We start from the raw sequence: 72,089 nt of genomic DNA on the forward strand, positions 1-72,089 counted from the left end.
ATGGGGAGCAGAAGGTACAAGAGCAAAAGACACTGCCGAGAACCAGCTGACGGTACTGGAACCCGGATGGGTAGCCGAAGGTCCAAGAGCCAATGGAACTACCGAGGACCAGCTGACGTTACTGGAACCCGGTTACTAAGCAGGAGGTACCCGTGCCTGAAAGCACTACCAAGGACCACCTGACGTTGGTGGAACTCGGATACCCAGAGGGAGGCACCTAAGCCAAAGGCTCTGCCCGGAACCAGCTGACGGTACTGGAACCAGGATGGGGACCTATTCAAGCTTGTCTTCCTAGAGCCCCAACTGGCGGTGTTAGAGCCCAGGGTCAGCAGAAGGAGGAGCAGGGGGAGGGGAGTGTAGGCCGAAGCCTGCACTGGCGGCAGCTTTGGGTCTGTTGTGCCTGCGTGGCGGTCGCAGGACACGTTGCCGGCTACACAGCAGGGGAACAGCTGGCGGTGCTGAACCCACTGACACATTGGCGAGGTGTTTGGCTCTGTGCAGCCAGCACTTCCGGACAGCAACTAGCGGTGTTGGAGCCCGGGCTCTGCCGGTGGAGCAGAGTGTAGGCCGAAGCCTAATTGAACCGATTTCAAAGGTAACCTTTAACCCCCCCTCAGGGGTTACAAACTAGAAGAGCCACAGCTTATGCAGCAGTAGTGCCGCACAAGTCAAAGGTTGCTCTTTTAATTTTTCTCCTTGCACACGCCGAATGAAACACGTATAACATTTAGCCCTTTATACAGTCAAACTGTGTTGGAGGCGTGAGTTCCCTTCGTAATGAGACGCAGCACAGCTGACAAAAATGCCACCTTGGTGCTTTGCGCGGCCTCCTGAGCTTCGTTATTTGCTGCACAGGAGTCTGCGCTGTCGTGTTATCCCTTGGCCTTGCGCTGTTAGCGCTGCCCGTCCTCTGACAACATTTGATGTCGGCCGGTGCGGTTCGCGATGACCATGAATCCCAGCCCTGCAGTGTCTTAACATTGTTAAAACACTGCGGGGCTGGGATTCATGGCCTGGCGCAGTACATATGTTCGCCTCTCGCTTGGGTTCTTACACCCGCTTCAGACTATGCGGCGTCAGCTGATCCCTTATCGCATGCCACGGCCATGAAGCCGCACAGTCCGAAGAAGGCGGAAGGAGATGAGGGATAGGCGAAGACATGCACCGTTCATGCCCGTCAATCACACCCTCGCAGTCCAAATAAATAAGACACCGAGGGGCGATGTGTGGGGCAAGGCGGCGGCAGAGGCGCAGCCAGCCAAACAATGAGGCCAGAAGACGGGCAGCGCTACCAAGGAGCTTGTTGCGTGTCAATACAAAGGAAAATCACACCTGAGGGACGTTTTAATGGTCTCAGAGGACTCATTTTAGACGTGTTCAGTTCCCCATGGGCAAGGAGAATAAGTTTCCGAGCCACCTTGCACACATGCAGCATTACTGCTGTACAAGGTGGATGTAAAACATAGAAACACCTGGGGGAGGGGGGACAGGTTCCCTTCAATTTCAGTTCTTGTGTCTGCGTGGCTGTCGCAGGACACGTTGCCGGCTACACAGCAGGGGAACAGCTGGCGGTGCTGGACCCCACTGACACATTGGCTGGTGTTTTTCTCTGTGCAGCTAGCAGTATCGGGCCCCAACTGGCGGTGTTAGAGCCCAGGGTCAGCAGGAGGAGGAGCAGGAGGAGGAGCAGGGGGAGGGGAGTGTAGGCCGAAGCCTGCACTGGCGGCAGCTTTGGGTCTGTTGTGCCTGCGTGGCGGTCGCAGGACACGTTGCCGGCTACACAGCAGGGGAACAGAGTGTAGGCCGAAGCCTAATTGAACCGATTTCAAAGGTATCCTTTAACCCCCCCTCAGGGGTTACAAACTAGAAGAGCCACAGCTTATGCAGCAGTAGTGCCGCACAAGTCAAAGGTTGCTCTTTTAATTTTTCTCCTTGCACACACCGAATGAAACACGTATAACATTTAGCCCTTTATACAGTCAAACTGTGTTGGAGGCGTGAGTTCCCTTCGTAATGAGACGCAGCACAGCTGACAAAAATGCCACCTTGGTGCTTTGCGCGGCCTCCTGAGCTTCGTTATTTGTTGCACAGGAGTCTGCGCTGTCGTGTTATCCCTTGGCCTTGCGCTTTTAGCGCTGCCCATCTTCCGACATCATTTCATGTCGGCTGTTGCGGTTTGCGATGACCATGAATCCGACCCACGCAGTGTCTTTACATAGTTAAAACACTGCGGGGCTGGGATTCATGGCCTGGCGCAGTACATATGTTCGCCTCTCGCACTCGGGTCCTTACACCCGCTTCAGACTGTGCGGCGTCAGCTGATCCCTTATCGCATGCCACGGCCATGAAGCCGCACAGTCTGAAGAAGGCGGAAGGAGATGAGTGACAACAGGCGAAGATATGCACTGCTCATGCCCATCAATCACACCCTCGCAGTCCAAATAAATAAGACACCGAGGGGCGTTGTGTGGGTCAGGGCGGCCGCAGAGGCGCAGGCAGCCAAACAATGATGCCAGAAGACGGGCAGCGCTACCAAGGGGGTTGCAGCGTGTCATTACAAAGGAAAGTCACACCTCCGGGACGGTTAAATGGTCACACAGAGAACACATTTTAGATGTGTTTTCAGTTCCACATGTGCGAGGAGAATACATTTATGAGCCACCTTGCACACATGCAGCATTACTGCTGTACAAGGTGGCTGTACAACATAGAAACACCTGGGGGAGGGGGGACAGGTTCCCTTCAATTTCAGTTCTTGTGTCTGCGTGGCTGTCGCAGGACACGTTGCCGGCTACACAGCAGGGGAACAGCTGGCGGTGCTGGACCCCACTGACACATTGGCTGGTGTTTTTCTCTGTGCAGCTAGCAGTACCGGGCCCAAACTGGCAGTGTTAGAGCCCAGGGTCAGCAGGAGGAGAGGGAGCAGAGTGTAGGCCGAAGCCTGCACTGGCGGCAGCTTTGGGTCTGTTGTGCCTGCGTGGCTGTTGCAGGACACGATGCCGGCTAAACAGCAGGGGAACAGCTGGCGGTGCTGAACCCCACTGACACTTTGGCTGGTGTTTTCCTCTGTGCAGCTAGCAGTACCGGGCACCAACTGGCGGTGTTAGAGCCCAGGGTCAGCAGGAGGAGGAGCAGGAGGAGGAGCAGGGGGAGGGGAGTGTAGGCCGAAGCCTGCGCTGGCAGCAGCTTTGGGTCTGTTGTGCCTGCGTGGCGGTCGCAGGACACGTTGCCGGCTACACAGCAGGGGAACAGCTGGCGGTGCTGAACCCCACTGACACTTTGGCTGGTGTTTTTCTCTGTGCAGCTAGCAGTACCGGGCCCCAACTGGCGGTGTTGGAGCCTGGGCTCTGCAGGGGGAGCAGAGTGTAGGCCGAAGCCTAATTGAACCAATTTCAAAGGTAACCTTTAACCCCCCCTCAGGTGTTACAAAGTAGAAGAGCCACAGCTTATGCAGCAGTAATGCTGCACAAGTCAAAGGTTGCTCTTTTAATTTTGCTCCTTGCACACGCTGAAAGGAACACGTATAACATTTAGGCCCTTACACAGTCAAACTGATTTTGAGGCGTGAGTTCCCTTCGTAAAGAGACGCAGTACAGCTGGCAAAAATGCCACCTTGATGCTTGGCGCGGCCTCCTGAGCATCGTTATTTGTTGCACAGGAGTCTGCGCTGTCGTGTTATCCCTTGGCCTTGCGCTGTTAGCGCTGCCCATCCTCTGACATCATGTAATGTCGGCCGTTGCGGTTTGCGATGACCATGAATCCCAGCCCCGCAGTGTCTTAACATTGTTAAAACACTGCGGGGCTGGGATTCATGGCCTGGTGCAGTACATATGTTCGCCTCTCGCTTGGGTTCTTACACCCGCTTCAGACTATGCGGCGTCAGCTGATCCCTTATCGCATGCCACGGCCATGAAGACGCACAGTCCAAAGAAGGCGGAAGGAGATGAGGGACAGGCGAAGAAATGCACCGTTCATGCCCATCAATCACACCCTCGCAGTCCAAATAAATAAGACACCGAGGGGCGTTGTGTGGGGCAAGGCGGCCGCAGAGGCGCAGGCAGCCAAACAATGATGCCAGAAGACGGGCAGCGCTACCAAGGAGCTTGTTGCGTGTCAATACAAAGGAAAATCACACCTGAGGGATGTTTTAATGGTCGCAGAGGACTCATTTTAGATGTGTTCAGTTCAACATGGGCAAGGAGAATAAGTTTCTGAGCCACCTTGCACACATGCAGCATTACTGTCGTACAAGGTGGCTGTAAAACGTAGAAACACCTGGGGAGGGGGGACAGGTTTCCTTCAATTCCAGTTCTTGTGTCTGCGTGGCTGTTGCAGGACACGTTGCTGGCTGCACAGCAGGGGAACAGCTGGCGGTGCTGAACCCCACTGACACATTGGCTGGTGTTTTTCTCTGTGCAGCTAGCACATCTGGGCCCCAACTGGCGGTGTTAGAGCCCAGGGTCAGCAGGAGGAGGAGAGGGAGCAGAGTGTAGGCCGAAGCCTGCACTGGCGGCAGCTTTGGGTCTGTTGTGCCTGCATGGCTGTTGCAGGACACGTTGCCGGCTGCACAGCAGGGGAACAGCTGGCGTTGCTGAACCCCACTGACACATTGGCTGGTGTTTTTCTCTGTGCAGCTAGCACATCTGGGCCCCAACTGGTGGTGTTAGAGCCCAGGGTCAGCAGGAGGAGGAGAGGGAGCAGAGTGTAGGCCGAAGACTTCTGGACGGCAACTAGCGGTGTTGGAGCCCAGGGACAGGTGGAGGAGGAGGAGGTGGAGGAGGTAGGAGGAGGTAGGAGGGATTGCCACACACACAGCAGGGGAACAGCTGACGTTACTGAACCCCAATAACAGAGGAGGGACTGTTGACTGTGCGTACAGCACTACCGGACGGCAACTAGCGGTGTTGGAGCCCAGGGACAGGAGGGGGAAGTGGAGGTGGAGGAGATAGGAGGGATTGCCACACACACAGCAGGGGAACAGCTGACGTTACTGAACCCCAATAACAGAGGAGGGACTGTTGGGACTGTGCGGACAGCACTTCTGGACGGCAACTAGCAGTGTTGGAGCCCAGGGACAGGTGGAGGAGGAGGAGGTGGAGGAGGTAGGAGGAGGTAGGAGGGATTGCCACACACACAGCAGGGGAACAGCTGACGTTACTGAACCCCAATAACAGAGGAGGGACTGTTGGGACTGTGCGGACAGCACTTCTGGACGGCAACTAGCGGTGTTGGAGCCCAGGGACAGGTGGAGGAGGAGGAGGTGGAGGAGGTAGGAGGAGGTAGGAGGGATTGCCACACACACAGCAGGGGAACAGCTGACGTTACTGAACCCCAATAACAGAGGAGGGACTGTTGGGACTGTGCGGACAGCACTTCTGGACGGCAACTAGCGGTGTTGGAGCCCAGGGACAGGTGGAGGAGGAGGAGGTGGAGGAGGTAGGAGGAGGTAGGAGGGATTGCCACACACACAGCAGGGGAACAGCTGACGTTACTGAACCCCAATAACAGAGGAGGGACTGTTGGGACTGTGCGGACAGCACTTCTGGACGGCAACTAGCGGTGTTGGAGCCCAGGGACAGGTGGAGGAGGAGGAGGTGGAGGAGGTAGGAGGAGGTAGGAGGGATTGCCACACACACAGCAGGGGAACAGCTGACGTTACTACCCCAATAACAGAGGAGGGACTGTTGGGACTGTGCGGACAGCACTTCTGGACGGCAACTAGCGGTGTTGGAGCCCAGGGACAGGTGGAGGAGAAGGAGGTGGAGGAGGTAGGAGGAGGTAGGAGGGATTGCCACACACACAGCAGGGGAACAGCTGACGTTACTGAACCCCAATAACAGAGGAGGGACTGTTGGGACTGTGCGGACAGCACTTCTGGACGGCAACTAGCGGTGTTGGAGCCCAGGGACAGGTGGAGGAGGAGGAGGTGGAGGAGGTAGGAGGAGGTAGGAGGGATTGCCACACACACAGCAGGGGAACAGCTGACGTTACTGAACCCCAATAACAGAGGAGGGACTGTTGACTGTGCGTACAGCACTACCGGATGGCAACTAGCGGTGTTGGAGCCCAGGGACAGGAGGGGGAGGTGGAGGTGGAGGAGATAGGAGGGATTGCCACACACACAGCAGGGGAACAGCTGACGTTACTGAACCCCAATAACAGAGGAGGGACTGTTGGGACTGTGCGGACAGCACTTCTGGACGGCAACTAGCGGTGTTGGAGCCCAGGGACAGGTGGAGGAGGAGGAGGTGGAGGAGGTAGGAGGAGGTAGGAGGGATTGCCACACACACAGCAGGGGAACAGCTGACGTTACTGAACCCCAATAACAGAGGAGGGACTGTTGGGACTGTGCGGACAGCACTTCTGGACGGCAACTAGCGGTGTTGGAGCCCAGGGACAGGTGGAGGAGGAGGAGGTGGAGGAGGTAGGAGGAGGTAGGAGGGATTGCCACACACACAGCAGGGGAACAGCTGACGTTACTGAACCCCAATAACAGAGGAGGGACTGTTGGGACTGTGCGGACAGCACTTCTGGACGGCAACTAGCGGTGTTGGAGCCCAGGGACAGGTGGAGGAGGAGGAGGTGGAGGAGGTAGGAGGAGGTAGGAGGGATTGCCACACACACAGCAGGGGAACAGCTGACGTTACTGAACCCCAATAACAGAGGAGGGACTGTTGGGACTGTGCGGACAGCACTTCTGGACGGCAACTAGCGGTGTTGGAGCCCAGGGACAGGTGGAGGAGGAGGAGGTGGAGGAGGTAGGAGGAGGTAGGAGGGATTGCCACACACACAGCAGGGGAACAGCTGACGTTACTACCCCAATAACAGAGGAGGGACTGTTGGGATTGTGCGGACAGCACTTCTGGACGGCAACTAGCGGTGTTGGAGCCCAGGGACAGGTGGAGGAGGAGGAGGTGGAGGAGGTAGGAGGAGGTAGGAGGGATTGCCACACACACAGCAGGGGAACAGCTGACGTTACTGAACCCCAATAACAGAGGAGGGACTGTTGGGACTGTGCGGACAGCACTTCTGGACGGCAACTAGCGGTGTTGGAGCCCAGGGACAGGTGGAGGAGGAGGAGGTGGAGGAGGTAGGAGGAGGTAGGAGGGATTGCCACACACACAGCAGGGGAACAGCTGACGTTACTGAACCCCAATAACAGAGGAGGGACTGTTGGGACTGTGCGTACAGCACTACCGGACGGCAACTAGCGGTGTTGGAGCCCAGGGACAGGAGGGGGAGGTGGAGGTGGAGGAGATAGGAGGGATTGCCACACACACAGCAGGGGAACAGCTGACGTTACTGAACCCCAATAACAGAGGAGGGACTGTTGGGACTGTGCGGACAGCACTTCTGGACGGCAACTAGCGGTGTTGGAGCCCAGGGACAGGTGGAGGAGGAGGAGGTGGAGGAGGTAGGAGGAGGTAGGAGGGATTGCCACACACACAGCAGAGAACAGCTGACGTTACTGAACCCCAATAACAGAGGAGGTACTGTTGACTGTGCGGACAGCACTTCTGGACGGCAACTAGCGGTGTTGGAGCCCAGGGACAGGAGGGGGAGGTGGAGGTGGAGGAGATAGGAGGGATTGCCACACACACAGCAGGGGAACAGCTGACGTTACTGAACCCCAATAACAGAGGAGGGACTGTTGACTGTGCGTACAGCACTACCAGGCAACAACTAGCGGTGTTGGAGCCCAGGGACAGGAGGAGAAGCAGAGGAACACAATGTAGGCCGAAGCCTGATTGGAGAAAGTCGAAAGGGAACCTTTAACCCCCCCTCCAAGGCATTTGTAGCTGAAAGAGCCTGCTTGTGCAGCAAAAAAGATGCAAAAGGAAAAGGTGGCTCTTTTCATGATGCTCCTTGCAAACACAGAACTAAACACTTATAAAATGTGTCCCCTGATACCGTGTGACCGTCCCGGAGGTGGGACTTTCCTTCGTAATATGACGCAGCACAGCCGCAGATGAACACAACAGGAGACCTGGATACTGTAGACAGTCACCTAATTATTTAATCAGGAAGAGGAGTGGCAAATTCCTGCGAGATCCAGGCCTTGTTCATTTTCAGGAAAGTAAGCCGGTCAACGTTATCGGAGGATAGTCGCATGCGACGGTCAGTTAGTACACCACCTGCAGCACTAAAGACACGTTCCGATAATACACTGGCCGCAGGGCAAGACAGCACCTCCAATGCATACTGGCTTAGTTCTGGCCATGTATCCAGCTTTGAGACCCAAAACTTGAAAGGGGAAGAGCCGTCTGGGAGTACAGCAAGAGGGCAAGACATGTAGTCTGTCACCATCTGACGGAACCGTTGCCTCCAGCTGACTGGAGCCATCTGTGATGGTGTAGACTTTTGTGGCGGGCACAGAAAACTGTGCCACAGTTGGGCCATACTGCTCTTGCCTTGGGCAGAGGCACTGCTTCTGCTCCCTCTTTGTGCAGAGCCTCCACCACTGCCTGGACGCACTGAGCTGCTTTGGAATGCACTAGCAGCACTTCTCTCACTTGGAATGGAGAAGATGATGGAATTCACCAGTGTGTCTTGGTACTCCCGCATTTTTCGCTCCCGGTTCAACGGTGTGATGAGGCTTTCTACGTTGTCCCGGTAGCGAGGATCGAGGAGGGTGAACACCCAATAATCAGACATGTTGAGAATGTGGGCGATGCAGCGGTCGTTTCTCAGGCACTGCAGCATGTAATCCACCATGTGCTGCAGACTGACAACTGCCCAAGAAACGCTGTCCCCTGCTGGAGGCGTGATCTCTGCCCGCTCGTCATCACCCCACCCTCGCTGTACACACTGACTACTGGACAATTGTGTAACTCCCTCCTCTGGACGGATGTCTTCCTCCTCCATTGACTCCTCCTCATCCTCCTCACAAACTGTCCCCTGCCTACGCGTTTGTGAGGAACCACGTGGCGCTGACTGTCCAGAAGATGATGGAAATGCTGAATCCTCTTCCTCCACCTCTTCCACAACATCATCCCTTAGCGCTTGCAGTGATTTTTCAAGCAGGCAGATAAGGGGGACAGTCATGCTGACTAGTGCATCATCTGCACTCGCCATCCGCGTGGAATAATCAAAGGGACGCAAAACCTGGCAGACGTCATTCATAGTGGCCCACTCTGTGGTTGTGAAGTCTGTACGGCGCTAACTGCGACTTCTTTGCGCCTGAAGCAGCTGGTACTCCATTACAGCTTGCTGCTGCTCACACAACCGCTCCAACATATGTAACGTGGAATTCCACCTGGTAGGTAGGTCACATATGATGCGATGTTCCGGCAGGCGGTGTCGGCGCTGCAGAGCCGCAATGCGCGCTTTTGCCGTGCTGGAACGCCGCAAGTGAGCACACTCTAGGCGGACCTTGTGCAGCAGTGCATCAAGATCCGGATAGTCCCTCAGAAAACTCTGCACGACCAAATTGAGCACATGTGCCAGACATGGGATGTGAGTGAGGTTGCCGAGGCCCAGAGCTGCCACCAGATTTCGGCCATTATCACACACTACCATGCCTGGCTGGAGATTCGCTGGCACAAACCACACATCGCTCTCCTGCTTGATGGCATTCCAGAGCTCCTGCGCTGTGTGGCTTCGATTCCCCAAATAAATTAATTTCAAGACGGCCTGTTGACGTTTGGCCACGGCTGTGCTCATGTCGGTCGTAACAGGTACACGTTCATCACGGGTCCATGTGGAGGTGGACTGTGACGGCTCCTGCAGCGATGATTCTGAGGAACTGGTGTAGGAGGAGGAGTCAATACGTACAGAATGGATTCCTACAATCCTTGGAGTGGGCAGGACACGTCCTGCGCCACTCGCACGGTCTGTACCCGGCTCAACGACATTAACCCAATGGGCAGTGAGGGAAAGGTATCGCCCCAGTCCATGTTGACTGGTCCACGCATCGGTGGTGAGGTGGACCTTGCTACTGACGGCGTTCAGTAGCGGGTGTTTTATGTGTCCCTCCACATGCTTGTGCAGGGCAGGGACGGCTTGCCTGCTGAAGTAAAAGCGGCTGGGCACATTGTACTGTGGGACTGCCAATGACATCAAGTCACGGAAGCTGTCAGTCTCCACCAGCCTGAATGACAGCATTTCCAGTGACAGAAGTTTGGCAATGCCTGCAGTCAGAGCCTGTGCTCGTGGGTCGTTTGACGAGAAAGGCCGCCTTTTCTCCCATGCCTGTACTACCGATGGCTGTAGACTGGGCTGGGAGTGTGTGGATGACTGGGAAAGTGGTGCTGCGGGTGGAATTACAGCGGGTCTCTGGACAACAGGGCCAGAGGTTCTTCCACGGCGATCCTGGGAGGAAGCCGAACCAGCTGCGTGTGAGCTGGAGGAAGAGGCAACACGAGCTGAAGAGGTGGTAGCTGCCGCTGTTGGTTGGCCTAGCTCTTCAGTGTGTTTTTCTAACTCTGCCGGGTGCCTGGTGCGCACATGTTTCCACATGTTGGAGGTATTGAGGTTGCTGACATTTCGACCTCTTTTGACTTTGTGATGACACCTTGCATTTGACATAGCAAATGTCAGCTGCAACTGTGTCAAAAAAGGACCAGGCACTGCAAGTCTTGGGAGCGCCCTTTTTGGCTTTTGGAAGAGACATGCTCCTAACGGCTGCCAAAGTGGAGGCTGCAGGATCCGCAGTCTTCCCCCTCCCTCTCCCTCTTTGGGCCGTACGGGGAATCTCTTCCTCAGAGCTGCTCCCACCACCTTCCTGTCCCTCACGCCAAGATGGGTCAAGGACCTCATCATCTACACTACCCTCTGCCCCCAACTGCTCCTCCTGGGTAGTCTCAGCAGCAGAGCACGCACCAGTAAGTGGCACCTGAGTGTCATCATCAGCTGATGCGGCCTGCGATGTGGTGACCGGAGCCACTGGCCCACCCGCCTCTTCAGAGGAAGAGAGAAAAAGCTGTTGGGCATCACTGCACCCTGCCTCTTCTTCCATTTCTCCAATGCTGCTTGGCTGGCCCCCTGTTTCCAAGCCAAGAGATTCAGAGAACAGAAGTAGAGACGGCTCCTGTCCTGGGCTCTCTGTCTGCCTGGGCAATTTGGCAGGTGGTGAAGAGACAGATGGCTGCTCTCCAGTGCTCTGTGTCTGAGAGGATGTGGCACTAATTGAAGTTGATGCATTAGCTGCCATCCATCCGACAATGGCTTCAATTTGGTCTTCACGCAGCAGCGGTGTACGGCGCTCTGCGACAAAGCTGCGCATGAATGACTGTTCCCTTGTGAAAGTGGGTGCTGATGAGTCACCGGTGCCCGCAGCGGGCACAGAATCCCCACGTCCCCTCCCTGCTCCGCGCCCACGCCCACGCCCACGTGCCTTACTCACTGCCTTCTTCATCTTGGGTGACTGATAAAGATAAGCAGAAAAGTACTAACGGCTTTGTGTGCTTATTCCTGAACAACTAACAGGTATAAGAAACACTAATTTTCTAAAGTGTGGACTAGACTTTAATATGAGCTAATGTGGTCTACAGAAATGTGAAGTGGTGTCACTGGTGTGTTTGGTGAACTTTATTATTTATTTATTTTTTGGGGGCTGAACTGACAACAGAGAGAGCTGCAGTCACACGGAGACCGTGCAGACAGCCGTAAACGGCGCTGCAAGGCCCAAAAACCCTCCTCTACGTTATCCTATGTAGTGTTTTTCCACAAATTAGCTGGAGACGGGTGGAAAGACACTAATAGGAATTTTTTGAAAAAATGTGCAGCAGCCTGCACTACTTAAAACAAAATGAAAATTGATTTTGCGGTATGACGCAGTGAACAACCCTGAGCTGGAGACAACCAGGCTATGGCTGCTCACAGACTTCAGGGCGAGCTGCAGTCACACGGAGACCGTGCAGACAGCCGTAAACGGCGCTGCAAGGCCCAAAAACCCTCCTCTACATTATCCTATGTAGTGTTTTTCCACAAATTAGCTGGAGATGGGTGGAAAGACACTAATAGGATTTTTTGTTAAAAATTTGCAGCAGACTACACTATTTGGAAAAAAAAAAAAATAAGAACAGTATGAGGCAATGAACCACCCTCCCTGAACTGAATACAACCAGCTATGGATGGCCTATGTGGCTGCACTCAGACTAGAGAGTGGGCTGCACTCACACACACACATACACACAGACCTTGCAGATCGCTGTGAAAACAGCGCTACAAGGCAAAAGCAAGGTGAATAGTAGGTGAACACAGCGGTTGCTAAATTAGCCTTTGGAAAGCACAAAGAAGTAAATCGCTATCTCTAAACTGGCCCTCAGTCAGCAAACAGCGTCCTGTCACTAACTGAATTCACAGCAGAGTGATCGCAAAATGGCGCCAGCGACTTTTAAACTGCATCATGACATCATTTCAGCAGCCAATCACAGCCATGCCAGTAGTTTCATGCCCTCCATGCTGAACAGGATGTGCCCACACTTGAAATCATTCTCATTGGCTGAATTTGTGCATTTTGAATCTGGGAACTTCCGATTCCGGTATCCGATACGCGGCAAGTATCGGAATCCCGGTATCGGAATTCCGATACCGCAAGTATCGGCCGATACCCGATACTTGCGGTATCGGAATGCTCAACACTACTCATGGACTACCCCTGTAAGGCCCATTTTTCATAGTTTCTGCAGTTATGAAACTGCCTACGGTACTATTTTGCCCATAATGTATTTGGTTGAAAAACACAAGGTGAAACAATGTTATTAGCAAGAATTTTAATATTAAATCAATAATATGTATTTTGCGAAAAAAAACAATAATTTGCCTCTTTGTAATATAAATTGTTAACTTGCAGCCAACAAAAAACAATAGAAAGATCAATATTACCAAATATATTTGATGTTTTTAAAAATGTAATTTATTATATGGAAAGTGGGAGGTGAGGGGTTAGGAAGGTTACCAGTAGGGGTCATGGATGTGGTGGTTTGGGAACTTGAAGCACTGGACAAGGAGGAGTGAAGAAAATCCAATAAAGTTGAAGTTTGTAGAAATTAAGAAGTAGCAGTAGAGGAATTGCATGTAGCACAGAAAGAGGAAGCATTGGGAGCAGGGAAAGAGGAAGAATGGGGAGCAGGAAAAGAGGTAGAATGGGGAGCAGGGAAAGAGGGAGAATGGGGAGCAGGGAAAGAGGAAGAATGTGGAGCAGGGAAAGAGGAAGAATGGGGAGCAGGGAAAGAGGAAGAATGTGGAGCAGGGAAAGAGGAAGAATGGGGAGCAGGGAAAGAGGAAGAATAAGAGCAGGGAAAGAGGAAGAATAAGAGCAGGGAAAGAGGAAGAATGAGGAGCAGGGAAAGAGGAAGCATTGGGAACAGGGAAAGAGGAAGAATGGGGAGCAGGGAAAAAGGAAGGATTGGGAGCAGGGAAAGAGGAAGAATGGGGAGTGTTATGATCCTTAGTGGCTTAGGATCACAAATCTGACCAGCTAAGTAAATGAACATAGGACAAGCTCTGGGGATGTGGTAACTGGACTGACCGCAATCCTGGTCCTATCCAACATACACTAAAGGCAGCCGTGGAACGTACCTAAAAATCCTAGACGTCTCTTCACAGCCTGAGAAACTAGCTACCCCTAGAGAGAAAGCAAAGACCTCACTTGCCTCAGAGAAATAACCCCAAAGATATAGAAAGCCCCCCACAAATAATAACGGTGAGTTAAGGGGAAAATACAAACGTAGAAATGAAACAGATTTAGCAAAATGAGGCCCGCTAACACTAGATAGCAGAAGATAGCGAGGAAGCTGTGCGGTCAGTAAAAAACCCTATACAAAATATCCACGCAGAGAATGCAAGAACCCCCACACCAACTAACGATGTGAGGGGAGAAACTCTGCACACCAGATCTACCAGCAAGCGAGGAAATCACATATTAGAAAGCTGGACAGAACTCATCATATACCAAGAAACATACTGAACACTGATGAGCAAAAAATGAACAAACAGAAACTTAGCTTCTCTTGGAGAGACTGATAACGAATGTAGTCAGGAGAGATCAGAATAGCACTGAATACATCGACAGCAGGCAACAAATGAAGGTCCAGGTGAGTTAAATAAGAAACCTAACTAGCAGGTGACGAGACAGCTGATCCCAGCCACAGACCCGCAGAATGACAAAAAGTGCCACCAGAGGGAGCCCAAAGATAACACTCACACAGTACCACTTGTGACCACAAGAGGGAGCCCGAGAACAGAGTTCACAACAGTACCCCCCCCCCTTGAGGAGGGGTCACCGAACCCTCATCAAAACCCCCAGGGTGATCAGGATGAGCCAAATGGAAGGCACAAACCAAATCGGCAGCATGAACATCAGAGGCGACAACCCAGGAATTATCCTCTTGACCATAGCCCTTCCACTTAACCAAATACTGAAGCCTCCGTCTTGAAATATGAGAATCCAAGATCTTCTCCACCACATATTCCAATTCTCCCTCAACCAGCACTGGAGCAGGAGGCTCAACAGAAGGAACCACAGGCACCACATACCTCCGCAACAAAGACCTATGGAACACATTATGAATGGCAAACGATGCTGGGAGGTCCAAACGAAATGACACAGGGTTGAGGATTTCCAAAATCTTATAAGGACCGATGAAACGAGGCTTGAACTTAGGAGAGGAGACCTTCATAGGAACATAACGAGAAGACAACCATACCAAATCCCCAACATGAAGTCGGGGACCCACACAGCGACGGCGGTTGGCAAAGCGCTGAGCCTTCTCTTGTGACAACTTCAAATTGTCCACCACATGGTTCCAAATCTGCTGCAACCTATCCACCACAGAATCCACCCCAGGACAGTCAGAAGGCTCCACCTGACCCGAGGAAAAACGAGGATGAAAACCAGAATTACAAAAAAAAGGCGAAACCAAAGTAGCAGATCTAGCCCGATTATTAAGGGCAAACTCGGCCAATGGTAAAAAAGTCACCCAGTCATCCTGATCAGCAGAAACAAAACATCTTAAATAAGTTTCCAAGGTCTGATTAGTTCGCTCGGTTTGGCCATTCATCTGAGGATGGAAGGCCGACGAAAAAGACAAATCAATGCCCATCTTAGCACAAAAGGTCCGCCAAAATCTGGACACAAACTGGGATCCTCTGTCAGACACAATGTTTTCAGGTATGCCGTGCAAACGAACCACATTCTGAAAAAACAGCGGAACAAAATCGGAGGAGGAAGGCAACTTAGGCAAGGGCACCAAATGGACCATTTTAGAAAAATGATCACAAACCACCCAGATGACAGACATTCTCTGAGAGACTGGAAGATCCGAAATAAAATCCATGGAAATGTGCATCCAAGGCCTCTTCGGAACAAGCAAAGGCAAAAGCAATCCACTGGCACGAGAACAGCAAGGCTTAGCCCGAGCACAAATCCCACAGGACTGCACAAAGGAACGCACATCCCACGACAAGGAAGGCCACCAGAAGGACCTAGCCACCAAATCTCTGGTACCAAAAATCCCAGGATGACCCACCAACACCGAAGAATGAACCTGGGAAATAACTCTGCTGGTCCATCTATCTGGGACAAACAGTCTCACTGGTGGACAACGGTCAGGTCTATCCGCCTGAAATTCCTGCAGCACTCGTCACAAATCTGGGGAAATGGCAGACAAAATCATCCCCTCTCTGAGGATACCAGCCGGCTCTGAAACTCCAGGATAGTCAGGCACAAAACTCCTAGAAAGAGCATCAGCCTTCACGTTCTTTGAACCAGGCAGGTACGAGACCACGAAATCGAAACGGGAGAAAAACAACGACCAACGAGCCTGTCTAGGATTCAGCCGTTTGGCAGACTCGAGATAAATCAGATTTTTGTGATCAGTCAAGACCACCACACGATGCTTAGCTCCCTCGAGCCAATGTCGCCACTCATCAAATGCCCACTTCATTGCCAACAACTCCCGATTACCAACATCATAATTCCGCTCGGCAGGCGAAAACTTTCTTGGAAAGAAAGCACATGGCTTCATCACAGAGCCATCAGAGCTTCTCTGTGACAAAACAGCCCCCGCTCCAATCTCAGAAGCATCAACCTTGACCTGGAAAGGAAGAGAGACATCTGGCTGACATAAGACCGGAGCAGAAGAAAACCGGCGCTTCAGCTCCCGAAAGGCCTCCACGGCCGCAGGAGACCAATTAGTCACATCAGAACCCTTCTTGGTCAAATCCGTCAAAGGCTTAACCACACCAGAAAAATTAGCGATGAAGCGACGGTAAAAATTAGCAAAACCCAAGAACTTCTGAAGACTCTTAACAGATGTAGGCTGAGTCCAGTCATGAATAGCCTGGACCTTGACTGGGTCCATCTCAATAGTAGAAGGAGAAAAAATAAAACCCAAAAAGGAAACCTTCTGGACTCTGAAGAGACATTTTGAGCCCGTCACAAATAAGGCATTGGCACGCAGGACCTGAAATACCATCCTGACCTGCTTCACATGGGACTCCCAATCATCAGAAAAGACCAAAATATTATCTAGATACACAATCATAAATTTATCCAGATATTCTCGGAAGATGTCGTGCATGAAGGACTGAAACACAGAAGGAGCATTAGAAAGTCCAAAAGGCATCACCAAGTACTCAAAATGGCCTTCGGGCGTATTAAATGCTGTTTTCCATTCATCACCCTGCTTAATACGCACAAAGTTATACGCACCACGAAGATCTATCTTGGTGAACCAACTAGACCCCCTAATCCGAGCAAGCAGATCAGACAACAATGGCAAAGGATACTGAAATTTGACCGTGATTTTATTTAGAAGGCGATAATCTATACAAGGTCTCAGAGAACCATCCTTTTTGGCCACAAAAAAGAATCCTGCACCAAGAGGGGAGGAGGACGGGCGAATATGTCCCTTCTCCAAAGACTCCTTTCTATAACTCCGCATAGCGGCATGTTCTGGTACAGATAAATTAAAAAGTCGTCCCTTAGGGAACTTACTACCAGGAATCAAATTTATAGCACAATCACAATCCCTATGAGGAGGTAGAGCACTGGATTTGGGCTCATCAAATACATCCTGGTAGTCCGACAAAAACTCAGGGACTTCAGAAGGAGTGGAAGAAGCAATTGACACCAAAGGAGCATCGCCATGAACTCCCTGGCAACCCTAACTTGACACAGACATTGCTTTCCAATCCAGGACTGGATTATGAGTCTGCAACCATGGCAGACCCAACACGACAACATCATGCAAATTATGGCTCCAAGATAAAACCACAGCGCCTGGCAAATGACAAATCCATCAGATTCAGGGCAGCACCTGAATCTACAAAAGCCATAACCGAGTAGGATGACAGAGAGCAAATCAAGGTAACAGACAAAATGAATTTAGGCTGTATAGTACCAATGGCATTGACTCATTCAGACTTGCAGGCATGGGGAACCCCACCATAACATTCTTAATGGCTTCAGAAAGACCTTTTCTGAAATTTGCAGCCAGGGCACACTCATTCCATTGAGTAAGCACCGACCATTTCCTAAATTTCTGACAATACACCTCTGCTTCATCTTGACCCTGAGAGAGGGCCAGCAAAGCCTTTTCTGCCTTGTTCTCAAGATTAGGTTCCTCATAAAGCAATCCAAGCGCCAGAAAAAAATGCATCCACATTTAGCAATGCAGGGTCTCCTGGTGCCAGGGAGAATGCCCAATCTTGAGGGTCACCACGTAACAAGGAAATAATAATTTTAACTTGCTGAGTGGAATCACCAGAGGAACGAGGTCTCAAAGAAAGAAATAATTTGCAATTATTCTTAAAATTCAGAAACCTAGATCTATCTCCAGAAAACAACTCAGGAATAGGTATTTTAGGCTCTGACATAGGACTGTGAACAACAAAATCCTGAATGCTTTGTACCCTTGCAGCAAGACGATCCATACTAGAAGTCAGACTCTGAATATCCATGTCTGCAGCTGAACTCAGAGCCACCCAAAGATTAAGGGGAGGAGAGAAGCTAGACACACTGCAGCAAAGGAAAAAAAAAATGCACTCAGGACTTCTCTTATCCCGCTTCTGCAATGCATTTAACACTTTCGGGACCGGTGTACTGTTATGATCTGTAGTGGCTTAGGATCACAAATCTGACCAGCTAAGTAAATGAACATAGGATGAGCTCTGGGGATGTGGTAACTGGACTGACTGCAATCCTGATCCTATCCAACACACACTAAAGGCAGCCGTGGAACGTACCTAAAAATCCTAGATGTCTCTTCACAGCCTGAGAAACTAGCTACCCCTAGAGAGAAAGCAAAGACCTCACTTGCCTCAGAGAAATAACCCCAAAGATGTAGAAAGCCCCCCACAAATAATAACGGTGAGTTAAGGGGAAAATACAAGCGTAGAAATGAAACAGATTTAGCAAAATGAGGCCCGCTAACACTAGATAGCAGAAGATAGAGAGGAAGCTGTGCGGTCAGTAAAAAACCCTATACAAAATATCCACGCAGAGAATGCAAGAACCCCCACACCAACTAACGATGTGAGGGGAGAAACTCCGCACCCCAGAGCTACCAGCAAGCGAGGAAATCACATATTAGCAAGCTGGACAGAACTCATCATATACCAAGAAACATACTGAACACTGATGAGCAAAAAATGAACAAACAGAAACTAAGCTTCTCTTGGAGAGACTAATAACGAATGTAGTCAGGAGAGATCAGAATAGCACTGAATACATCGACAGCAGGCAACAAATGAAGGTCCAGGTGAGTTAAATAAGAAACCTAACTAGCAGGTGACGAGACAGCTGATCCCAGCCACAGACCCGCAGAATGACAAAAAGAGCCACCAGAGGGAGCCCAAAGATAACACTCACACAGTACCACTTGTGACCACAAGAGGGAGCCCGAGAACAGAGTTCACAACGGGGAGCAGGGAAAGAGAAAGAATGGGGAGCAGGGAAAGAAGAAAAATGGAGAGCAGGGAAGGAGGAAGCATTGGGAGCAGGGAAAGAGGAAGAATGGGTTGTAGGGAAAGAGGAAGAATGGGGAGCATGGAAAGAGGAAGCATTGGTAGCAGGGAAAGAGGTAGCATTCGGAGCAGGGAAAGAGGAAGAATGGGGAGCAGGGAAAGAGGAAGAATGGGGAGCAGGGAAAGAGGAAGCATTGGGAGCAGGCAAAGAGGAAGAATGGGGAGCAGGGAAAGAGGAAGAATGGGGAGCAGGGAAACAGGAAGCATTGGGAGCAGGCAAAGAGGAAGAAAGGGGAGCAGGGAAAAGGGAAGAATTTGGAGAAAAGAAAGAGGAAGAATGGTGAGCAGGGAAAAAGGAAGCATGTGGAGCTGGATAATTTAAAGTGGATGATTGGTCTCGGCTTGTGGTGATTTGTGAGGAGGTTAGCTGTCTTTCTGCTGTTTCTTTAATTCCTGTGATAATTTCACAATAATTAATTGTATGGTGGTGTTTTCTAAAAATATCCAGCACGCTACAAACTACTGAGACACACGCCCACTGGTTACAAAAACCCGAGCCATTGAGGCACAGAAATTGTCCCAATTATCATTATTGTCCAAGCGATGTATGAAGCGCATAGCCTCTTCAGTAACAGCTACGGCTTGAGCATTTTGCTTCATATTTTCATTTAGTTGTTGACATCTGTGACTTGCTTGCCTGCGTGTAACTTGTCTCACATTACTTACAGGTCTACTTGACTTTGTGAGAGTACATTTTGTGTAGACTCGATTGAGGCTTGTCTGACAGTTGATCCTTGATCTTGTGTGTATTCTAATAAAGATGAATTTATTGTATTTATTAGGGTTGAGCGACCTTTACTTTTATAGGATCGGGTCGGGTTTCACGAAACCCGACTTTTTCAAAAGTCGGGTTGAGTGAAATCGGCCGATCCTATAAAAAAAGTTGGGGTCGGGGTCGGCCGAAACTCGAAACCCAATGCAGTGCATTGGGTTTCCAATGGTTCCCAGGGTCTGAAGGAGCGGAAACTCTCCTTCAGGCCCTGGGATCCATATTTAAGTGTAAAATAAAGAATTAAAATAAAAAATATCGCTATACTTACACTCTGACGGGCCCTGGTACTAACCGGGAACCTTCCTTCCTTAGAATCAGCCTTCCAAGACCTTGCGGTGACGTCGCGGTGACGTCACGGCTTGTGATTGGTCGCGCGGCCCCCATGTGACCGCTCGCGCGACCAATCACAAGCCGCGACATCACCGTAACGTCACCAAAGGCCCTGGAAGGGCTGATTCTTAGGAAGGAAGGCTGCCGGAACGAAGCCGAGGGTGAGTATATTCCTATTAGGTATATACTCACCCTCGGACACGCCCTGCTTCTTTCCGACAGCCTTCCTTCCTAAGAATCAGCCCTTCCAGGGCCTTCGGTGATGTCACGGTGACGTCGCGGCTTGTGATTGGTCGCGCGAGCGGTCACATGGGGGCCACGCGACCAATCACAAGCCGCGACGTTACCGCGACGTCACCGCAAGGTCCTGGAAGGCTGATTCTAAGGAAGGAAGGTTCCCGGTTAGTACCAGGGCCCGTCAGATGGTAAGTATGGCGATATTTTTTATTTTAATTCTTTATTTTACACTTAAATCTGAATTCCGATACCAATTCCCGATATCTTAAACATATCGGTAATCGGTATCGGAATTCCGATTCCAGATTCAGAAGATCGCCGACCTCATGGCCGACCCCACACAGGGGTCGGGTCGGGTTTCATGAAACCCGACTTTGCCAAAAGTCGGCGACTTCTGAAAATTGCCGACCCGTTTCGCTCAACCCTAGTATTTATATCTTCCGACACTGACCCCTGATCTTGGTCCGCTTCTTTTTCAAACTCTAGAGGTGGAATGTTGAATGTTTCTCTCTGTTCTGCACAATAAAAAGGTTGAAACATCATTATGTTCACAAAAAAAGACAATATGACAAACATTTTTGTAAGCACTTTCACTAAAAACAAGAGCACAACTATTCTTGGAAAAAAAAGGTAAATATGACACTACCCCCCCTCAAAAAAAAAAAAAATAAGTAAAAAAATTATAAATACCAGATGAGCATTTTCACTCTCTCATGTAATTGATAAGTATGGTTACATATTATCAATAACAAAAAAAACTTTCCTCATCAATGTGTCTTTATTACTTTGTGTTTATTATATTTTGTTTGTGTTTCACCAATATAAAATGAAAAAGGATGTAAAAGTGGATTTTTAAAATTTCATTGCACTTATTGTCATGATTTTTTTTTTTAGAAGACTTGAGTGGTGTGTGATACAGTAAGTTGCTACAGCATTCACACCTAATTATGTGTCATATTTTCTTTACACAATGCAAAGTGTATGTTAAATTGTGGAAAAAAATATCCTTTGTGTTGTGTAGTTGGTGAAGTCAGTAAAATATTGTTAATATGACATTAAGTTTGGGATACAATACTTAATTTGTCATATCTGTATTGTTATTCACTCATTTCTGTATGACGCCCTTTAAATATTTTGATGCAATCACTGACTTATCAAAAGACAATTGAAGCTGTAAATGCAGAAAAATTAGGCTATGCAAAGTACTAACTTTGGAGTGATGAATAGTTATGCATAGTGTAGTTTTCCATTATTTTTCCCGGTTTGTGGTTTTCTTCACCATAATTCACCCTAAAAATATATGAATAAATGTGTAGGAATGTTATTTACAAGAACTGATGCAAACCATTCAAAATATTTAAAATCAAAGTTTTGATGGAACATAACAGCAAAAAGTGCAAAGGGGTGAATTTTTGATTTGACAAAGTAGGTTGCTCCTCCCTAAAAAAATTACATGGGGTCCTCCTATTTTTGTTAACCAGCCAGAGTAAAATAGACTACTGTGGCTGGTATTTCAGGCTGGTAATGATCCAATATCCATGAACCTTACCAGCCTGATAATAGCAGGAGGCAGCAATCTGCTTACCTTAGATGGCTAGCAGAAATAGGAGGATACACCTCCAAAAAATAGCATGGGGTCCCCCTATTTTTCTAACCAGCCAGAGTAAAGCAGACTACTGGGGCTGGTATTTCAGGCTGGTAAGGATACAATATTATTATTATTATTTATTATTATTATTTTTATACATTTATATAGTGCCATTTATTCCATGGAGCTTTACATGTGAAAAGGGGCAAATATAAACAAATAAATAAACATGAGCAAAAAACAAGGCATTAACAGGTACATAAGGAGGGAGGACCCTGCCTGTGACGGCTCACAGTCTGCAGGGGATGGGTGAGGATACACTAGGAGAGGGGAGAGCTGGTTGTGTGGCAGTTCAGTAGGTTGAGGATCACTGCAGGCTGTAGGCTTGTCAAAAGAGGTGAGTCATCAGGTTCTTTTTGAAGGTTTCTATGGTAGGTGAGAGTCTGATGTTTTGGGGTAGAGAGTTCCAGAGTATGGGGGAAGCATGGGAGAAGTCTTGGATGCGGTTGTGGGAAGAAGAGATAAGAGGGGAGTAGAGAAGGAGATCTTGTGAGGATCGAAGGTTGCGTGTAGGTAGGTAGCAGGAGAACATGTCACAGATATATGGAGGAGACTGGTTGTGGATGGCTTTGTATGTCATAGTAAGGGTTTTGAACTGGAGTCTCTAGATGATAGGAAGCCAGTGAAGGGCTTGACATAGGGGAGAGGCTGGGGAATAGCGGGGATACAGGTAGATTAGTCGGGCAGCAGAGTGTAGGATGGATTGGATTGATGCCAGAGTGCTAGAAGGGAGGCTAGAGAGTAGGAGGTTGCAGTAGTCAAGGCGGGAGATGATAAGAGCATGCACTAGTGTTTTTGTGGTTTTTTTGTTGAGGAATGCGCGGATCTGGGAAATATTTTTGAATTTGAGATGGCAGGAGGAGGCAAGGGCTTGGATATGTGGCTTGAAAGAGAGGGCGGAGTCTAGGATCACCTTGAGGCACTGAGCATGCGGGACTAGGGAAAGTGAGCAGCCATTGACCTTGATGGATAGGTCTGTTGGAGGGGCAGGGTGAGATGGGGGAAAGATGATAAATTCTGTTTTGTCCATGTTCAGTTTTAGAGAGTTAGCAGAAAAGAAGGCCAAGATAGCAGACAGACAATGTGGGATCTTGGTGAGTAAGGAGGTGAGGTGAGGTCCGGATAGGTAGATCTGCATGTCATCAGCATAGAGATGATACTGCATACCGTGGGATTATATGAGCTCTCCCAGGATGAAGGTGTAGATAGAGAAGAGTAGGAGTCCTAGAACTGAGCCTTGAGGAACACCGACAGACAGGGGGTGAGGTGAGGAGGTGGGGTTGGGGAGGGAGACACTGAATGTTCGGTCTGTTACATAAGACGAGATCCAGGATAGGGCCAAGTCTGTGATGCCAAGAGATGATAGAATCTGAAATAGGAGGGAATGGACCACAGAGTCAAAGGCAGAAGACAGGTCCAGGAGAAGGAGGACAAAGTAGTGTCGCTTGCTCTTGGCAGTTATTAGGTCATTGGTGACTTTAGTTAGGGCAGTTTCAGTTGAGTGATGGGGTCAGAAGCCAGATTGTAACCAGTCAAAGAGGGAGCAGGAAGAAAGGTGGGAGGACAGTTCAAGATACACATGCTGTTCCAGTAGTTTTGAGGTATAAGGCAGAAGAGATATTGGGCGTCAACTAGACACAGAGGATGGGTAGAGGGAGTGCTTTTTTTTTGAGGATGGGTGTGATCTTGGCAAGGAAGACACCAGTTGTGAGTGAGAGGTTGGAGGGGTGTGATAGGGATTGGATGAAGGCTGTGGTGAGGTTAGGGAAGAGGTGGGATGGGAGCAGATCAAGCGTGCAAGTGGTGAGAAGTGATCTAGACAGGAGGGTGGAAAGCTGATCTTCTGTCATGGTGGAGATGTTGGTTTTGGAGGAGCAGGGTTGAGCAGCTAAGAGGGGCATTGGGCACTGCATGCCAAAGCTTTCTCTGATTGTAATATGAACTATTATATGTACTGTGTTATGGATTAGAATAAAGCCTATATGATGGATACTTTGCTGCAATAGTTGGGCACTTGGCAATTTATTGAATATTGCTGCTTATTATCGTGAGGAATTAACTTTAAATGATATAATACAGTATATTGTTCCATTTGCTACTTTTATTTTGTCACCAACACTGGATCCTGTCTCACCAGTCCCTAAATACCTGTTTGAGTAACTTCCTGTGTTACTTGTTTTTTATATAATTTTAAATATTCTTAATAAATATGTAGTTTTATTCATTTTGTTGCTCATGCCTTTTTGTCCCTATTTACCCTTTGGGCTTTTTGTTTGAACATCCAAAGATGCGCCAATTCTGGTGCTTTGCCGGCCTCTTCCTACTTGCCCTGTAGCGGTGGCAAGTGGGGTAATATTTGTGGATGTGATGTCACCTTTGTATTGTCTGGTCAAATCAAGCCCACAGCTTAGTAATGGAGAGGTATCTATAAGACACCTATTGTTACGCGTGGGAATACTTCCGATAGATCCCAGGAATTATCTTCCTCTGCCATCTCCCATTTAGTCTCGACCACAGTGGATGCTGCTCAACAAAGAGGTCGGTCTCGGCATCTTGCTCAGACTCAGTCTGTGCGCATGGTTAACCCTATATGCACTAGCATATGCCTGGCATTATTGCTATAAGAGGCTGCTTGTTCTCTATGTACACCAAACAGGTTGCCTTTCTTGTTTTCCTTTTTATACTTCACCCTCACTAATTTTTTGGTATAATTTACGAGCTGTTTGGTTTGTAATTCTCCTCTTTTATTGATTGCATAGCCTATGATGGGCTTTTGGTTCCTTGATTTATTGTATTGGCACTATTTGATGAAGGTGCACTGAAGTTTAGCTAAAAATTGTATTGTTGTTTTTCACTTTATTCAGTATTTTTATTTTCAGTTTTCTGCTGCTTTTGGTGTTCTTGGTGTTCTTATATATGATTTTTCCTTCTTGTGCCTGTTATATATCCATCTAGCGCAGCGTCATATATAGTTTATTGTTAGGTTGTAGCCTCTGTTAGCCACATCTTGCCTTTTTTTAAAGTCCCGGATATCCCCTTTAATGACATGTAGATGTAGCATATTACAATGGAACACACTGTGATAGAGAAGTCTCACTGATCTGATGTAAATGTTTCCCTTTGTTACATTGTATATGACATAATTTCCATTACCATCTATTTCAGTCTCTTAATAAAACTTCTGGGAATTTCCACATTTCTGATTTCTTTCTCCTCTAACTGATAATTCCCCAGGAGGGAAATGAAGCTCGGCACCTGTATAACACATAGAAAATCATAGAATCAATTACGTCCCTCGATGATTATTTTCATTTAATGTGTTTGTTCTTCTACTGCACAGATAATGATAATTAGTTTTATATGCGACAAACTTTGCATTTCCAATTAATGTGAGTGAAAGGCAACAAAGGAAATATTCTGTACATTGTAGTTTAGTTACTAACTAAACTGCATTGGCAGTTGGAATAAAACATCTAAAATTGTGTTAAAATTATTACTATTATTAATATTATTATTTATGTGATTTTAATGGAGCAAACAAATGAAAAGGGTTTTCTGAGCAAGCCATGAATTTCTGAAGTTATTATCTGACTGGATATTTGCAAATCAGTGTGCGATATGAATATTGCAAGAAACATATTGTCATTGTTTCTGCTCTTCGGTAGCTGGTTTGTGCATTTGAAATCAAGTATTTTTCTTATTCTTTCAATTTTCAGATGATTACTCCACAAAGTGTTTGAGTCACAAACGACTGAACTTTAAGACACATATTTAGTAATTTAATTTGACATATTTATGTATATTTTAGTCTGTTCAAAAATGACCGAACGGATAAGCGAGGGGGAGGGGTGTGTCTATATGTAAAATCTTCCTTAAAACCCATCCTGCGTGATAATATAGGTGAATCTAATGAAAATGTAGAGTCCCTGTGGGTGGAGATAATGGGAGGGGGAAAAAAATAATAAATTACTGATAGGGGTTTGTTATAATTCTCCAAAAATAATGGAAGCAATGGAGAATATCCTCATAAAGCAAATAGATGAAGCTGCGACTCAAGGAGAAGTCATTATTATGGGGGACTTCAACTACCCTGAAATAGATTGGGGAACAGAAACCTGCAGTTCCAGCAAAGGTGATCATTTTTTGACAACTATGAGAGACAATTACCATTCACAACTGGTTCAGGACCCAACAAGGAGGGGGGCACTGCTAGACCTAATATTAACCAACAGGCCAGACCGCATATCAAATATAAGGGCTGGGGGTCACTTGGGGAATAGTGATCACAAAATAATAAGTTTTCATGTCTCCATTAATAAGATGTGTAGTAGAGGGGTGACAAGGACACTAAACTTCAGGAGGGCAAATTTCCAACGGATGAGAGAGGATCTTGGTGCAATTAACTGGGACGATATCCTGAGACATAAAAATACACAAAGAAAATGGGAGACATTTATTAGCACCCTGGATAGGACCTGTGCACAGTATATACCGTATGGGAATAAACATACTAGAAATAGGAGGAAACCAATATGGCTAAATAGAGCTGTAAGGGGCGCAATAAGTGACAAAAAGAAAGCATTTAGAGAATTAAAGGAAGTAGGTAGTGAGGAGGCATTAAATAAATACAGAAAATTAAATAAATTCTGTAAAAAGCAAATCAAGGCAGCAAAGATTGAGACAGAGAGACTTATTGCCAGAGAGAGCAAAAATAATCCCAAAATATTCTTTAACTACATAAATAGTAAGAAACTAAAAAATGAGAGTGTTGGCCCCCTTAAAAATAGTCTGGGGGAAATGGTGGATGAGGATGAGGAAAAAGCCAATATGCTAAACGACTTTTTTTCATCAGTATTTACACAAGAAAATCCCATGGCAGACAATATGACTAGTGATAAAAATTCCCCATTAAGTGTCACCTGCTTAACCGAGCAGGAAGTACGGTGGCGTCTAAAAATCACTAAAATTGACAAATGTCCGGGCCCGGATGGGATACACCCCCGAGTACTGCAGGAACTAAGTACAGTCATTGATAGACCATTATTTTTAATCTTTAAAGAGTCCATAATAACAGGGTCTGTACCACACGACTTGCGTATAGCAAATGTGGTGCCAATATTCAAAAAGGAGACAAAAACTGAACTCGGTAATTATAGGCCAGTAAGCTTCACCTCTACTGTGGGTAAAATCCTGGAGGGCATTCTAAGGGATGCTATACTGGAGTATCTGAAGAGGAATAACCTCATGACCAAGTATCAGCACGGGTTTACTAGGGACCGCTCCTGTCAGACTAATCTGATCAGCTTCTATGAAGAGGTAAGTTCCGGACTGGACAAAGGGAACCCAGTGGATGTAGTGTATATGGACTTTTCAAAAGCTTTTGATACGGTGCCACACAAAAGGTTGTTACATAAAATGAGAATAATGGGGATAGGGGAAAATATGTGCAAGTGGGTTGAGAGCTGGCTCAGGGATAGGAAACAAAGGGTGGTTATTATTGGAGCACACTCGGACTGGGTCGCGGGTAGCAGTGGGGTACCACAGGGGTCAGTATTGGGCCATCTTCTTTTTAACATATTTATTAATGACCTTGTAGGGGGCATTCAGAGTACAATTTCAATATTTGCAGATGACACTAAACTCTGCAGGGTAATCAATACAGGGGAGGACAATTTTATATTACAGGACGATTTATGTAAACTAGAAGCTTGGGCTGATAAATGGCAAATGAGCTTTAATGGGGATAAATATAAGGTCATGCACTTGGGTAGAAGTAATAAGATGTATAACTATGTGCTTAATTCTAAAACTCTGGGCAAAACCGTCAATGAAAAAGACCTGGGTGTATGGGTGGATGACAATCTCATATTCAGTGGCCAGTGTCAGGCAGCTGCTACAAAGGCAAATAAAATAATGGGATGTATTAAAAGAGGCATAGATGCTCATGAGGAGAACATAATTTTACCTCTATACAAGTCACTAGTTTGACCACACTTAGAATACTGTGCACTAGGGTTGAGCGACCTTTACTTTTATAGGATTGGGTCGGGTTTCACGAAACCCGACTTTTTCAAAAGTCGGGTCGAGTGAAATCGGCCGATCCTATAAAAAAGTCGGGGTCGGGGTCGGCCGAAACTCGAAACCCAATGCAGTGCATTGGGTTTCCAATGGTTCCCAGGGTCTGAAGGAGCGGAAACTCTCCTTCAGGCCCTGGGATCCATATTTAAGTGTAAAATAAAGAATTAAAATAAAAAATATCGCTATACTTATCCTCTGACGGGCCCTGGTACTAACCGGGAACCTTCCTTCCTTAGAATCAGCCTTCCAGGACCTTGCGGTGATGTCACGGCTTGTGATTGGTGCGCGGCCGCCCATGTGACCGCTCGCGCGACCAATCACAAGCCGCGACGTCACCGTGACGTCACCAAAGGTCCTGGAAGGGCTGATTCTTAGGAAGGAAGGCTGCCGGAAAGAAGCAGGGCATGTCCGAGAGTGAGTATATACCTAATAGGAATATACTCACCCTCGGCTTCGTTCCGGCAGCCTTCCTTCCTAAGAATCAGCCCTTCCAGGACCTTCGGTGACGTCACGGTGACGTCGCGGCTTGTGATTGGTCGCGCGAGCGGTCACATGGGCGGCTGCGCACCAATCACAAGCCGCGACGTCACCGCGACGTCACCGCAAGGTCCTGGAAGGCTGATTCTAAGGAAGGAAGGTTCCCGGTTAGTACCAGGGCCCGTCAGAGGATAAGTATAGCGATATTTTTTATTTTAATTCTTTATTTTACACTTAAATCTGAATTCCGATACCAATTCCCGATATCTTAAACATATCGGGAATCGGTATCGGAATTCCGATTCCAGATTCAGAAGATCGCCGACTTCATGGCCGACCCCACACAGGGGTCGGGTCGGGTTTCATGAAACCCGACTTTGCCAAAAGTCGGCGACTTCTGAAAATTGCCGACCCGTTTCGCTCAACCCTACTGTGCACAGTTCTGGTCTCCGGTGTATAAGAAAGACATAGCTGAACTAGAGCGGGTGCAGAGAAGAGCGACCAAGGTTATTAGAGGACTGGGGGGTCTGCAATACCAAAATAGGTTATTACACTTGGGGCTGTTTAGTTTGGAAAAACGAAGACTAAGGGGTGATCTTATGTTAATGTATAAATATATGAGGGGACAGTACAAAGACCTTTCTGATGATCCTTTTAATCATAGACCTGAGACAGGGACAAGGGGGCATCCTCTACGTCTGGAGGAAAGAAGGTTTAAGCATAATAACAGATGCGGATTCTTTACTGTAAGAGCAGTGAGACTATGGAACTCTCTGCCGTATGATGTTGTAATGAGTGATTCGTTACTAAAATTTAAGAGGGGACTGGATGCCTTTTTTGAAAGTATAATGTTACAGGTTATATATACTAGATGCGAGTGACAGCAGCTACGTAGGCCATCTACCCGGGGATTTCCACAGACCCATCTGTCGGTAGAGGTATGATCGGGTGTGGGGAGCGTCCCCCCTAGCTGTAGCCCAGAATCTCCACTCAGAACAGAAAGCAAGACAGGCTGCGTGCTGCGGCCGACAGACGCCACTGAACGGTAGCAGAGTAAGGAGGGGGCAAGGTCTGGGTGACGTCACTCAGAACTGGAAGCTTCAGAAAAATTCCCACTCTACAGTTCATATGAGTTTATGCCACCAGAGGCCACAGCTTCTATGATGGCACCACAATTATGCATTAGCAGGCTCCTGGTTATACATGTATTTAACCCCTTCAGATGAATTTACATCATGGGTTATGACTGTATAGCAGACATGTATGGGATATTGTTGCTTTTTTATTTTCCTTTTTTTTCAGAAGATGAGGGTCGTCAGTTGGATTGAGCGTACAATAAAGATATTAAACCCCCATGTGTTTATTTATTTCATTAAAATACTTTATTCATAATGTGTGTGTATTTTTAATACTTTATTACTATTGGATTAATAATGGATAGGTTTCTTATTGACATCTATCCATTATTAACCAGGCTTAATGTCAACTTACATTAGCAAGGTGACATTAACCCTTCATTCCCCATATCCCACCGCTACACGGGAGTGGGAAGAGAGAGGCTTTGTGCCAGAATAGGTGCATCTTCCAGATGTGCCTTTTCTGGGGTGGCTGGGAGCAGAAGTTTTTAGCCGGGGGGCAATAACCATGGTCCCTCTCTAGGCTATTAATATCTGCCCTCAGTCACTGGCTTTCCCACTCTGGCAGAGAAAATTAATCGGGAGCTCACAACAGTTTTTCCGTGATTTAACCCTTTATTTTAACACCTGGAGCTCCCAAATTTTGCACACACACACACTAGTAACATTATTAGTGAGGAATATGTAAAAATCTAATGGATATGAAATTGTTTACTGTATGTAAACCATGTCTCATTTCCTGTTGTGTTTGATAAGGAGATAGCAAAAGCCGACAATTGAATTACCGGCTTTTATGCTATCTAGAGCTGTATTAAATATAAATATAAATACTGTATATACATTTATGTTTTCATGAATATTTAAGCCCATGGATCCATTATATGTCCATTTTGCAAGCCGGCAAGAAAATATCGCCGTATGGATTCCATACGGATACCATACGGATGATACACGGATACTTTTTGGACAGAAAATCGCATTTTCGCATTGAATAAGGATCACTGTTCAGGAACATTTCTGCATAGCTCGGCCGTAAAAAATGGACCATATTTTTATATGTTAGGTCTGACCCCGGCCTTACTCAGCAGCACCCATTTCAGTATCAGCCATAGCGCGGTGTTTATGTCTGTTTTTTTATGTTTTAATGATTTAGCTGACAGACTCTGGCACAGTATCATTACTGCGCATGCGCCCGCGCACTATGTCCTGGAAGTATTTAGCTGTATTGAGGGACATAGTGCGCGGGCTCATGCACTGTAATGCTTTTCGGCTTTGCCCGCAGTTGGGCAAAGCATACTGCGCGTGCGCGACCTAAGATTGCATTATGCACGTGCCAACTATGGAGCACAAGTACTCTAATTCACTAACATATTGCGGACAACAGGGACGGACGGGATGGATAAATGAAGATGAAACGCTGCCCATCAGACAGGTAAAAAGTCATTTAAATATCCCGCCAATTTGAGGTGACAGAGTCTCTTTAAGCTTCTATTTACTCCTTCTCTTTCTCCAGGAGCCACAGTATATTTTTGAATTCTCTTATTTATTTTGATATTTAACTGTTGTACACTGGAGAATTATGAGATAATAACAGACATATAACTCTGGAGACTTTTTACTTGGCTTCTTGCCTTCATGTTACATATAAATATCCGACAATAACACTTTATATTCCTGTGTCTGGTGGCCACACTAAACTGACTATGCTGCTTTCTAATATTGTCACTATTCACTCCAGGGACTCGACTGAAAACAGAATTGAAGGGAAAAGCAGAAAAAAGCAACATGAAAATAATATCTAATGTGCGAGTCTTTACCTACATTGTAACATGCAGAAGAATAATTCTAAGTACTTTAAGTATTAAACTAATACATGGGTTTCTTCTTTTCCTTTGATTTTTTTCTTTAATCAATAATTTAATCTGAAAAGATTAAATTATGATCATTGATATTTAATACGCAACTGGTATTGAATGCTATTTGTCAGTTTAGGCTAGTCTTGTAATTTTTGGAGCAAAAATATCAGAAAACCATTTTAGCAAAAGTAAAATTTATACAATATATTATATCACCTGTTTAATAAAAATAAATCACCTTGTTATAGACATCTTTTTGTTAATAGAAACAATATTTTAAAACATATTTAGAACTTGTTGGAAGGTATGATTAGATTCTTCAAATAAGAAGGGGCGAAAATCTCATTGAGCCAAATCATTACTACTAATCATAAGAAGAAATATGCAGTGACCATGCCTGGCTTTTGTAAAATGCTAACCAGTTTTCTTATTGCTTCTACCATATGTTCTACCACAGGAGAACAATCTGACTGCAGTCACTGAGTTTTTGCTTCTAGGATTTCAAGCAAGTAAATGTTTAAGAATTTTCCTGTTCTTTTTTTTCTTTGTTATTTACTGTGGGACAATATGTGGGAATCTCCTGATCATCACCTTAGTGTTCACCAGCAAGAACCTCCACACTCCAATGTACTTCTTCATCTCACAACTGTCCATAGGTGACATCCTATTAACAAGTGTCATTGTCCCCAATATGCTCCAAATTCTTCTCAATAATGGGGGGATCATTCCTTTTATTGACTGTATCACTCAGCTTTATTTTTTCGGAGTCGCGGAAGCATTTGATTGCCTTATCCTTGCTCTCATGTCCTATGACAGATATGTGGCCATCTGTAATCCTCTTCGTTACTCCTCCATCATGACAAATACCTCATGTATGATACTGACCATCTTATGTTGGATGGTTGGATTTTCTCTTAATTTAATTTCCAATATATCTACAGCAAAACTAAACTTTTGTGGTTCAAATATCATTGACCATTTATTTTGTGATCCTCTTCCCTTACTAGAACTTGCCAGTTCGGACACGTTCCATGTTCACTTGGTGATTTTTTTAATAGGCATTCCTTGTGTCTTTTTTCCAACTGCAATCATAATAGTGTCTTATACATATATAGTTGTAACAGTCTTAAGGATCCCATCCAGTACTGGCAGAAAGAAAGCCTTCTCCACCTGTAGCTCCCACCTCACTGTGGTCTCCATATTCTATGGGACTCTGTTCAGTGTTTATGTCGTCCCAACAAAACAACAATCTTCGTCCATCACTAAAATCCTATCATTGCTATACACTGTGTTTACTCCTTTGTTCAATCCTGTCATATACAGTCTAAAAAATAAAGACATTAGGAAAGCCGTACAAGAGACATTTCATAATTTGGTGATTTAATTCATGTAAAATAAATTTATATGCAGAGTGGGCCATAAAGGGTAGTAGGGGATCCGACACATGTGATTAAATAAAATCAGTAAGTATTCCAAAATTGCTAAAAGCATCTTTGTGCATATTTCATAAATAATATTGTTAAGACTAAGAACTAACGAGTTCAAAGGCTCAAAATGCATAATAACTCTCGTGCTTTGTATATTTTTTCCCAAACTTTTTATGGTACATACACTGATGAAGATTAGTGATGAGCGAGCGTGCTCGCCACTACTCATTACTCGCTCTAACATCAGTGTGCTAGAGATGCTCATTTCTCGGTGGGTATTTTTTCAATCCTCAAGCAGGCGCTAGAGTCTTCGCCCTCGCATGTTTGGTGCTTTTTAGACAGCCAATAAACATGTGGGGATTGCCTGTAAGTCACTGTAATGTTGCGGCCATTTTTATTGTGGCATTACTGTGATTGACTGACCGCATAGTGTCTTCAGGTCTATATCAAACTCATGATGCCATGCTCATCCCACTATGCCCTAGATAAAGGAAGTGTAGGGAGAGAAGCTGGTGAAAGAAGGACAGAATTGTAGCTGTGTTTTAGCCAGGGATTTAACCACATTTTCATTTATGTCAAGTAAAACAACAGCCCTTCTTAAGGTGTATTATAATAAATAGTATTACTGCTGTTAGCAGCACGTAGGGAGAGTTTGTGCTGAGGGGATCATGTAGGACACAAAAGGGTGAATTGAATGTACTTTATACTGCAGCCTGTAACTCAGACCAAAACCTCTTCTGAGGGCCCATAATATTATTTTTGCTATTAATCCTAATTAAATTGTTCTGAACAGGGAAATATTATGCACCATTTTTACTGCTGTAGTTGTGCATCAAAAGCATACTGCCAGACTTGATTGGATCTCAGTAGCGTGCATTACTCCTGCAGTGTAAGCAGTCCATCTGAGGTGTGCAAAGTTTCTTGAAATAGTAATACTGCAATTTTTCACTATTTACAGCATTTAACATGCTCCATTTGTGCCTTGAAACTAAAAACAAACTTGTTTGAGTACAAATATCATCCCTATATTTATATTGCATCTTAAGAAGTTCATCTGAAGAGGGAAAATTTTCCTGCCGTTGTAATACTGCAATTTTTTTCAGCAGTGGAATTTTATACAGCATTTATTGTGCTCCAGTTATGCCTCAAAACACGCAAAATAACTTGCTTGGTTAGAAATAGCATCAATATATTGATACTGCAGTCTATGGAGTACATCTGAGGTGGGCAGATTTTCATGCTATTGTAATACTGCAACAGTTTCTCAGCAAGGATATATCATACATAATTTAAAATGGGCAAGACTCGTGGTATGGGAAGTGGAAGTGATTTTGATGGTGAGCGCAGAGGCTGAGGCCATGTGAAATGTGAAACTGTGACTGCCTCAGCAGGACAACAAACACACATCATGTTGAATTAGGCTCCTGTCCCAATTTGTATTGGGTGCGGAACACCACTTTTGAAGCCAGAGCAGTGTGAAGAGGTTTTTGGATGGGTAGAAGAAAATGCTTCCAGTCACTGTGCTTGCACCACCCTGTCTTCCACACAGTCCAGTCTCAGTAGTCGTGATTCTGGACCACATAATCCTCACCCTGATCCTTCCTCCCATCATGCTGAGTGCCAGCAGATAAGTGATCCCACACTTGGACTCTCCAAAGAGCAGTTCACATTTACATTTATAGATTCTGGCTTCTCACCCTGCACGTTTCATACAGGACAAAATGAGATTACATGTAGTGATAGCCAAATATTTGGTCAGCCACGCTCACTAGAAGGCAGTGGTGGGAAAATGCAATAACTATCACAAGAGTTGGATGGTGATAAGACATAATTGCCATCAAGTGGTGTTGTTACGTCAGCAAGTGAGGAGAAGGGCCAGGGTGGGGAAGTGGAAGTCGAAGTGGTGAACGATGAAGTCACTGACCCAACCTGTGAAGGTGGCATGCAGATCAAGAACAACAGCGCACAGGGGTGAAGGATTTGCAGCACCACAACAGGCAGGAAGAGCCAGTGGAGTAGCCAGAGATACAAGGTGGGCAACTGTTCCTCAGAACATCAACACGGGTGAAGTTGCCAAGGCAAGGGCTAGGTGTTCTTGAATCTAATGCTTTTAAAAACAGTCCAGTTAACCCAAAAGAGGCTGTTTGCAATATCTGCCATGCCAGTATCAGCAGGGGCAGCACAATTACCAGTCTTACAACCACCAGCATGATCAGGAATATGCAAGCAAAGCACCCTACTACATGGGCCAAAAGGTCAGGGTCCAGAAACAGTGTCTGCGGATGACATCACTGCCTCTTCTACTGTTCTACAGGCATGCCAATCCCCTATCCATGATGTATAAAAGATGCCTCCCACCACCTGTCATTACACACTTGCAACCACCATCAGCAACCATGTCCATGTCTTTGCCCAGCGTAGCATTCAATTGTCCCTTACCCAGTCCTTAGAATGCAAGCGTAAATACAGAGCCTCCCACCCCGGGTCACAATCCTAAATGGTAACATTTTCAGACTGCTTGCCCTGGAAATGTTGGCATTTGGGCTTGTGGAGATGAAAGCTTTCCACAACTTTGATGGCCATCCATTTGTAATCGGTCCCTAGCCACCACTATTTCTCCCAGTGTGCCATATCTGCATTACACATGCATCTTACCCATAATGTCAGTCGTGCCCTGACCAACCCTGTTACTGGGGAGGTCCACTTAACTACAGACACCTGACAAGTACTTGTGTCCAGAGACACTAAATTTCCATGACAGCACATTGGGTGAACATTGTGGAACCCAGTCAGACCCTGGGATGAAAAACATCTTCTACCAATACCGAGCATTGCAGGCTTTGTTTCCCCCACCTTCTACAGATGTTCCTGCATCAAATCCTCCTCCGTGCCTCCATCTCAGAAAAATCAGCATCAGTTGTCAGCAGGAAGAACTGCAGCACTGCCTCGGCAAAGCGGCAACGAGCTCTGCTGAAGCTAATCTGATTAGGTGACAAACCGCACACTGCTGTGGAGTTGTTGAAAGGTCTATCAGAACAGACTGGTTTGTGGCTCTTGCCCCTGATCCTACAATCAAGCATGGTCGTGTGTGACAATGTAACCTGGTGGCAGCTCTGAAGCTTGACAACCTCACACATGTACCATGCCTGACCCACGTGCTCAACTTAGTGGCCCAGCGGTTTCTCCAAACATACCCAGATATACCTGAGCTATTTGTAAAAATATGCCGCATGTGTCCGCTTCCACAAGTCAGCTACCACTGCCGCTGCCCTGGTGGTGCTATAGCAGTGTTTGCAACTTACAGCTCACCAAATGGTGTGTGACATCACCATGCATTGGAACTCAACATTACATATGTTGACAAGGTTTTGTGAGCAGCAGAGGGCAATAGTTGAATGCCAGTTACACCATGCCAGTCGGTATTCCACTCAGCCTCCGCACATGAGAACTGATGAGTGGGCATGGATGACTGAAATCTGTGCCATTCTCCAAAACTTTGAGGACTCAAACAAGATGGTGAGTTGTAATGACACCAGAATCTGCCTCACCATCACACTTCTCTGTCTACTGAAACAGTCAATGCACACTCATTAGGGATAGCAAGCTATAGATGGGAGGGCTGATATTGTATGTGTGATTTGGGTAATTTTGGCAGTTAATTGTGTTTTTTTTCTGTGTGATATTGTTGTGATATTACTGGATATTGTGGGTTATTACTGTGTGATATTGTTGGGATATCACTGTATATTGTAGTGATATTACTGTATTAGTGTTGCAGTATAAGCATAATTGTATGTATATATATATATATATATATATATATATATATATATATATATATATTTATAGTCGCCAGCTTGGGTATAAATATATATGTACCTTACCAACCTACCCGTGCCCTCCGCTCTGCTAATGACCTCAGGTTAGCATCCTCAATAATCAGAACCTCCCACTCCCGTCTCCAAGACTTTACACGTGCGGCGCCGATTCTTTGGAATGCACTACCTAGGTTAATACAATTAATCCCCAATCCCCACAGTTTTAAGCGTGCACTAAAAACTCATTTGTTCAGATTGGCCTACCGCCTCAACGCATTAACCTAATTATCCCTGTGTGGCCTATTAATAAAAAACAACAACATAATCACGTTCCTCCATCATGTTCTCATACACTTTATGCAGTTAATAGCCTCTGTGTCTGTACTGTTACATACTTAGGCAGTTAACTGGTTCATGCAGCTTTACATGAACACCCGAGCCTTACACTATGGCTGGTCCAAATAACTAAAGCAATTGTTACCATCCACCTCTTGTGTCTCCCCTTTTCCTCATAGATTGTAAGCTTGCGAGCAGCAGGGCCCTCATTCCTCCTGGTATCTGTTTTGAACTGTGATTTCTGTTATGCTGTAATGTCTGTTGTCTGTATAAGTCCCCTCTATAAGCTGTAAAGCGCTGCGGAATATGTTGGCGCTATATAAATAAAATTATTATTATTATTATTATTATTATATGTATGTTATAGACTGCAGACTTGTGTGTGTAATAAATATCCTTTATTGTTACACTGTTTTGTCTCAGTTAGTATATAGTATTAGGGAAAAGATAACGTTGAGGCATTATTAAATGGATTTTAATTATTATTAGCCAAGCTCGGGGATAATAGTTAATATTGGACCTCAATAGAGGTGCAGTGAGAGTTCTCGCTTTGGTATCTATAAGTTTTAGTGATTTTGTGGAGGACACACGTCCTTTTGCAATGAACTGTCTCTCTAAGCCTTGGACTATCCCTTGGACTATGCAGACTTCTCTACACCACCGGATGACAGCAGAAGAACATAAACTTAAATGCAGTGGGTTTTTTTCTGCTCTATTCCCATGCATCTCTTCCCATACAGACATGGGTATACACTTCAGTATTTCGTCTTTTTTGTGTCGTCCTCATCCTCCTCCACCATCATATCAAGAGGGTGATCAATCTACTCTTGCTATAAATTTTTTAAGGGTGTTTATGATGCCCACATTAACAATTTTTAGAGACCTACCTCGAATATTCTTTTATAAATATATATACCTCCCAGGGGTAAATGTTTTTCACTTTTTTACATCTAGTGTGTCAGCTTTACCAGTCTAGGATAATCACTACTTAACCATGGGAAAAAATGTTTTTTTGATGCCCTCAGTTATGTGTCTTCAGAGGGGTATTGTAGTGACTTCTAATTTTTGGCATCCCCTGCACTTAGTGCAAACGCTTTACCATTGTAGTAGACCCACTTCTTAGAAATGGGAAAAAATGCATTTTTGGGGCGCCACATTCTAGTTGCAGGAATATTTTTTGAAACTTAATGAGCTGGTGGGTTCTATTAGTATATGACCTTATGAACTTATTGGGGCTGTCAGGTGGTCATTACATAGGGAGTTCTCACACTACATATAGAATTTCACAGCCAGAACAGGAGAGTTTGTAAAGTAATACAGAAGATCCTGGTCTCCTCCATATGAGGCTGAGTAGATGCGAAATGCTTCACTATATTCCCCAGCAGGGTAGATGAAATAGCAGTCCTTGATGCTGCTCCATTAAATTAATCGCTTTTCTCAGGGCTAAGTCAAATAGATTCTATTCAGCTATAACAATTCCGCTCTTATCTGCACTTTGTCTACCATGAAGTGTGGCACTAGGTATAGCGTATGACAGGCATCTAAATAGAGATTATTATCATAGAAACCCTAAACCTTGCTGCTGCTGCGTTTTCCATGGACTCATTGACCGATTCAGGTAAACAAAAATTATACAGGAAATGTAATTTTATCATTGTAATATCTTATCTATCCATGTAGTCTGTGAGACATGATCAGATACATCCTGTTTAATGTATAAAGGAGGGACTCTGAAAGTCATATTTTTTTTCAGGGCCACTAGGTGGCCATTACTATTTGCAGAGGGCCATCAGATGGCCCTTACTATTGCTAGAAAGCCAGCAGGTGGACCGCACTATTGTCAGAGGGCCATCAGACGGCCCTCACTCTAATTTTAGAGGGCCAGCAGCCAGCCCTCACCAAGCATTTTTTGAGGGCCAGCAGATGGCTATGATTTGCATAGCTGTATATTTCTACCGCAATATAATTTATCCATCTGAAGTGGGCAAATTTTCTTTTTCGGGTTAATACTGTAAAGTTTGAAACTTGGAGAACCAGCAGGTGGCTCTCAGAATTTATAGAGGGATAGCAGGCAGACCCCACTATAGTAAAATAGCCAGCAGACGTCTTGTGGAAAAATGAGACCAAGGTAGAGTTCTATTGTTTACTGTAAATGGAATAAGGCGTACAAATAAAAGAACACAGTACCTACAGTCAAACATGGTGGCAGTTAAAAGATATTTTGGGGTGGTTTTGTTGCCTCTGGTCCTGTGCCTTGACTGTGAGCAAAGCATCATGAAATGCACATATTCCCAAAGGATGTTGGGTGCTTGACCTGAATAATGAGTGTAATGGAATTCAATGGGAAACTCAAGCATTTTTCTGGCGCCCCCTCCCCTCTATATGGAGGTGTAGAAGGGGTATAAAATTTACTTAAAATGAGATAAGCAGCATTAAAATGGCAAGGAAACACCTTTGGTAAGTCCCCTGGAAGCATCTCCGAATCCCAGTTCACTGCTGGGAACAATGATGTCTGAATATTACACCACTTTTAACCCCTTTATGACATGCGCGGTACAAGTACAGCGCATGTCGGATCTCCTTCTTTGATGTGGGCTCCGTCCCTGGGCCCTTATCTTTCCTGGCACATGTCAGCTGATTTGGCGTGTCCCTAACAGCGCATAAATAAACTTTACAGGATTAATGCGAAAAAGAAAATTTGCCCACCTCTCCAAAATTACTCTCTAATGGCTGTCTAAAATTAGAGTTAGAGCCGCCTGATGGCCCTAAGACAGCACCGAGGACCACCTTCTGGCTTTCTAACAATAGTAAGGGCCAACTGATGGCCCTCTTCAAATAGTAATGGCCACCTAATGACCCTGAAAGAAAAATTGTAACTTTCAGAGTCCTTCCTTCATAAATTAAACAGGATATGTCTGATCATGTCTCACACACTACATGAACAGATAAGATATTAAAATGATAAAATTATATTTCCTGTAGAATGATTCTTTCACCATTGAAAGCAATGAAAACATGCAAGCACTCAGCAAAAACTCTACGTGTGAACATAGCACAAGGTATGGAGGAGCATTTGTTTTCCTCTTATTTATTTTGGCTTATATACAAGTCATCCTGTAAACAATGCATCTCAACATTTTTCCATTAAAATCCATGTTATTTTCGGTTTTGTATGTTTTATTGTCAGTCCTTAACTCCTTCATACCGCAGCCTACTTTAATTTTTGCATTTCTGATTTTTGCTCCCCTTCTTCCCAGAGCCTTAACTTTTAAATTTTTCCTTCAATATGGCCATGTGAGGGCATTTTTTGTGGGACGTGTTGTACTGTTTGACAACACCATTGGTTTTACCACATACTGTACAGGAAAATGGGAAAAACATTCCAAATGCGGTGAAATTGCAAAAAAAGTAACCAAATTCTAAAACTGAGCTGCCATTATGGTTTTTCAGGTTATTATGAGTTCATAGATACCAAACATGTAAAGGTTATTTTTTTAACTAAGTGGTGAAAAAAAAATCCCAAATTTGTTTAAAAAAAAAAAGTGTCATTTTTTTCAAGACCCGTTGCGTCTTTTTTTCAGGTCCTGGGGCTGAGTGAGGGCTTTTATTTTGCGTGTCGAGTAGAAGTTTTTATCTATATAATTTTTGTGTAGATATGATCTTTTGATCACCTGTTATTGCTTTTTAATGCAATGTTGCGGCAACCAAAAATGTAATCCTGGCATTTGGACTTTTTTTCTCGTAACGCCATTTACCGATCAGATTATTTCTTTTTATATCTTGTTAGAAAGGGTGATTCCAAGTATGTGTATTTTATATTTATTTTAATGGTGATTTACACTTTTATATTTTTTTTTCATTTTTAAATATTTTTAAAAGCATTTTTTTTTGCTTTTCGCTTGCTTAAATAGTCTCCGTGGGAGACTAGAAGCTGTGATCATCTGATCACTTTTGCTACATGGAGCGGGGCTGCAACCTCACTCCATATGGCAGAAAAGGTCATTTGCTATGAGCACCATCCACTGGGCGGTGCTCATAGCAATCTTACAATGACAACCACAGGGGTCTGCTGCAAACCATGAGTTGTTATGCCAACCCATCGGCAACCCTCGGTCATGTGAAACGATCATCGATCATTTAAATATTGACTTGATCTCGGCATGATCATGTTAAATGCCGCTGTTAGAGATTAATGCCAAAGCCCACAAAGGGGGAGACCCGACAGGCACTATGCATGTACTGTGCATGTCATGAAGTGGTTAAAAGTGGCATCTACTGGCAGCCAACCCCTGCAATGTTTGGTGGTGTGGGGGTGGTTGTTTTTATCAAGTAGTTTGCACCTGTGCCGCTCCTAGCCTTTATCAGTGGAGGCTTGCTGCATCCTGCTAAGTGTGCATTTGTCATCAGACAGGGTTTTGGGAAGGCCGTATCTCATGGTATGTATTTTTTTCTGAGTTTTTTCTATGTTAGCTGTTTTTTGATAAAAGTGGCATAATACTCTGAAAACAATGTTCCCAGCAGTGACCTGAAATTCAGAGATGCTTCCACAGGACTTCCCACTGCTGTATCCATGCCATTTTAGTCCTTCTTATATCATTTTCAGCAATTTTTAGACCCTCTATATCTCCAGGGGTTTGTGCTAGAAAATCCCCTGAGTTTCCCCTTGACTTCCATTATTCTCGTTATTTGGGTCAAGCACCCGAGCAGTACGATTTGCTGTACTTGAGTAACAAGCACCTGAGCATTTTAGTGCTCACTTATCAAAAATGAAGATGTTTTTAACAATTTTGGATTAAACATTGATTTTTTTTTTAATTTATGTGTGATGGATCCTCTAGCACCTTGGAACTTTCTGGTTGGGACTCACTCTCCCAAGAGCCCATGTTTCCTGTAATTGCTGGCCAAAAGGAGGGTGTGCTGAAAAATGTTTACCTTCATTTTAATAATAGAGTGCGACAAATGTATTTGACCACCCACATTTTTTATACATTATTATTATTTAATTATATCTATTTATGTTTTAACATATATTAGTCCATATTGCTAAGAACTACAACAAAGAGTTTCAGTAAATAGCAGAAAAATAGATTTGTGAGTTTGTTTAAAATGTATAAAATGCAGAGAAAGTGTGCAATACATTTGACATACCCGATATACTTTTGATTAAACAAGACCCAACGATGTTGTAATGGTGTTCTTTTTTTCAATATCCTATCTCTATTGGTTTCATACAGAATTAATGGAATGGGTGTGCATATGACTGATTACTGCTTCATTCAAATGGAGCATTTCAGGGACCTGTTCTCATTTTCCTGTAGGGGTGCTATTTGTTTGTTCAGTAATAAGCAAGTTACCACATGTCCCAAGTTGATAACTTGCTTGCTAGAGTATTGTGTGCTACCTTTTATGTATGACATCCACTAAATGGCAACAAATTTTCCCACTATCATACACTTCATCCATACATTCAAATGGCCAGGGCCAGGCCAGATTAGCAAAATTAAATGAACAAGAGGTGAGTGCCAGCACTATCTGACTTATCCCCTTAACCTCCAAGGGTGGTTTGCACGTTAATGACCAGGATATTTTTACAATTCTGACCACTGTCCTTTTATGAGGTTATAACTCTGAATTGCTTCAACAGATCCTGATGATTTTGACACTGTCTTCTCATGACATATTGTACGTCATAATAGTTGTAAAATTTCTTTGATATTACCTGCGTTTATTTGTGAAAAAATGGAAATTTGGCGAAAATTTTGAAAGTTTTCCAACTTTGAACTTTTATGCCCTAAAATCACAGAGATATGTCACACAAAATACTTAATAAGTAACACGTCCCACATGTCTACTTTACATCAGCACAATTTTGGAACCAAATTTTTTTGTTAGGAGTTAAAAGTTGACCAGCAATTTCTCATTTTTACAACACCATTTTTGTTTAGGGACCAGATCACATTTGAAGTAACTTTGAGGGTTCTATATGATAGAAAATACCCAAGTGTGACACCATTCTAAAAACTGCACCCCTCAAGGTGCTCAAAACCACATTCAAGAAGTTTATTAACCCTTTAGGTGTTTCACAGGAATTTTTGGAATGTTTAAAAAAATGAACATTTAACTTTGTTTCACAAAAAATGTATTTCAGCTCTAATTTGTTTTATTTTACCAAGGGTAACAGGAGAAATTGGACCCCAAAAATTGTTGCATAATTTGTCCTGAGTACGCTGATACCCATATATGGGGGTAAACCACTGTTTGAGCGCATGGCAGAAATCAGAAGGGAAGGAGCGCCGTTTGACTTTTCAATGCAAAATTGACGGAAATTGAGATAGGACGCCATGTCGCGTTTTGAGAGCCCCTGATGTGCCTAAACATTGAAACCCCCCAATAAGTAACACCATTTTGGAAAGTAGACCCCCTAAGGAACTTATCTAGATGTGTAGTGAGCACTTTGACCCACCAAGTGCATCACAGAAATTTATAATGCAGAGCCATAAAAATAAAAAATCATATTTTTTCACAAAAATTATCTTTTTGCCCCCAATGTTTTATTTTTCCAAGGGTAACAGAGGAGAGTGGACCCCAAAAGTTGTTGTGCAATTTCTCCTGAGTACGCTGATACCCCATATGTGGAGGTAAACCACTGTTTTGGCGAAGGGCAGAGCTCAGAAGGGAAGGAGCGCCGTTTGACTTTTTAATGCAAAATTGACTGGAATTGAGATAGGACACCATGTCGCGTTTGGAGAGCCCCTGATGTGTGGAAACCTCCCCAAGTGACACCATTTTGGAAAGTAGACCCCCTAAGGAACTTATCTAGATGTGTTGTGAGAACTTTGAACTCCCAAGTATTTCGCTACAGTTTATAACGCAGAGCCGTGAAAATAAAAATTCATTTTTTTTTTCCACAGAAATTATTTATTTTAGCCCCCAAGTTTTTTTTTCCAAAGGGTACCAAGAGAAATTGGACCCCAAACGTTGTTGTCAAATTTGTTCTGAGTATGCTGATACCCCATATGTTGGGGTAAACCCCGGTTTGGGTGTACGGGAGAACTTGGAAGGGAAGGAGCACTGTTTTACTTTTTCAATGTAGAATTGGCTGGAATTGAGATCAGACGCAATGTCGCATTTGGAGAGCCTAAACAGTGGAAACCCCTCAATTCTAACTCCAACCCTATACTGAACACACCCCTAACCCTATTCCCAACCCTAACCACACCCCTAACCCCAACACACCCTTAACCCCAACACACCCCTAACCCTAATCTCAACCCTAACCACACCCCTAACTCAACACACCCCCAACCCTAATCCCAACCATAACCCTAACTCTGACACACCCCTAACACTAATTCCAACCCTAATACCAACCATAAATGTAATCCAAACCCTAACTTTAGCCCCAACCCTAACCCTAACTTTAGCCCCAACCATAATCCTAACTTTAGCCCCAACCCTAACCCTAAATTTAGCCTCAACTCTAACCCTAACTTAAGCCCCAACCCTAACCCTAACTTTAGCCCCAACCCTAACTGTAGCTCCAACCCTAACTGTAGCCCTAACCCTAACTTTAGCCCCAACCATAACTCTAACTTTAGCCCCAACCCTAACCTTAACTTTAGCCCCAACCCTAACGGTAGCCCTAACCCTAATGGGAAAATGGAAATAAATACATTTTTTTAATTTTATTATTTTTCCCTAACTAGGGGGATGATGAAGAGGGGTTTGATTTACTATTTATAGAGGTTTATTAGCAGATTTTTATGATTGGCAGCTGTCACACACTAAAAGATGCTTTTTATTGCAAAAAATAGTTTTTGCGTCTCCACATTTTGAGAGCTATAATTTTTCCATATTTTGGTCCACAGAGTCATGTGAGGTCTTGTTTTTTTGCGGGACGAGTTGATGTTTGTATTGGTACTATTTCCGGGCACGTGACATTTTTCGATCGCTTTTCATTCTGATTTTTGTGAGGCAGAATGACCAAAACCCAGCTATTCATGAATTTCTTTTTTTGGGGGGTGGGTGTTTATACCGTTCCGCATTTGGTAAAATTGATAAAGCAGTTTTATTTTTCGGGTTAGTGTGATTACAGCAATACCTCATTTATATTTTTTTATGTTTTGGCACTTTATACGATAAAACCTATTTTATATAAAAAATAATTATTTTTGCATCACTTTATTCTGAGGACTAACTTTTTTGCTTTTTCACTGATGATGCTGTATGGTGGTTCTTTTTTTGTGGGACAAGATGACGTTTTCAGTGGTACCATGTTTATTTATATCCTTATTTTTGATTGCGTGTTATTCCACTTTTTGTTCGGCGGTATGATAATAAAGCATTGTTTTTTGCCGTGTTTTTTTTTTTTTACAGTTTTCACTAAAGGGGTTAACTAATGGGACAGTTTTATAGGTTGGGTTGTTACGGATGCGGCGATACTAAAGATGTGTACTTTTACTGTTTTTTCTAAGTTTGTTATGATAAAGAAATGTATTTATTGGAACAATATATATATATATATTTTCTTTATTTAGGATTTTTTCTTTTTTTACACATGTAAATATTTTTTTTTAACTTTTTTACTTTGTCCCAGGGTGGGACATCATGCTATAGTGTCAGATCGCTGATCTGACACTTTGCAAAGCAATGTGTCAGATCCACAATCTGACAGGCAGTGCAGTAGGCTTGCCGGCTCCTGCTCTTAGCAGGCGCTTGCAAGCCACCTCCCTGCAGGATCCGGAAGGAGCCCTGTTGCCATTTTGGATCCGGTCCTGCAGGGAGGAGGTGGTAAGAGACGCTCAGAGCAACGCGATCACATCGCTTTGTTCCGAGGGTCTCAGGGAAGCACGCAGGGAGCCCCCTCCCTGTGCAATGCTTCCCTATGCCGCTGAAACTCTGCAATCATGTTTGATCGCAGCGTTTTGGGGGTGAATGTGCCGGGAGCGGTCCGTGACCTCTCCTGGCACATAGTGTCGGATGTCAGCTGTAATAATCAGCTGACACCAGGTGGCGATCGGCTGCTCTCTCCCCGTGAGCGCGGCTGATTGCCTATGATGTACTATCCCATCCTTGGGAATTAAGTCCCAGGTCACCTCGATGGGATAGTATCTCATATGGGATTAAGGGGTTAAAACTAGAGACGAGCAAATTTGTTCAGAAAAAAAATTCACCAAACTCAAATTTGGCAAAAATATAGCGCATTAAGATTTTTGTCTGTGGTTTCCTGAGCATTTTTCCTCAAAGTTGACAAAATTTGGCTAAAGATCGGTAAATGATTAAATTTCTAAAATGCTTTTGTTTTGACTGTCTAGGATAGTGGTGCTGTATGATGAGAGGGAGGAATGTATTTTATGAGGGGAGGGGGGGTGTCTAGGCCGGAGGAGCCGCAGAGTATATATTTTCTTTTTTGGTTCTGTAAAACTTAGTGTGTGTAGATTTTGACAGCCAATCAGGGCGCAGAAACCATCCAAAAAGTCATTACACAAGACCTTCACTGATTGGCTGCTGAAGTCATAATAATAATAATAATAATATTTTTTTATTTATATAGCGCCAACATATTCCGCAGCACTTTCCAATTAAGCGGGGACATGTACAGACAATACATTCAGTACAAGTTAAGACAATTTAAACAGTGACATTAGGGGTGAGGTCCCTGCTCGCAAGCTTACAATCTACAAGGAAATGGGGGGACACAATAGGTGAAAAGTGCTTGTTATTTCAGGTCTGGCAATTATAATAAATAGGAATTTTCATATAAAGCTGCATGATCCGGTCATCAGCCCGTGTGTTTAAGTGCAATAGTCAAGTATCAAGAGCAGTTATCGTGTGCATGGAGGGTGTGGAGACAGATGAATAGTAGGGGGCAGATTCAGAGTAATATTTGGAAGGAGGGAACAGGGCAAAGTTAGTTTACTGAGTAGTTGATGTGGTAGGCTTGTTTGAAGAGATGGGTTTTCAAAGAGTGCTTGAATAGGTCGGGGCTAGGTATCAGTCTGATCATAAGTCCCAATCCATATAAATAGCAGATATTTTGTTTTTCTGATGACATTTTCTCTGTGAAAAAGTGCAGAGAGGCCGCTCCTGCTGCTGCTGAAAGTGTATTTGTGAGCTAGATAGGATCCTGTCCTGGGTGAAATCGATCTTCCAGCATATAACCAGATTGTGCTAAAACTGTGCTGCAGCCTCAGGAGACCCCATTTGCTAATCAAAATCATTTGGACAAAAAGGTTTTTGCTGTGAGGTATCAGAAGGCCACATTTCTTTTTAAAAACCATTAGGCCGAACATCAGAGTTCAGTAAGTCTACCCTATTTGCTAATCCATATCAACTGAGAAAAAAAAGGGTTGCAGTGAGGAATCAGGAATCAGAAGTCCACATTTCCTCTTAAAAATCATTAGCTTTAACATTGGGGTTCAGCGATAAGGACCTGTTTGCTAATCCAAATCTTTAGAGATAAAACTATGTTGTATTGAGGAATGAGGATGCCACATTTCCTCTTCAAAAATGTTAGGCCTAATATTGAGGTTCAGCCAGGCGACCCTATTTGCTAATCAAAATTGCTTGGGATAAAACTGTGTTGCAGTGAAGTATCAGGAGGCCACATTTTCTCAGCAAAATTGTTAGGTATAAGGGTGTTTTTCAGGAACACTAACTAAGAAAATAAATAGCGATTGTTCATTTAGTGACAGGTGACTGACAGGTGTGGGCCTAAGGTTGGAAAACAGCAGGTTACAAGAGGGGTAGGGTACAAACAACATGAGTGTGAAAAAAGCGAGGTTGTAGTGGAAGGGGGAATAGCCTTGGTGTTCGACGTGTACAAGGGTTAGATGTTAATGTTAATGAAAGCTTAACTGAACAATCACTGTCTCGTCCTTTACTAATACCACTGACAATATGTTACTGGATGGGCTACTCCACTCACTTTCTTTGGCAGTCGCACAGCGGTATGCCTTGTAGATGAGGGCCAGAAAGAGCAAGTGCTCCAGACCGCTGCATCAAGAAACCTCTCCTCATCTATTTCCACTTTAACCTCACACACAGTAGAGTCCTCAGAGGTGACACCCCAATCACATTGTTTCCCTCAACGTCACAAATTTCCAAACTCCCAACTGACTGTGGAGAACCACAGATGGGCCATTCTGCAGATCTCTTCACATATTGTATTCCATGGACATCAGAGGTCTGCTCAAAAGATTCACAGAAACCAGAGAAGGAAAGTATCTGCACCATTGACCAAAATGTTTTCATGCTGGATCCGGAGCTGGACAACGTAGGGTCAAAGCAATATCCAGACCCTCATTACCAGAGGTTAGCGCTGATGTTGCATTATGAACATTACTATGCTGGTCAGCTACATGCTGGAGCACACTTTGAATAGTCTGCGGGAGGAGGTGGTGATTCCAGAGGGAGAGGAGGAAGCAGAGGAGGATGTGGAAGTAATAACAATATCTCTAAGTTTTGGACTGTTGTCAAACAGGCTGGTGCCATGGAAGGGTGGATTACAGGGATCAAGTATGCTTATGGTACCAGACAAACTGTTAGGAAAGGTGCAGGAAGTGGGGAACAAATGGAGGAAGACAAAAAGAAAGTGGTTACAGGTGCAAAATAGTCAGGAGATACAGAGGATAATTATTCCCTTTCTGATGTCCATGGTTGGTGGAAGGGGACAGTGTTGTGAACTCTGTTTTTGGGCTCCCTCTTGTGGTCACAAGTGGTACTGTGTGAATGCTGTCTTTGGGCTCCCTCTGGTGGCTCTTTGTGTCTTTCTGCAGGTCTGAGGCGGATCAGCTGTCTCGATATCTGTTAGCTGGTTTCCTATTTAGCTCACCTGGACTTTCAGTGTTTGCCTGCTGTCGATGTATTCAGTGCTATCTTGATCCTCCTGAATTCCTTCGCTATCAGTCTCTCCAAGATAAGCTAAGTTTTCTGTTTGGTTATTTTTTGCTCATTAGTGTTCAATATTTTTCTTGGTTATTTACTTGTCCTTGTCCAGCTTGCTAATATGTGATTTCCTTGCTTGCTGGTAGCTCTAGGGGGCTGAGTTTCTCTCCTCACACCGTTAGTTGGTGTGGGGGTTCTTGTATTCTCAACGTGGATATTTTGTATAGGGTTTTTTACTGACCACACAGTTCCCTGCCTGTCTTCTGCTATCTAGTATTACTGGGCCTCATTTGCTGAATCTGTTTTCATTTCTACGTTTTGTATTTTCCCCTTACCTCACCGTTAATATTTGTTGGGGGCTTACTATATATTTGGGGTCATTTCTCTGAGGCAAGTGAGGTCTTACTTTCTCTATAGGGATAGCAAGTTTCTCAGGCTGCGTCGAGACGTCCAGGAATTTAGGCACGTTCACCGGCTACCTTCAGTGTGTTTGGTTAGGATCAGGTTTTGCGGTCAGTCCAGTTACCACCTCCCTAGAGCTCGTTCTATGTTCAATAACTTAGCTAGTTCATTCTGTGACCCTCAGCCACTAAGGATCATAACAGTACAGCAGGCCATAAAGTGTTTAATGCATCGCAGAAGTGGGATAAGAGAAGCCCTGAGTACAATTTTTTTTTTCCTCTCCCTTTGCTGCAGTCTGTCCAGCTTCTCTAATCCCCTTAATCTCTGGGTGGCTTTGAGTTCAGCTGCAGACATGGATATTCAGAGTCTGACTTCTAGTGTGGATCATCTTGCTGCAAGGGTGCAAAGCATTCAGGATTTTGTTGTTCACAGTCCTATGTCTGAGCCAAAAGTACCTATTCCTGAGTTGTTTTCTGGAGATAGATCTAGGTTTCTGAATTTTAAGAATAAGCTGAGGTGTATTGTCAAAAATTTCGGAAATGGTCGGTGCTTACTCAATGGAATGAGTGTGCCCTGGCTGCAAATTTCAGAGAAGGTCTTTCTGAAGCCATTAAGAATGTTATGGCGGGGTTCCCCACGCCTGCAAGTCTGAATGACTCAATGGCTTTGGCCATTCAGATTGATCGGCGTTTGCGGGAGCGCAAATCTGCGCACCATCTGGCGGTGTTTTCTGAACAGAGACCTGAGTCTATGCAATGTGACCGAATTCTGACCAGAATTGAGCGGCAAAATCATAGACGTCAAAATGGGTTGTGCTTTTACTGTGGTGATTCAACTCATCTTTCTCAGCATGCTCTAAGCGCGTAAAAAAAATCGCTAAATCTGTCACCGTTGGTACTATACAGCCTAAATTCATTTTGTCTGTTACTTTAATTTGTTCTTTGTCATCCTACTCTGTTATGGCTTTTGTGGATTCAGGTGCTGCCCTGAACCTGATGGATTTGTCGTTTGCCAGGTTTGTGTGGTTTTTTTCTGGAGCCTTTAGAATTCCCTATTCCACTGATGGGAATTGATGCTACACCATTGGCTTAGAATAAGCCTCAGTATTGGACTCAAGTGACCATGTGCATGACTCCTGTACATCAGGAGGTGATTCGCTTTCTTGTGCTGCATAATTTGCATGATGTTGTCGTTTTGGGTCTACCATGGCTGCAGGCCCATAATCCAGTTCTGGATTGGAAAGCTATGTCTGTTTCAAGTTGGGGTTGCCAGGGGATTCATGGTGATGCTCCTTTGGTGTCAATTGCTTCTTCCACTCCTTCTGAGGTTCCTGAGTTTTTGTCGGACTACCAGGATGTATTTGATGGGCCCAGATCCGGTGCCCTGCCTCCTCACAGGGATTGTGATTGTGCTATAAATTTGATTCCTGGTAGTAAGTTCCCTAAGAAACGACTTTTTAATTTGTCTGTACCAGAACATGCCGCGATGCGGAGTTATATAAAGGAGTCTTTAGAGAAGGGACATATTCGCCCGTCCTCTTCCCCTCTTGGTGCAGGATTCTTTTTTGTGGCCAAAAAGGATGGTTCTCTGAGACCTTGTATATATTATCGTCTTCTAAATAAAATCACGGTCAAATTTCAGTATCCTTTGACATTATTATCTGATCTGTTTGCTCGGATTAAGGGGTCCAGTTGGTTCACCAAGATAGATCTTCGTGGTGCGTATAACCTTGTGCGTATTAAGCAGGGGGATGAATGGAAAACAGCATTTAATACGCCTGAAGGCCATTTTGAGTACTTGGTGATGCCTTTTGGACTCTCTAATGCTCCTTCCGTGTTCCAGTCCTTCATGCACGACATCTTCCGAGAATATCTGGATAAATTTATCATTGTGTATCTGGATGACATTTTGGTCTTTTCTGAGGACTGGGAGTCCCATGTGAAGCAGGTCAGGATGGTATTTCAGGTCCTGCGTGCTAATGCCTTATTTGTGAAGGGCTCAAAATGTCTCTTCGGAGTACAGAAGGTTTCCTTTTTGGGTTTTATTTTTTCTCCTTCTACTATTGAGATGGACCCAGTCAAGGTCCAGGCTACTCATGACTGGACTCAGCCTACATTATTATTATTATTATTATTATTATTATTTATTGTTATAGCACCATTTATTCCATGGCGCTTTACAAGTGAGGAGGGGTATACATAATAAAAACAAGTACAATAATCTTGAACAATACAAGTCATAACTGGTACAGGAGGAGTGAGGACCCTGCCCGCGAGGGCTCACAATCTACAAGGGATGGGTGAGAATACAGTAGGTGAGGATAGAGCTGATCGTGCAGCGGTTGGTTGATCGGTGGTTACTGCAGGTTGTAGGCTTGTCGGAAGAGGTGGGTCTTCAGATTCTTTTTGAAGGTTTCGATGGTGGGCGAGAGTCTGATGTGTTGTGGTAGAGGGTTCCAGAGTAGGGGTGATACGCGAGAGAAATCTTGTATACGATTGTGGGAAGAGGAGATAAGAGGGGAGTAGAGAAGGAGATCTTGTGAGGATCGGAGGTTGCGTGTAGGAAAGTACCGGGAGATGAGGTCACAGATGTAAGGAGGAGACAGGTTGTGGATGGCTTTGTACGTCATGGTTAGGGTTTTGTACTGGAGTCTCTGGGCAATGGGGAGCCAGTGAAGGGATTGACAGAGGGGAGAGGCCGGAGAATAGCGGGGGGACAGGTGGATTAGTCGGGCAGCAGAGTTTAGAATAGATTGGAGGGGTGCGAGAGTGTTTGAGGGGAGGCCACAGAGCAGGAGGTTGCAGTAGTCAAGACGAGAGATGATGAGGGCATGGACTAGGGTTTTTGCAGATTCTTGGTTGAGGAATGAACGGATTCGTGCAATATTTTTGAGTTGAAGTCGGCAGGAAGTGGAAAGGGCTTGGATATGTGGTTTGAAGGAGAGATCAGCGTCAAGGATAACCCCGAGGCAGCGAGCTTGTGGGACTGGGGAGAGTGGGCAGCCATTTACTGTAATGGATAGGTTCGTTGGGGGGGTCACGTGAGATGGGGGAAAGATGATGAATTCTGTTTTGTCCATGTTAAGTTTCAGAAATTTAGCGGAGAAGAAGGATGAAATAGTGGACAGACATTGAGGGATTCTGGTTAGTAGGGAGGTGATATCTGGTCCAGAGATGTAGATCTGTGTGTCATCAGCATAGAGGTGATACTGAAAGCCATGAGATTCTATGAGCTGTCCCAGGCCAAAGGTGTAAATGGAGAAGAGCAGGGGCCCAAGGACTGAACCTTGTGGGACTCCGACAGAGAGGGGGCGAGGTGAGGAGGTGGTGTGTGAGTGGGAGACGCTGAATGTCCGGTCTGTTAGGTATGATGAGATCCAGGATAGGGCCAAGTCTGTGATGCCAAGGGATGAGAGGGTCTGTAATAATAGGGAATGGTCCACTGTGTCAAAGGCAGCCGACAGGTCGAGGAGGAGGAGAACAGAGTAGTGTCGCTTGCTCTTGGCGGTTAAAAGGTCAGTGGTGACCTTAGTTAGGGCAGTTTCAGTGGAATGGTGTGGCCGGAAGCCAGATTGTAAGCGGTCAAAGAGGGAGCAAGAAGAGAGATGGGAGGACAGTTCAAGGTAGACGTGTTGTTCCAGTAGTTTTGAGGCATAGGGGAGAAGTGATATAGGGCGATAGCTAGATACAGAGGATGGGTCAAGAGAGGGCTTTTTGACTCTTAACATCTGTTAAGAGTCTTCAGAAGTTCTTGGGTTTTGCTAATTTTTACCGTCGCTTCATTGCTAATTTTTCTGGCGTGGTTAAACCCTTGACGGATTTGACCAAGAAGGGTTCTGATGTGACTAATTGGTCTCCTGCGGCCGTGGAAGCCTTTCGGGAGCTGAAGCGCCGGTTTTCTTCGGCTCCAGTTTTGTGTCAGCCTGATGTCTCTCTTCCTTTTCAGGTCGAGGTTGATGCTTCTGAGATTGGAGCAGGGGCTGTTTTGTCGTAGAGAAGCTCTGATTGCTCTGTGATGAAACCTTGTGCTTTCTTTTCAAGAAAGTTTTCGACTGCCGAGCGGAATTATGATGTTGGTAATCGGGAGTTGTTGGCTATGAAGTGGGCATTTGAGGAGTGGCGACATTGGCTCGAGGGAGCTAAGCATCGTGTGGTGGTCTTGACTGATCACAAAAATCTGATTTATCTGGAGTCTGCCAAGCGGCTGAATCCTAGACAGGCTCGTTGGTCGTTGTTTTTCTCCCGTTTCGATTTCGTGGTCTCGTACCTGCCTGGTTCGAAGAACGTGAAGGCTGATGCTCTTTCTAGGAGTTTTTTGCCTGACTCTCTGGGAGTTTCAGAGCCGGCTGGTATCCTCAGAGAGGGAGTGATTTTGTCTGCCATTTCTCCAGATTTGCGACGAGTGCTGCAGAAATTTCAGGCGGATAGACCTGACCGTTGCCCACCAGATAGACTGTTTGTCCCAGATAGATGGACCAGCAGAGTTATTTCCAAGGTTCATTCTTCGGTGTTGGCAGGCCATCCTGGGATTTTTGGTACCAGAGATTTGGTGGCTAGGTCCTTCTGGTGGCCTTCCTTGTCGCGGGATGTGCGTTCCTTTGTGCAGTCCTGTGGGATTTGTGCTCGGGCTTAGCCTTGCTGTTCTCGTGCCAGCGGTTTGCTTTTGCCTTTGCCTGTCCCGAAGAGGCCTTGGGTGCACATTTCCATGGATTTTATTTCGGATCTTCCAGTCTCTCAGAGAATGTCTGTCATCTGGGTGGTGTGTGATCGTTTTTCCAAAATGGTCCATTTGGTGCCCTTGCCTAAGTTGCCTTCCTCCTCCGATTTGGTTCCTCTATTTTTTCAGAATGTGGTTCGCTTGCACGGCATCCCTGAAAATATTGTGTCTGACAGAGGATCCCAGTTTGTGTCCAGATTTTGGCGGATCTTTTGTGCTAAGATGGGCATTGATTTGTCTTTTTCGTCGGCCTTCCATCCTCAGACGAATGGCCAAACCGAGTGAACTAATCAGACCTTGGAAACTTATTTAAGATGTTTTGTTTCTGCTGATCAGGATGATTGGGTGACTTTTTTGCCATTGGCCGAGTTTGCCCTTAATAATCGGGCTAGTTCTGCTACTTTGGTTTCGCCTTTTTTCTGCAATTCTGGTTTCCATCCTCATTTTTCCTCGGGTCAGGTTGAGCCTTCTGACTGTCCTGGGGTGGATTCTGTGGTGGATAGGTTGCAGCAGATTTGGAACCATGTGGTGGACAATTTGAAGTTGTCACAGGAGAAGGCTCAGCGCTTTGCCAACCGCCGTCGCGGTGTGGGTCCCCGACTTCATGTTGGGGATTTGGTATGGCTGTCTTTTCGGTATGTTCCTATGAAGGTCTCCTCTCCTAAGTTCAAGCCTCGATTCATCGGTCCTTATAAGATTTTGGAAATCCTTAACCCGGTGTCATTTCGTTTGGACCTCCCAGCGTCGTTTGCCATTCATAACGTGTTCCATAGGTCTTTGTTGCGGAGGTATGTGGTGCCTGTGGTTCCTTCTGTTGAGCCTCCTGCCCCGGTGCTGGTTGAGGGCGAATTGGAGTATGTGGTGGAGAAGATCTTGGATTCTCGTATTTCTAGACGGAGGCTTCAGTATTTAGTTAAGTGGAAGGGCTATGGTCAGGAGGATAATTCCTGGGTTGTCGCCTCTGATGTTCATGCGGCCGATTTGGATCATGCCTTCCATGTGGCTCATCCTGATCACCCTGGGGGTTTTGATGAGGGTTCGGTGACCCCTCCTCAAAAGGGGGGTACTGTTGTGTACTCTGTTTTTGGGCTCCCTCTTGTGGTCACAAGTGGTACTGTGTAAGTGCTGTCTTTGGGCTCCCTCTGGTGGCTCTTTGTGTCTTTCTGCAGGTCTGAGGCGGATCAGATGTCTCGTTATCTGTTAGCTGGTTTCCTATTTAGCTCACCTGTCCTCCGTAGTACATGCCTGCACAAGGTAAGATTGCCTTGTGCAGGCATGCACTACGGAGGAGAGAATGAACTTCAATCCAATATTGCAGCCAACATGCAGCCGGCGGGAAAGGAAAGGGTGAATCAAACACCCGAAAACCTCACCCCTATAGCTAAATATTGTTCACTCCAAATTCAGGTGACAGTGTCCCTTTAAGTGTTTTTAGCTGTGTGTTTTGGGTCATTATCCTCTTGCAAGACCCATGACCTGCGACTGAGAGGAAACAAAATTAGGTCTAAAGAAACATTTTTGTGAAAGAAAAGTAAATGTTTATTTTTTCCTTCCACATTCCATTCATTCCAGTGAAGCACCTGAAGGGTTAATAAACTTCTTGAATGTGGTTTTGTGCACCTTGAGGGGAGCAGTTTTTAGAATGGTGTCACTTTTGGTATTTTCTTTCATATAGACCCCTCAAAGTGACTTCAAATGTGAGTTGGTCCCTAAAAAAAATGGTTTTGTAAAATTTGTTGAAAAAATGAAAAATTGCTGGTCATATTTGAACCCTTATAATTTCCTAACAAAAAAAAAATTTGGTTAAAAAATTGTGCTAATGTAAAGTAGACATGTTGGAAATGTTATTTATCAACTATTTTGTGCGATATGACTCTCTAATTTTAGGGCATAAAAAATAAAGTTTAAAAATTGCTAAGTTTTCAAGATTTTCGCCAAATTTTCATCTTTTTTTCACAGATAAAAGCAAGTAATATTAAACAAATTTTATCACTATCATAAAGTAAAGTATGTGACAAGAAAACAATCTCAGAATCACCGGGATCTGTAGAAGTGTTCCAGAGTTATTACCTCATAAAATGAAAGTGGTCAGAATTGTGAAAATTGGCCCAGTCACGAAGGCAAAAACAGGCCCAGGCACGAAAGGGTTAAAAAAGTATCGGACAGGAGAACACCTAATTATTTGAGAGAGAAATTTAAGAGTGTGAGTGCTCTGCAGAACAGTTGCCCGCCTTATTCCTCTGGTCACCGCACCGCTGCTTTCTGTCTGTTTTGGTGCTGCTGATCAGTCCCCCTCAGCACTACTGGCCTCGCTCTGCATGCCAGCTTCCCAGGTTGGGTCACTCACATTTTCATCCATCACCTCGTCTTTCACCCCCACACCTTGGTCCTCCTGACTTTGTGACAACAAGATTTAGAGGGAACTGTGTATCATCATCATCTTCCTTCTTAGTGAAAATTTGCAGTTTCCCACTGTCATCTTCTTGTGCTCGTGGCTGCTCTAAGTTTTGTGCATCACTAAACAGCATGCACTACTGTCCCTCATGGCACATGCAGGTTGAGAGGCCACAATCAAGAAATGTTCTTATAAAGTGCTCCTCGGAGTGTCCTATTGTGATCACTAATCTCATGGGCTTCAACATGACGGAAGGAAGGAGGATCAGGGTGAGGATTAAGTGATCCAGACTGTTGGCTGGTGAGGCTGGACCATTTTGAAGACTGGGTGGTGCTGTCAAGCCTGCTGGAAGCATTATCTGCTATCCAACGCACCACCTGTTTGCACTGCTTTGACTTCAGAATTGGTGTAATGTGCCACCTTGTAAAGTGGGACAGGAACCTTTGTGTTATGAATGGGCGTGGTTATTATGCTTCATAAACAGATGTGGTCGCACCTGCCCCACGTCCTCAGCATCTGCGAGCACCATCATCAGAACTTCCACTTACCCCATCCTTACCGTAAGCTTTCTGAATTTTGTAATTGCTGGGTTCCTAGAAACCAGATTTATTTAAAAAAAAAATTAGTCACCTGCTGCAGTCAAATTGTTTTTTGGGAGTTTAATACCACAGTAATGTAACGCAAAAAAAATGGAAAAGTGGCTACAACATTACAGTGACACCCAGGAAATCCCTGCATGCTTATTGGCTGTTTAACAGGTGCTAAACATATGGGGCAGGGATTCGAGTTTTACATGGAGCAGCACCCAATGCTCACCGAGTAATGAGTTCATTATTATTATTATTATACATTTTTATAGCGCCATTTATTCCATGGCGCTTTACATGTGAAAACGGGGCAAATATAGACAAATACAATTAAACATGAGCAAAAAAACAAGGCACACAGGTACAGATGGAGGGAGGACCCTGCCCGCGAGGGCTCACAGTCTGCAGGGGATGGGGGAGGATACACTAGGAGAGGGTAGAGCTGGTTCAGTAGGTTGAGGATCACTGCAGGCTGTAGGCTTGTCGGAAGAGGTGAGTCTTCAGGTTCTTTTTGAAGGTTTCTATGGTAGGCGAGAGTCTGATGTGTTGGGGTAGAGCGTTCCAGAGTATGGGGGAAGCACGGGAGAAGTCTGAGTGATATTCGAGTATCACCAAGCATATTCACTAATCCCCTAATAGGCATGTCATTTCAAGAATAGAGCAGCCTATGTATATTTTATATTTTATTTTATTACTAACCTGTTTTTCTTTTTTCCTTTACTGTGAATCTTTTTCAACTTTACAATGATGTCACTTATAGCTAAACATTTTTTAAAAATACAATAATTGATTGGATTCAAAGATTCAAATTGTTAATTATTTATTTTAATTTTTTCCCCCAAAGACAAGAGCAATGGAGACTCATAAGTCTGTAGCAGTAATATCTGCTGGGATTTATTCTGCATGGTATCTTGTCTTCTGATTCTGCATAAATATCCAAGGAAGCATCAAGGAGCCTCACTTGACTCTGGACATGGACCACTGTGTACCTGACATTTTCATTAAACCTTAGAGAACTGAGAGGAATGGGAAGAAATATTGATTGAAAATGAATTTCGGGAGCAAAGATATATTTAAGGTTAGAATCTTAAATTAAATTAATTTATATAATAAAGAAAAGCATTACTTTTAAAAGGCTGACATTTGTTAAGTTAATTTATTTGATAAAAAGACAATAGTCTTCAATTTTTATATTTTCATGTAACACTGTAAATAAACGAAGCATAATAATATAATAAAATAAATGTATAAAAATGTTGATGAGAAATATGATAAACACAGCATGTGCAAGCGATAAGTTATAAAGATGGTTTGTTATTTTGATAGTTACATTTGGCAACATCTGTCAGTCTACTGGATCAGTTTCTCCATATAAATGACACGCAGTAGACTCCACTTTTGCTCTAATCACAGGAAAACAATCTGACTGTGAGCACAGAATTTTATCTCTTAGGATTTCAAGTCAGTCAAGGATTTAGAATTTTACTGTTCTGTCTTCTCTTCGTCATTTACTGTGGGACAATATGTGGGAATCTCCTGATCATCATCCTGGTGTCCACCAGCAAGAACCTCCACACTCCAATGTACTTCTTCATCTCACAACTGTCCATCAATGACATCTTGTTACCCACAGATATTGTCCCCAACGTGCTCCATATCCTACTGAACAATGGAGGAACGATTACTTTTAACAACTGCATTTTTCAATTTTATGTTTTTGGTGCCTCAGAAACTTTAGAATGTCTTCTTCTGACAGTGATGTCTTATGACAGATACGTGGCCATCTGTAATCCCCTACGTTATACCTCTATAATGACAGGTGGACATTGCATGATACTGACTGTCATCTGTTGGATGTTTGGATGGTTTATAGTTTTAATTGACATCATGGAAGTAGCAAAGTTAAATTTTTGTGGACAAAATATCATTGACCATTTATTCTGTGATATTGTTCCTTTGATAGGACTTGCCTGTTCTGACACCTTCATTATTCACTTAGAGATGTATTTACTGTGTATTCCAATATTAATAATTCCAACTACAATCATTATAATATCTTATACCAATATAGTTTTAACAGTCTTAAAGATCTCATCCAGCACCGGTAGACAGAAAGCCTTCTCCACCTGTAGCTCCCACCTCATTGTGGTCTCCATATATTACTGGACAATGTTCATAGTTTATATAGTCCCAACAAAAGGCCAAACACTTACTACAAGTAAGATCCTATCACTGCTATATACTGTGTTCACACCATTGATCAATCCTATTATATACAGTCTGAGAAATGCAGATATTAGAAAAGCCGTACAGAAAACAGTGGATTTTGCTTAAATTATTGAATTATTCAGTAGATTATATACAGGAAAGAAATAAGTGTTAGCCAGTAGATAGATAAATATTAAGATTTGAGAATCCTCAGCAGTTGATATTAGTGATGAGTAGTGTTGAGCATTCCGATACCGCAAGTATCGGGTATCGGCCGATATTTGCTGTATCGGAATTCCGATACCGAGATCCGATACTTTTGTGGTATCGGGTATCGGTATCGAAACAACATTAATGTGTAAAAGAAAGAATTAAAATAAAAAATATTGCTATACTCACCTCTCCGACGCAGCCTGGACCTCACCGAGGGAACCGGCAGCGTTGTTTGCTTAAAATGCGCGCTTTTCCTTCCTTCCATGACGTCACGGCTTCTGATTGGTCGCGTGCCGCCCATGTGGCCGCGACGCGACCAATCACAGCAAGCCATGACGTAATTTTCAGGTCCTTCCAGGCATTCAGTATTTTAAAATTACGTCCCGGCTTTGTGATTGGTCGCGTCGCGGCCACATGGGCGACGCGACCAATCACAAGCCGTGACGTCACGGGAGGCTGGACACGCGCGCATTTTAAAATGCGCGCGTCTCCTGCCTCCCGTGACGTCACGGCTTGTGATTGGTCGCGTCGCCCATGTGACCGCGACACGACCAATCACAAAGCCGGAACGTAATTTTAAAATACTGAATGCCTAGAAGGACCTGAAAATTACGTCACGGCTTGCTGTGATTGGTCGCGTCGCGGCCACATGGGCGGCACGCGACCAATCAGAAGCCGTGACGTCATGGAAGGAAGGAAAAGCACGCATTTTAAGCAAACAACGCTGCCGGTTCCCTCGGTGAGGTGAGTATATCCCTATTTTTTATTTTAATTCTTTATTTTACACATTAATATGGTTCCCAGGGCCTGAAGGAGAGTTTCCTCTCCTTCAGACCCTGGGAACCATCAGGGATACCGTCCGATACTTGAGTCCCATTGACTTGTATTGGTATCGGGTATCGGTATCGGATTAGATCCGATACTTTGCCGGTATTGGCCGATACTTTCCGATACTTTCAAGTATCGGACGGTATCGCTCAACACTAGTGATGATGAGCGAATATGTTCGGAAAACTATTGCCAAACATAAATTTGTCACATTGCACATGGCACATTCGTGATCGGAAACACAGGCATTTTGCTTAAAATCTGAAAAAGTCAGTTAGATTCTGTAAAAGTGATGGAAAATTAGTGCGGTGCCACTAAAGTATTTTAACCCTTTTACAGCTGAAGGAGGTTTGCACGTTAATGACCGGGCCATTTTTTTTACAATTCTGACTGCTGTCACGCTATGAGATAGTAACTCTGGAAAGCTTCAGCAGATCCCAGTGATTCTGAGACTGTTTTTTTCATGACATATTGTAGTTCATGATAGTCAGAACATTTCTTCAGTATAACTTGCGATTATTTGTGAAAAAAAAATGGAAATTTGGTGAAAATTTAGAAAATTTCTCAACAAGTAACATTTCCCACATCTACTTTACATCAGCACAATTTTGTAACCACATTTTTTTTGTAGGAAGTTATAATGGTTAAAAGTTGACCAGCAAGCAAAACTTACAAAACCATTTTTTTTTTATTGACCACCTCACATTTGAAGTCATTTTGATGGGTCTATATGGCAGAAAATACCCAAAGGTGACACAATTCTGAAAACTGCTCCCCTCAAGGTGCTCAATACCACATTCAATAAGTCTGCTAATGCTTCATGTGTTTCACAGGAATTTTTGGAATGTGAAAAAAATGAAAATGTAACTTTTTTTTCCCAAAAAAATGACTTCAGATCCAATTTTTTAAAAATTTTGACAATGGTAACACAAAAAAATGGATCTCAAAATGTATTGTGTAATTTCTTCTGAGCATGCCGATACCCCATATGAGGGAGAAAACTACTGTTTTTTGTGCACAGCAGGGCTCAGAAGGGAAGGGGCATCATTTGGCTTTTTGAATGTAAAATTTCCAATTGGAGAGCCCCTGATGTGCCTAAACAGTGGAAACCCCCCACAAGTGACCTCATTTTGAAAACTAGACCCCTTAAGGAATGTGTTGAGATGTGTGGTGAACCCGAAGGTGCTTTACATAAGTTTAGCGCGTTGAGCCGTAAAAATAAAAAAAATCACATTTTCCCCACAAAAATGTTATTTTGGCCCTAAATTTGCTTTTTCTTAAGGGGAAGAGTAGAAATTGCACCATACAATTCATTGTGCAATTTCTCCTTTTGAGCCACATTGCAAAGCTCAGAAGAAAAGATAAGTGCCACATTCTGGTTCAGGTTTTGCTTGAATGGTTTGAGGGTGCCATGTCACGTTGGCAGAGCCCTTGAGGTGCAAGAACAACAGAACCCCCCTATATATGAACTCATTTTACAAACTACACTCCATAATGAATTCATCTAGGGGTGCAGTGATCATATTGACTCCACATGTGCCTCACAGAATTTTATACCACTGAAAATAACATTTTTACGACTAAAAAGTTGTTTTAACCCCAAGTTGTTACATTTTCTAAGGGCTAATAGGACATTTTTTAGCAACAAACTGTTGTCCATTTTTTCCTGAATGCACCAATACCCTACATGTAATCAGGAAATATTTTTCAGACACAGTGAAAAGCTCAGAAGTCAAGAAGCGCCGGATTTACTGTAATGGTTTTCAGGTGCAATGACCCACTGGGAGATCCCATGAGGTGCCAGAACAGCAGAACCCCCCCATAAGTAACCCCATTTTACAAACTAAACCTATCAATGAATTCATTTAGGCGTGCAGTGATAACATTGACACCACAGGTGTGTCACATATTTTTTTTAGCATTGGGCAGTGAAAAAAAATAATTACATTTTTACGACCAAAATTTTGCCCCATATTTTACATTTTCTCACAAGAAGTGGGTAAATATGGCACCAAAATTTGGCCCATGTTTTCTACTGAATGTGGCAATATCTCATATGTGGCTGCACAGTGCTACTTAGCTATATGGAGAGTCTCGGGAGGAATGGAGCATTATTTGCCTCCTGGAGCACAGATGTTTCTATAACAGTTTGCAGACTCTATATACAGAGCCCCTAATTGCTAGAAACAATCAGGAAGGAGATGACATCTCCTTCCCGATTATTTCGTACTATTTGCTCCATCCAGTGACCGATGTCCTTGAAGCAGCTGATATATATTTTGTGCCAGTTACATGTTGCTCTGTAGCAACCATACAAGGTGAGTGGATTCTTTTCCTTGTCAGCTATTGCGCTTTTTTTTGTTCCCAGTGTCTTGTTTGCCTAATTGATAGAAGAGCAAAATCCACCTTCAAGTGACCCGATTTTGCAAATGTTCAAACTTTTTGGAATTTATTTACAAGTGTAGCGATGATTTTAACTCCATGGGTATTTTCTAGAAATAAGTAGCAAGGAATGTTGCCAAGTGAAAATTGCAAACTGCCATTGTAGTGACCAGTACGTTGCAGTCAACAGTACATTATGCCCAGCCCATGCTTCTGGAGACATGTACCCCTAAGTTAGGTAGGCTCTCATTGCTTTAGGAATTCCAAACGTCTACACAATGTATGGTTTAGGCATACTGTGGGGCTCAGAAGGGAGGGAGCATTTGGATTTGGGTGCGGAGAATTTGCTGAATTTCTTCTAGAGGGTGAGGAGCCACTTCATTTTTCCAGAGGCTTTGCACTACTAGTAACATGGAAGCCCCCTATATTTCCTCTAAAAGATAACAGACCTGAATGAGGACTTTTTTGTGGATTAAGTTGAAGCTTTTGTTGACAGCATTTTACATAATGTTTGGGATCTGGAGCTCTACGCTGACCACTTACTTTGGGGTTTCCATCTAAATCTCTTAGTGAAGTGATTCAGATGAAAGCCCCGAGGGATCCATTCACTATAATGAGGCAGCAAAGTTACTCTGGACTTCATCTGGCCTCTTTTCAGAAGTACACAAAATTGTGGCCGACGGCACTTTTATGCAATCCTAAAAAGATGGACACCGATGCATAACAGGTCAGACGGCATCCATAGTGGCTCCATCTGCCTCATTATAGGGAATCTTCCACCAAAGTTTCCATCTGAATCACATATTTAAGAGATTTACAAGGCAACCCCGGTGTAAGCGTTCAGCACAGAGTGCAGAATACTTGTGTGCCGAGCCTTACTGTGATCTTTGGGAGGCAGAATGAAAAAAATCAACAGCAGGTGAAGAACTGGTTTTATTAACTTTTTACGCCATTACTCATGCAGTATTAGTGTTTAGGTGACTATTTTCTTCGGGTTGGTGCAATTACAGCGATGCCAAATTTATTCCGTGTGCTGTCTCACACTAAAGTCGCTTTTTATTTAAAAAAATAGATTTGCATCACCATATTTTGAGAGCTATGATTTTTACATAACTCAGGATAGTTACATAGTTACATAGTTATTAAGGTTGAAGGAAGACTTTAAGTCCATCTAGTTCAACCCATAGCCTAACCTAACATGCCCTAACATGTTGATCCAGAGGAAGGCAAAAAAACCCAAGTGGCAAAGAGTAAGCTCCACATTGGGGAAAAAAATTCCTTCCCGACTCCACATACGGCAGTCAGACTAGTTCCCTGGATCAACGCCCTATCAAGGAATCTAGTGTATATACCCTGTAACATTATACTTTTCCAGAAAGGCATCCAGTCCCCTCTTAAATTTAAGCAATGAATCACTCATTACAACATCATACGGCAGAGAGTTCCATAGTCTCACTGCTCTTACAGTAAAAAATCTGCATCTGTTATTGTGCTTAAACCTTCTTTCCTCCAGACGTAGAAGATGCCCCCTTGTCCCTGTCTCAGGTCTATGATTAAAAAGATCATCAGAAAGGTCTTTGTACTGTCCCCTCATATATTTATACATTAACATAAGATCACCCATTAGTCTTCATTTTTCCAAACTAAATAGCCCCAAGTGTAATAACCTATCTTGGTATTGCAGACCCCCCAGTCCTCTAATAACCTTGGTCGCTCTTCTCTGCACCCGCTCCAGTTCAGCTATGTCTTTCTTATACACCGGAGACCAGAACTGTGCACAGTATTCTAAGTGTGGTCGAACTAGTGACATGTATAGAGGTAAAATTATGTTCATGAGCATCTATGCCTCTTTTAATGCATCCCATTATTTTATTTGCCTTTGTAGCAGCTGCCTGACACTGGCCAATAAATGTGAGTTTGTCATCCACCCATACACCCAGGTCTTTTTCATTGACGGTTTTGCCCAGAGTTTTAGAATTAAGCACATAGTTATACATTTTATTATTTCTACCCAAGTGCATGACCTTACATTTATCCCCATTAAAGCTCATTTGCCATTTATCAGCCCAAGCTTCTAGTTTACATAAATCATCCTGTAATATAAAATTGTCCTCCTCTGTATTGATTACCCTGCAGAGTTTAGTGTCATCTGCAAATATTGAATTTCTACTCTGAATGCCCCCTACAAGGTCATTAATAAATACGTAAAATAGAAAAGGGCCCAATACTGACCCCTGTGGTACCCCACTGCTAACCGCGACCCAGTCCGAGTGTGCTCCATTAATAACCACCCTTTGTTTACTATCCCTAAGCCAGCTCTCAACCCACTTACACATATTTTCCCCTATCCCCATTATTCTCATTTTATGTATCAACCTTTTGTGTGGCACCGTATCAAAAGCTTCTGAAAAGTCCATATACACTACATCTACTGGGTTCCCTTGGTCCAGTCCGGAACTTACCTCTTCATAGATGCTGATCAAATTAGTCTGACATGAACGGTCCCTAGTAAACCCGTGCTGATACTGGGTCATAAGGTTATTCCTCTTCAGATACTCCAGTATAGCATCCCTTAGAATGCCCTCCAGGATTTTACCCACAGTAGAGGTTAAGCTTATTGGCCTATAATTACCGAGTTCCGTTTTTGTCCCCTTTTTGAATATTGGCACCACATTTGCTATACGCCAGTCCTGTGGTACAGACCCTGTTATTATGGACTCTTTAACCCCTTCCTGACGTTGGACGGGATAGTACGTCTGACGTCAGGTCCCCTGCTTTGATGCAGGGCTCCGCGGTGAGCCCGCATCAAAGCCGGGACATGTCAGCTGTTTTGGACAGCTGACATGTGCCCACAATAGCGGCGGGTGAAATCGCAATTCACCCGCCGCTATTAACTAGTTAAATGCCGCTGTCAAACGCAGACAGCGGCATTTAACTACCCCATCCGGCCGGGCAGCCGGAAATGACGTCATCGCCGACCCCGTCACATGATCGGGGGTCGGCGATGATTCAGTATTGTAACCATAGAGGTCCTTGAGACCTCTATGGTTACTAATCGCCGGTAGCTGTGAACGCCACCCTGTGGTCGGCGCTCACAGCACAAATGATTTTCTTCTGCATAGCAGCGATCTGATGATCGCTGTTATGTAGCAGAGGCGATCGAGTTGTGCCTGCTCCTAGCCTCCCATGGAGGCTATTGAAGCATGGCAAAAGTATAAAAAAAAAGTTAAAAAAATGTGAAAAAAATAAAAAAAACATAAAAGTTTAAATCACCCCCCTTTCACCCCAATCAAAATAAATCAATAAAAAAAAATCAAACCTACACATATTTGGTATCGCCGCTTTCAGAATCGCCCGATCTATCAAAAAAAAGCATTAACCTGATCGCTAAACGGCGTAATGAGAAAAAAATCCGAAACGCCAGAATTACGTTTTTTTGGTCGCCGTGACATTGCATTAAAATGCAATAACGGGCGATCAAAAAAAGTATCTGCACCAAAATGGTATCGTTAAAAACGCCAGCTCGGCACGCAAAAGATAAGCCCTCACCCGACCCCAGATCATGAAAAATGGAGACGCTACGAGTATTGGAATATGTCGCAATTTTTTTTTTTTTTTTTTTTTTAGCAAAGTTTGGAATTTTTTTTCACCACTTAGGTAAAAAATAACCTAGTCATGTTAGGTGTCTATGAACTCGTAATGACGTGGAGAATCATAACTGCAGGTCAGTTTTAGCACTTAGTGAACCTAGCAAAACAGCCAAGCAAAAAACAAGTGTGGGATTGCACTTTTTTTGCAATTTCACCGCACTTGGAATTTTTTTCCTGTTTTCTAGTACAAGACATGGTAAAACCAATGACGTCGTTCAAAACTACAACTCATCCCGCAAAAAATAAGCCCTCACATGTTCAAATTTACGGAAAAATAAAAAAGTTATGGCTCTGGGAAGGAGGGGAGTGAAAAACGAATACGGAAAAAAGGAAAATCCCACGGTCATGAAGGGGTTAAAGATTAAAAATAATGGTCTATCAATGACTGTACTTAATTCCTGCAGTACTCGAGGGTGTATCACATCCGGGCCCGGAGATTTGTCAATTTTTGTGATTTTTAGACGCCGCCGTACTTCCTGCTGGGTTAAGGTGACATTTAATTGGGAATTTTTATCACTAGTCATATTGTTGCCATTGGATTTTCTTGTGTAAATACTGATGAAAAAAAGTCATTTAGCATATTGGCTTTTTCCTCATCCTCATCCACCATTTCCCCCAGACTATTTTTAAGGGGGCCAACACTATCATTTTTTAGTTTCTTACTATTTATGTAGTTAAAGAACATTTTGGGATTATTTTTACTCTCTCTGGCATTGAGTCTCTGTCTCAATCTTTGCTGCCTTGTTTTGCTTTTTACAGATTTTATTTAATTTTCTGTATTTATTTAATGCCTCCTCACTACCTACTTCCTTTAATTCTCTAAATGCTTTCTTTTTGTCCCTTATTGCGCCCCTTACAGCTCTATTTAGCCATATTGGTTTCCTCCTATTTCTAGTATTATTCCCATACGGTATATACTGTGCACAGGTCCTATCCAGGAGGCTAAGAAACGTCTCCCATTTTCTTTGTGTATTTTTGTGTCTCAGGATATCGTCCCAGTTAATTGCACCAAGATCCTCTCTCATCCGTTGGAAATTTGCCCTCCTGAAGTTTAGTGTCCTTGTGAGCACTTGTTTTTTTGTGGGACAAGTTGACGGTTTTTTTTGGTACCATTTTCAGGCACATGACGTTTTTTGGTTGCTTTATATTGTTAGGGCTGGCGGAATGCACTGAGTAAATATAGATGTTATCATTGGTGCATTCGCAGCGCAGGGTCCACTGTGCAGGAGGGGAACCTATAGCAAATGGCACTATATGGAGGTATGAGCAAGCTCTGCTACTTCCCAGTGTCGCCGTGATAGAAAAGCACTGAGTCCTGTTAAGCTCACAGGAGTACACGGCTAACTGCTGAGCTGATAGCAGTCAGTGGTCATGCAGTCAGAGAAGCACACAAAAAATTCCTCACCGGAGGTGCCGGTATTCTAGTGGCTTATTTCAGCTGGGCTCTGACCACAAGCATACATGACCACACTGGCACAAAGCTCATAACAAAGATTGATACTAGCGCATGGCTGTGCCGCCATGCAAACCATTTATAGTTGCAGCAACTTCAGGACCTTCCTAGAGGACCAATGGGAGTTGCTTCAGGACCTGAGCATGTGATCCCTGACCTCCAATGAGAGGTCTTCCTTATGGCATGCTCAGAAGGGAGAAAGCAGGACTTAGTCCCAGAAGCGAGCCTGGAAGAACAGCAGTAGCCAGACGCAGAGTATCTGCCTGAGCCAGATGCTGGGACTGACGTCTCCGCTGAGCAGGCTCCACTGCGGCTGGAGAAGAATGGGAGACCGCAGCGGAGATGGCTCAAGATTCCCACTGTGCATAGGCAGGAACTCGATCCCTAACATATATTCAGATTTTTGGGAGGCAGAATAAACAGAAATTAAGAATTTTTTTGGGGGGGAGGTTTATGTTGTTCCATGTGTGGTAAAATTGATAATACAGTTTTATTATTCATGTCAGTATGATTAAAGTGATACCTAATTTATATTGTTTTTTTTCATCTTTTGACAGTTTTGCACTCTAAATACTATTTTATAGAAAACATAATTATTTTTGCATTGCTTTATTTTGAGAGCTATAGGTTTTTTAGTTTTATTTATATTTTATTTTTCTACTGAAGGAGCTGTATAGTGGCTTGTTTTTTAAGGGACAAGATGACGTTTTCACCTGTACCATGTTTATTTATATACATCTTTTTGATCGTGTTTTATTCCACTTTTTGTTTGGTGGTATGAAAGTAAAGTATTATTTTTTGCTTTGTTTTTTTATTTATTTTGTATGGTGTTCACTAAAGGGGTTAACTAGTGGGACGGTTTTACAGGTCGCGTCATTGTGGATGCGACAATACCAAATTTGTGTACTTTTATTGTTTATATTTTCATACAAATATTTATTTATACATACAATATCTTTTGATTTTTTTATTAATATTATTTATTTTAAACATTTTTCAATTACTTTTAATAAAATTGTTTTACTTTTTTTTTTACTTTATTACTTTGACCCACTATGGGACTATCATTTTTTGTGTTCTTTTCTTGATATGCTTCATTTTTTCATCAGTGAGCATAGAGCTGATGAGCATTGCCAGAAAGTTCAATTTTTATCTTAACTGTCCATAGGACCTTCTCCCAGATCTGACACTGATGTTCCTTGAGCTTGAAGTTCACCTTTAATCTGTTCAGAAGTTTTTCTGGGCTCTTTTGTTACCATTCGTATTATCCGTCCGTTTGATTTATCATCAATGTTCCTCCTGCGGCCACGTCCATGGAGGTCAGCTACAGTCCTATGGATCTTACATTTCTGAATAATATGTACAACTATAGTCACAGGAACATCAAGCTGCTTGGAGATGGTCTTATAACTTTTACCTTTAACATGTTTGTCTATAATTTTCTTTCCGATCTCCTGGGACAACTCTTTCCTTCGCTTCCTCTGGTCCATGTTGAGTGTGATACACACCATGTCACCACACAGCACAGTGAGGATCTGTAGCCCTATATACCGGCCACTCACTGATTCCAAGATTGTCGACACCTGTGATGCTAATTAGTGGACACACCTTTATTTAACATGTCCCTTTTGTCACATTATTTTCAATTTTTATAAATTCTGCGGAAGCATGGTTCAAAAGCAATGTCTGACTTTCATTTGTTCATTTTCATAGATTTTTTTTAATTATTATTACTTTTGTCTGATTCAAGTTATTTATGTGACCATTGTGGTTTTTTCTGTCATTAAACGGGGGTACAAACAATTTTGATTGTGTGTGTGTATGTGTATATATATATACACTATCCGAGGTGTACTCCCAACTACAGAGTAACAACACAAAGGCAGCAACTCCTCCAATAGCAGAGACTGAAAAATACTGGAGGAACATATGGGAGAAGGAAAAAACACACAACACCAGTGCTATGTAGCTGCAAGATCTGAGAAAGAAACAAAGCAACCACCTAGAGCAAGAACCAGTCACCATTACAGAAGCAGACATCCAACAGCCGGTCAAGAACATGAAGAGCTGGACAGCACCTGGCCCAGACATAATCCACACCTACTGGCTAAAGAAATTAACAGCGGCACATGAACGCATGGAAAAGCACATGAAGCAGGCAACCACCCAGCTTGGCTAACACAAGGAAGAACATTGCTGATCATGAAGGATCCTCACAAAGGAACAGTTCCATCCAACCTGCCTTACAACAACATGGAAATTCCTGTCAGGCATCATACCCATCAAGCTACAGAACCAAACGAACCAGTACATGAATCCATCTCAGAAAGGCATTGGGACTGACACCAGCAGCTCTAAGCACCAGCTCCTATTCAATAGTGCAGTCGCTCAAGACTAAAGATCCAGACAGACCAAACTCAGCAAGCTACAAGTACCTCAGAATCGCACAGGGATATGGTGACCATGATGACGAGGCAAGGAAAGGAAAGCAGCAACATCCAAATACCATCAAAGGGTATGACAGGTCCTGAAGAGCCAAAAAAACAAAGGGGAAGCGGGCACCGCACAAGATTTAGATAAGCAGGGATCAACCACGTGCATATAAAAAGCACAGAGCATGAAGAAGAAAAGATATGCACACCAGTGGGATCAACCAGTCATAATATACTTTATTATAAACAACAATACAAAATAAAGGAGCAAAAAGAAAAAACATACAATTTAAAATCATTTAAAAAGGGCCAAAAAGGCCAGGGAAACCAACTATGATCCCACAGGACACAAAATATGTATGTACAAAGGTTCAAACATCTATGCAAGTGCAAGTTGATCCGGCAGTGAAATATAGCCTTTGGTATCAATACATACAAAGGTATATGATTAGACACAAAATATGCTGGCAAGTATTACAATGAATACATAGGCATCCCACACAATAATACCCTATGCTGCCAGCTGTCCACAAACACTTGCCACTAGTCTGTACATACAACAGCAAGTTATCACATTATACACTGGTAGAATAAAAAAAGCACAGCACATAAAGCTATATGATAAGAAGGGAGGCAAAAATAGCCTATGCCCAAGAGACGCTATAATGATAGTAGTCAAATGAAAGAAAAGCAAACAGCAATTCCTTTAGCCATCCCTAATCTGCTAAATGCAGTTGTATCACACTTAAGGTACCGTCACACAGTACCATTTTAATCGCTACGACGGCACGATCCGTGACGTCGCAGCGTCGTATGATTATCGCTCCAGCGTCGTAGACTGCGGTCACACGTTGCAATCACGGCGCTGGAGCGATGCCGAAGTCCCCGGTAACCAGGGTAAACATCGGGTAACTAAGCGCAGGGCCGCGCTTAGTAACCCGATGTTTACCCTGGTTACCAGCGTAAACGTAAAAAAAACAAACAGTACATACTTAGATTCCGGTGTCTGTCCCCGGCGTTCAGCTTCTCTCCACTGTGTAAGCGCCATAGCCGGAAAGCACAGCGGTGACGTCAGACGTCACCGCTGTGCTCGCTTTCCGGCTGGCAGACGCTCACACAGTGGAGAGAAGCTGAGACGCCGGGGACAGACACCGGAATGTAAGTATGTACTGTTTGTTTTTTTACGTTTACGCTGGTAACCACGGTAAAGATCGGGTTACTAAGCGCGGCCCTGCGCTTAGTTACCCGATGTTTACCCTGGTTACAAGCGAACACATCGCTGGATCGCTGTCACACACAACGATCCAGCGATGTCAGCGGGTGATCAAGCGACGAAAGAAAGTTCCATACGATCTGCTACGACGTACGATTCTCAGCAGGGTCCCTGATCGCTGCTGCGTGTCAGACACTGCGATATCGTAACGATATCGCTAGAACGTCACGAATCGTACCGTCGTAGCGATCAAAATGGTACTGTGTGACGGTACTCTTAAAGTGCTGAGTGCCTAAAGGGTTACCCAAAAGGAGTCCTGGGGGGGTCAAGGCCCCAAGAGTATCCAGGCTGCTAGAGGGTCTTCATCAGGGGAAGTGTAAAGAATCAGTGCAAACAATGCCCCTATTATATGCAAAAGATAATAGATTTGATAATGGTCACGTGCGAGGGTGCTGTGGCTGAGATCTCCTCCTGTGTTTCGGCCGATTGAGGTTGAAAGTGAAAGTAAAAGTCTCCAGCAACAGCCGGATTTAACCACACAAGCGCCTGAGCGGTCATAATACTAAGTGTGGAAATTCCCAATATGCGCATGCGCTGTAATGTAACCAAACCACACACTGTTTAGACAGCTTCAAAG

At 44.2% G+C, this 72,089-nt stretch overlaps 2 protein-coding genes across 2 annotated transcripts; both read left to right on the plus strand.

Moving 5' to 3' along the window:
- Nucleotides 1-30,851: 30,851 nt before the first annotated feature.
- LOC143774697 (olfactory receptor 5G9-like) lies at nucleotides 30,852-48,470 on the plus strand. Its single transcript, XM_077262461.1, has 4 exons — nucleotides 30,852-30,872; nucleotides 31,964-32,857; nucleotides 38,639-38,705; nucleotides 48,271-48,470. The coding sequence occupies exons 1-4, from the start codon at nucleotides 30,852-30,854 to the stop codon at nucleotides 48,468-48,470; spliced, it is 1,182 nt and encodes a 393-aa protein (XP_077118576.1).
- An 8,261-nt stretch (nucleotides 48,471-56,731) lies between these two features.
- On the plus strand, nucleotides 56,732-59,407 carry LOC143774698 (olfactory receptor 5G9-like). Its single transcript, XM_077262462.1, has 2 exons — nucleotides 56,732-56,755; nucleotides 58,487-59,407. Exons 1-2 carry the CDS (start codon nucleotides 56,732-56,734, stop codon nucleotides 59,405-59,407), a joined length of 945 nt encoding a protein of 314 aa, XP_077118577.1.
- Nucleotides 59,408-72,089: the final 12,682 nt, after the last annotated feature.

The sequence above is a fragment of the Ranitomeya variabilis genome, chromosome 5, assembly GCF_051348905.1.
Source record: "Ranitomeya variabilis isolate aRanVar5 chromosome 5, aRanVar5.hap1, whole genome shotgun sequence".
NCBI lineage: Eukaryota > Metazoa > Chordata > Amphibia > Anura > Dendrobatidae > Ranitomeya > Ranitomeya variabilis.

Excerpts from the sequence above, each read along its gene's own strand:
- LOC143774697 (XM_077262461.1), top strand. The coding sequence starts at position 30,852 with ATGTCCTGGAAGTATTTAGCT. Across the intron at positions 30,873-31,963 it reads TGTCCTGGAAGTATTTAGCT|GAGAACAATCTGACTGCAGT; the intron begins GTATTGAGGGAC and ends GTTCTACCACAG. Across the intron at positions 38,706-48,270 it reads GGACTCATTGACCGATTCAG|AGGTCTGCTCAAAAGATTCA; the intron begins GTAAACAAAAAT and ends CATGGACATCAG.
- LOC143774698 (XM_077262462.1), top strand. The coding sequence starts at position 56,732 with ATGACGGAAGGAAGGAGGATCAGG. Across the intron at positions 56,756-58,486 it reads CGGAAGGAAGGAGGATCAGG|GAAAACAATCTGACTGTGAG; the intron begins GTGAGGATTAAG and ends CTCTAATCACAG.